Below are 72,089 nucleotides of genomic sequence, written 5' to 3'. Positions count from 1 at the left end.
TATAAATGCCAACATGTCCAAATCTCTATCACTGACATCACCTCATACCAAGAATTTTCACATTCACTCTCTTCTTGTAGACTGGGCAGAAAACTGGCAAATGAAGTTCAACATGGATAAATGGGAGGTAGTATATTTTAGTGAGAATAGGGAGGTCACTTAGTACTCGGAAGGTGTAGTTCTATGTAGGGTAGAGGAAAATAGGGATCTCGGAGTACAACTACATTAATCACTAAAAGTTGGCCTAGGCCAGAAAGCAAACCAGGGACTGGAAATAAAACATCACTGCTGCCTCACAACGCCAGGGGCCTGGATTCAATTCCCACCTTCGGTGACTGTCTGGGTGGAGTTTGCATGTTCTCCCCGTGTCTGTGTGGGTTTCCTCCGGGTGTTCTGGTTTCCTTCCACAGTCCAAAGATACGCAGGTTAGGAGCTAAATTGCCCCATAGTGTCCCTGTAGGGTCCATTCATTCATTCGAATAGACGGGGGAACAGCTCGTGGTGCGAGTTTTAAAATAGTTTTCTTTTATTGAACAAAACTTAAAAAACAATGAACATGACAGAAATGAAAAGAAAGCAAACTTCTCAGCCAGGCCCTGTACAAAAACATGTACTGAGATGAGCAAAATCTGAGAACTGAACTGAACTAAACATGTACTGAAATGAAAATTTCAATCCTTACCTTGTTATCGGAAGTGTTTTTCACATGCTGTCTCTGTCTGCAAATACAGTCCTTGCAGCTGCTATTATGAAAAGCTTGTTTTACCTACATTGTGTACCCTTTAGGAATGCAGTCAAATTCTAGCTAACCCAGCATGCCTTCTGAGTTTTAAAATGCAGTCAAGTTAGAAGTGTTAGTTAACCCCTACAGTCTAGCATTTAAATGCAATTGAATAGGCAGAAATATCTTAAAATTAAGTCTTTGCATAGACTGAAACAAACATGGCTAGCATTCATCTAATCTCTCAGTCCCAAAATGTGTAGATTGGAGGGGTTAGTGGGGTAAATATGTGGGGTTATGGGGATAGGGCCTGGTCAAGATACCCTGTCGGAGAGTCGGCGTAGACGCGATGGACCAAATGGCCTCCTTCTGCACTGTAGGGATTTTATGATGATTTTATGGATCTGACAACATGTGCTGTCACATGACAGGGGCTATAAAAATGCATTCAATAGTTTTCTAAAAACATCCAGGATATATACATTGCATCAGACACTGTTCATAGCTAACTTATTAGCAAAAGAGAAGTCTTAAGAAACCATGAGGGAAGAGGAGACTACGCCGTATCTAATTAGAATTCAAAGCAGTGAGAACTGTCTACTTCTGATTCATCAGTTCTTGACATTGAACCTGTTCGAGCGTGGGCCACATTTCCTGCAAGAAATGACAAGCAGAATTATATCCGGATTTCCTGTTCAACAAGCTGCGCGGGTAAACTGCCCACTTTTTCTCTTACTGAATAGCAGTCGATCCTGAAGAACTGGCAGGCCTGACATTGCCAAGAACACTGCTTACTAGTTGAATCCGATCAGTATGTGCTCCAAGTACTAACAGGTCTCCTTCCACAAACTGGATTTCACAGTTGCTGGAAAATCTGTCTTGTTTATGAATGCACGTGCAACAGATACACGTGCAGCAGCCAATATGCACACAGCTAATACACACAAACAGAAATGGGATCATGTCTGTATTTTGCAACGTTGATTGAGGGATAATTATTGGTCAGGACACCAAAATAGTGCCATGGGATCTTTTATATCCACCTGAGAGGGCTTTGGTTGAATGCCTCATCCGACAGCACTGGAACGTATAAAGGTTGGATAGGAATACGGGTAGGATTTGATTTATTAATGTCACATGTATTAGTATACAGTGAAAAATATTGCTTCTTGTGCACTATTCAGACAAAACATACCATTCATAGAGTGCATAGGGGAGAAGGAAAGGAGAGGGTGCAGAATATAGAGTCGCAGTCACAGATAGGGTGTAGAGAAAGATCAGCTTAATAGATGGTAGGTCCATTCAAAAGTCTGATGGCAGCAGGGAAGAAGCTGTTCTTGAGTCGGTTAGTACGTGACCTCAGACTTGTGTTTCTGTTTCCCAATGGAAGAAGGTGGAAGAGAGGATGTCCGGGGTGCGTGGGGTCCTTGGTTATGCTGGCTGCTTTGCGAGGCAGCGGGAAATGTAGACAGAGACAATGGAAGGGAGGCATGACTTTATAATGCGGGTTCCATTGCAGTTTTGTGCTGAGGCCTATTATCCGTCCAGCATTTAACCTCACCGCATCCGAAGACTACTCTTGGTTTTGACTTTTGGGGAGTCAGATAATCTCAACTTTGAGCAATACTGTAGCATTAATGATAGCAAATAGCTTTATACCTCTCCTGATTTTTATTTTGATCGAAGCCAATAAAAACAAAATGGAGACAGATGTAAAATGGGTTACTGATTCACAATCGCACACTTTACTCTGTTGAACAGATGATCCCATCCCACACCTCGTGTTCAGTGATGTTGACTAGTGCGTTGTACATTCTAATGTAAGAAGGGGGTGACTCTGTCCAAGGTAAATCTCATATTTTTTCCTTAAGAGAAACATGTCTCTGTCTTCATGATTAACCACTCGCTGTGAACTTGGGGTCACATATAGGCCAGTCAAGGTAAGGACAGCGGATTCCCTTGTCTAGATGGGTATTTTATGACCGGCCACATGATCACTGTTAATGATATTAGCTTTTTATTCTAGATTTATTGAATTAACTGAATTTAAATTCCCTGGCTGAAGTGGTGTGATTTGAACTCTCAAAATGGATAGGAATACGGATTTGATTTGATTTGATTTATTATTGTCACGTGTATTAGTGTACAATGAAAAGTATTGTTTTGCGCGCGCTATACAGACAAAACAGACCATTCATAGGGTGCAGGGGGGAGGAGGTAAGGAGAGGGTGCAGAATATAGGGTTACAGGACATTGGTATCCTGACTAATCATAAATCCGACCCTCTGGATTTCCAGTCCAGTTATATAATGAATATGTGCTGTACCCAGCACGATTAAAATCTGACTTCCTGAAAATGATTCCTTGCAAAAAGAGAAATACTTCTGTCAGCCATCACCTTGTAAAACTGAATAGCTTTTCACATGTTTTCGACGGGGCCTGGCTGTACTGATTATAACAACAAGGAGCTTTTAACTTGGGATAGCTGGAGTGTTGGGTATAAATACATCAGCGAGAAGATCGATGAGGTGTAGCAGTTTTCACCCTGCCCTCCTATAACAGGGAGGATTTAAGGTGATAAGAGACCAAACAGGAGATCTACAAATGTGCTGTTGCTAAGCTTTAAATATCATTCAAAGAAAATGCTCTTTAGAAGTTAACAATAATTGTTACAGTCAGTGAATAGGCTAAACATCGGTAAGTTAGTGATTAGGATTTTCAACTTCTATTTTGACTAATATTGAAATTTGAAGAGTACGTTCTATTTGTGTTCGCCTACCGTCTATCTGGCAATATTACAACTCAAACCAGACATGCAGACAAACCGTTGAGGCCCTGTAACCAATGAGTCCTCATAAAAGGAAACTCTAGCTATTGAAACTATGGAAGCAGTTAGAGAACTGACTACGTATGGCGCAAGGGAAACCTTTTGTTAACTAACAAGAAACATTATACTACACAGGAGGTTGGGAAAGCTCTTTCCTTTTTGAGAACAAATGGGTATTCACTGTACACAAACTTAGAAATGAAAGCTTTATATTGACATATTAGCATTGACCAAATATTATCTCCTCCAATTCCTGATACACACACACAGCACTTTGTAAGAATTGCCACACTGTTTTGTTGTAGTTTGAATATATTGGCCGGGATTCTCCAGCACAGCTTTCCGAGAGATGACAGCAGGGTGCCTTTCGGAACTGATTATCATATGGAAATTTGAATTTCCATTTGATTAGTGAGCCCGGGACGGTAGTCTCCGGGCCTGCTAGCATCGTCCCCCCTCCTGCTGGGAATGATTCCCACCAGTGGGGTTTACAACTGCTCGCCATTAATGGAGAACAGGCGTCCTCAGCCCGCTGGTCGGGACAGAGGCCATTGAGACTTCAGGGGTAAAGGGGGGTGCCCCTTAGGCAGTGTCAGCCAGTAGATGTCGAAGATGCTCATTGTGTTCTCTCCATGGTGAAAACCACATTGCAGCAGGTTTGTCCCTGACTCATGGGTCCCATAACACACTGAGATCCCAGTAAGGTCTGGAACTGCCAGCCACTCTGCACCATCAGCTGCAGTCAGAGACAGGGATGAAGGGAGAGAAGTGGAATGCTGCCAAGAGGGCACGGCTTGTAGAGGGCACCCAACTCATGACTCCATCCTTTTGGGTGAACGGTCATGGCTGACAAGAGCTCATGTGGGTAGTCTTTCTCTGCTGTCAAAGTAACGGCCTCTCTATAGAGCCTCGAGGGGTAGTAGAGACAAGTGGAACAATGTCAGAGGGAGGTGTCTTGCCCATGGCTCTTATCACTTTGGTCAAAGAGCAAAGTCTCAATGCACAATCATGCATGAACAGGAGGAACATCCACCTCCTGTCCTCCAGGATGAACTTCACCTGCAAGGAGTGGGGTGGGGATGTCACATCTAGATGGAGGCCAGACGAAGAATTTAGCACTGGCCTGCTGGCTTTAAGATGGAGGGAAACCTGTAAAGGACATGCTCATTGAATGTATCAGTTCAACTCATTCACACATCCACTGACTGATATATTGCTGATACAGACTGCAGTCAATACTGCCTTTGTAATGGCTCACATCCAGATGGTCCATCGCAAATTGGCACAGAGCCAAGAGGGACAATGAGAGGCAGCACAGCCTCAAGAAGGTAAAGAGGTGGTGAACAGGATCCACTGCAATGGCAAGCATTGGACTGATCATGGGCCTAATCAGAGGTGTATCACCAGTCTTCTTATCTGGAAATGAGTGAAAGGCAATGCTGGAAGCACCTTCCTTTGTCCCAGGATGTGGTCACTCACATCTGCTGGCTTCTCCAATCTGAGCTGCAGCCGCAAGGACTCTGGAGGAGTAATATAGAGCTTCTGGCCTGCATTGAGTGGATGGCTCTTAATGATCTTTAAATATGGCATCTGGACCTTCGACCCCATGAGTTACTAGCAAGGCAGTGACTTCCTGCCTGCCCACCACGAGATTTACCATGATCCTCACGGATGCATAATTAATGAGCTCAACAGCAGAAGTTGACACATGTTCAGCCCTCCCGGTACCCAGCGGGAATCACACCCACTTTTCCGCCTGCCAGTAGACACCAGAATGGAAGATTCCACCCAGGGTCAATTCTGCATTGTAGGGTTGTGTTACAGACCTTCTCGATTAGGATCGTACTGCCACAATAAATGTTGCGCTAACATTTACTCAGGGTGTATATTGCATCATTCCTCTGATAAGAATAACCTGCTTTGCTTTTGCAAACAAGCCCTTCCTGCAACATGTCGCAGTATTCAGTCACCTAACGCCCCGTGTCGGGAGGTGCTGGCAGCTCCTCAGAATTGAACCCAATTTCGAGGTAGCATTTTGACAAGAGAGCTGTGAATCAATACACAACACACTGATATCTGATAGCTTCTAGAACACACACACACACACTAACACACTCACATACACACTCACACACTACCACACACACACTCAGACACACTGACACACACAGACACATTGACACACACACACTCTCACACACACACACTCAGACACACTGACACATTGACACACACACTCAGACACACTGACACACACACTGACACACTCACGCGCACTCACGGACACACTCAACACTCACATACACACACTCGCACACACACTGACACACTCACACACACTCACAGACACACTGACACACACACATTTGCACAAACACACTCACAGACACACTCACACACTTGCACGCACATGCTCAGACACACTGACACACACACTGACACACACACTCACAGACACATGCACACGCACACACACTCTGACACACACACACACACTCACAGACACACAAACACACTCACACGCATGCACACATACACTCACATACTCACAGACACACGTACACACACATGCACAGACAAACACACACTGGCACATACACTGACACACACTCTGACACACTGACACATGTACACACTGACACACACACGCACACTGACACTCCCCCCCCCCCCCCCCCCGCCCCACCGCCCCCACCCGAGAATTCTCCAAAATGTACCAGTCGCCCCAGAGGGAAGCTGGTAGAACCTGCTGGGAAATAACATAAACCGCTGATTTCAGGTTGTGCCAGGAGATTGGCAGAATTCACATGGAATTTTAGAGCCAATGAAGGTTTTGCCTTTCAGAATTGTTTTCGCCAGCTCATGTGGTAAAAGGCAAACAACCCAGAGTAAAACAAGGGGAAGTTTCCCTTTAACTTTAACATCCTTAATTTTGCTTTCAGTTAAGTCATAACGCGATGATATGCTGGAAGCAATTTTCATTTGCCTTGACTTTCTAAGGGGGATTTGGGGTCATGGTGTCATACAGAAGTTTTGTCAGAAGCAGCTCTGCCCGCACACAGGAGGCAGTGCTCACCCCTGACATGGGGACCTATTTTTTTGCCAGTGCGTGTTATCTTGCTAACTCCCAGTCCACTCAGAGATTGGCCTTTTGCCGCTTTGCATGAAGACAGCATTTCCCTCCTGCTGTCTGTTACAAAAGCGCTCACATCGCACTCAAACAGGAAACTTACCCCCTGAACCGACAGTGCGGCCAACAAATAAACCCAGCTCTTAGACCACTGTCAAAGACTAGCAACTCACGGTCAGCTAATTGCCATCATTTTTATGATTTATGTGTAGCTGTTCCAAATGTCGAAAAACGACTTGTCCTTTTCCTCCTTTTTCGGGAGGACTCAATGAGGACTGGAATATTACAAATGTCAATAACTATGCAATAGATGGAATTTAGTAAAAATTACATTTAGTACTGCAGGGGAACTCTTTTTTTTTAAATCCTCATCTTAGTCTCATTAAATGTTTGATTCCTGTTGCATGCTTGACCTCATCCGTAATGCAAAGCTTAATAGACTAATCCTACGCTACTCTCAGTATGATACATATCTGGTGAAATTACTTACTGTATTAAAGGGTCAACATAATTGTAAACCCAGTTGGCCTCAACTTTAAATTCCGTTAGGAATTTTTAATTTGGGACTTGGAATCGATCAACCAAAATGGGAATTGTTTTTTTTCCCATTGGGCCGGTGGAGTCTGTGTTGGAGAACATTCCGTATCCTTTGCAGGCTGATTTTGCCGGTTTCTAGATTTCATTTTAAGTCTCCTGCAGGGACATTGCTTGCTGTTGATTTGGTTTTATCTTCAGCCTCCTTGTCCCGAGAGAATACTCTCACTGCCGAGAAAACGCAAAAACCCATCAGGCAGAAAGCAAGAATTTTCCATCCAACAGCAATGCTTCTCTGTGATTGACTGGTACCTCCTGGGTGTATAGTGGGGTGGGGGGGGGGGGCGTGGAGGTGGTAGAGAGATGACTACAAAGGGAGAACCAATAAACTAGTGACATATCAGGGCAGCACAGTGACACAGTGGTTAGCACTGCTGCCTCACAGCGCCAGGGAACCGGGTTCAATTCCCGGCTTGGATCACTGTCTGCGCATTCTCCCCGTGTCTGCGTGGGTTTCCTCCGGGTGCTCCGGTCTCCTCCCACAGTCCAGGGTTAGGTGGATTGGCAATGCTAAATTGACCCTTAGTGTCAAGGGAACTAACTAGGGTAAATACATGGGATTATGGGGATAGGGCCTGAGTGGGATTGTGTTCAGTGCAGACTCAATGGACCGAATGGCCTCCTTCTGCACAGTAGAATTCTATGGTTTTAATTGAGTATACTGCATTCGCTGCTCGTGATGTGGTCTCCTCTATAGTGGAGAGACCAAATTAGATTGGGCAATGGCTTTGTGGAGCACCGCACCTCAGTCCGCAAGATGGACTCTGAGCTTTCAATCGCTTGCCATTCGAATTCTTTGCTGCACTGTCCACCCTGACCTTTCTGTCCTTGACCTTTTATGTTGCTGTCATGAGGCTCAACGCGAGCTCAAAGATCAGCACCTCAACTTTCGATTCAGCATTTTACCATCCTCTGGACTCGTGCACTGTGCTCAATAATTTCCCATCATAACCACTGCATCCAATTTTTCAGACAGTATTTATTGATGATAATTCTGTTACTCCTGTTTACATCTCCTCTGGATACAACTTTTGTTTCTTCACTTGTCCCATTATTACCACCATCATTCTTTCGCCATATAATATCTCTTGTCTTCCATCCTGTTACAGAAATTCTCTTTTTTTTTTGCTTTCCTCACTGCCCCAACACCCCCTTTTCCATTTTGTTTTTGCTTAAACAATGCCAAATGTTTAAAATTAAAAGAGAAAATGCTGGAAAATCTCAGCCGCTCTGGCAGCATCTGTAAGGAGAGAAAAGAGCTGACGTTTCAAGTCCAGATGACCCTTTGTCAAAGCTACCCTTAATTTGCCAATTGGCCCAAATTGGAGTGAAGGTGGGCAGGCTGCACTAGGCCTCACCTGTCCACCAGCTAAAGTTTCTGACAGTTCCGGAGCTGAAAGGTAGGGTCACCCTGTGAATTTTATGGGCCTTTTGCGAGGGCCTGTAAAATTCTGACCCTCGAGTGGAACCTTAACCCACAAAGTTCAGGTTCAGAAGTGAGAGTGCTGACAACTGATGCGAATAAAATGCAATGAGACAGCAATGTAATAAATAACCAGTCCATGAGTTTTAAATGTTGGTCAAGGCACTGGGAGATCTCCTCTGTATTTCTTTAGGTCCACTTGAGAGGACGGAGTCTGCTTTATCATCTCAACCAGGAGGCATTGTCTATCTTTGGCAGTATAATTCTACCTCAGTAACGGACTGAAGTATCAGCCAAGATTGTGTGCTGGAGTCGCTGTAGTGAGGTTTGAATCTTTTGACTCAGAATTAGGTATGCTATAACAGAGCCAAGGCTGACACTTCCAGACTAATGATGGATGAGTCACGATTTCCTCTGACTTAACCTCCTGAAGGCTGAAGCTATCCTCTGTAGCCTCTGCCACTCTCTCTGCTTCCTTGCCGCTGTACCATTCGCCTCTCCTGCATGTAGAACTGGACGGTGTGAAATGTTGGTGTGATCACGACGTAACATCAGGAAAATGGTTCCGCGCACTGTTATGATCTGGAATGCATTGCTTGAAGGGGTGGGGGGGAGCAGATTTTATAGTAATTGCCCAGGGATTTTGATCTGATGCAAATGAGGGAGGAAGGACCAGAAGGACATGCAAATCGGGTGAGATAAAGCAAAGAGATGCCGAGGAGACTTGTGTGGAGCATAACCTCCACCATGGACTTGCTGAATCGAATGGTCTGGCTGTGCTGTGAATACTTTGTGCTGCAAATATTTTCTTTTTGGGTATTAGTTAAAGTTTCCAAGAGCTGAATTTCAATTCTATCCTTCACCAAAGTGACTTATTTCAATGTGCTCAGTGCTGCCCACCACTGATCCTACCTCAGCCTCTCTGCTACTTAAACCCTGATCCAAATTTTGGTTCAAATTTGCTTTTCTCTGGCCTCTCCCCCACAAATCCTGACTTTTCTGAACACGACCACCCATACCTTGTCCAATATCAATCTCATTTGTCCATCACCACTGTACTCGCTGACTGAACTGGCCTCATGTACTGAACATACTAGATTTAATTTTTTTGTCCTTGCCTTGAAATGTTTTCACGGCCTTGCCCCATCCTATCATTCCAACGTCCTCCAGCATTAGAATTTCATTCCATCATTTGGTCCTCTGATTTGATTCCAACCTTTTTTTATTCTATTCCCATCCCTCCTTCACCTTGCCTTAATGTCAAGGCCTTTACCTGGCTTGTCGCCACCTCCCGCAATTCCATCTTGAAACTCTACCGCCTGTCCCGTTCTTTGAACTCTGTCCTCAAAATACACCGGCTCCTGATTGCAGCATGGTTCAGCTGATAAACGAGAGGCTGTAAAGAAACAGCCTTGTGGTGATGATACATCCATCAATCTGGACACTACAAGTTGAAACTGTGGCTTATTACCCTGGCCCTTATCGTAGGTGAAGTTATCCTTTAACCTTGATTTCGGTAATCAATGAAACTTCTCCATTCTCTGTAATGGCTAACTATTCTGCTTAGGGGAAATCATTGCTGAAGAAGACATTAAAATTAGTTCATGGAACAACTAAAGTGTATGTTTGGTAAAGAGAGGAAACAACAGACATGGTGAGAATATAAATACTTCTGATGATCCAGCCTCCACCACCCTTTGGGGCAGGGAATTCCAACGATTCATCACCCTCTGTGAGAAGAAATTTCTACACATCTCAGTTTCAAATGACCAGCCCTTTATCTTGCAGCTATGTCCCTGTCAAGCCCCCTCAGGATCCCATATGTTTGAATAAGGTCACCCCTTACTTTTCTTAACTCCAAGAAATGCAAACCCGGACTATTTAGTCTCTCTTTATAGGATAACCTTCTCATCCCAGGGATTAGCCTGCTGAATCTCCTTTGGACTGCCTCCAATGTTGCTATATCCTTTTTAAGGTAAGGGGACCAAAACTGTACGCAGTGTATCCAGGTGAGGCCTCACCAACACCCTGTACAATTATAACAGAACCTCACTATTTTTAAACTTCAAACCCTTTGCAATAAAGGCCAAAATGCCTTCTTAACTACTTGTTGGACCTGCTTGCTAGCTTATTGTGATTCATGCACTAGAACACCTAGATCTACGCCAACCCATGTTTCCTCATGCCCACCACCCACCTCCCATGGATCCTCATACTCTACATGCCAACCTATGCCCCCACCCACTATCCATGGCCTGTTATAGCCCTGATTCCAACTTGGTGCCAACCCATGCCCCCAACCACCACCCTTTGTCCTTACACTTGTCACATGAGCTGACCCAGGACCTATGCTGAGATTAAGTAAAATAAAGTTCCAACTGTCTATTGCAGACTTTATTTAGTTAAATAGAATTCTGCTTTGTAAAAGCCCATTTACAAAGGGCGAGATTTTCTGGCCTCCTTTCAACACTTTTCTCAGCAGTGGAAGGCGGCACACCATTCACTGGCACAGCCTCTGATACTGCTGCTGTCAATGGGACCCAGAGAATCCCACCAGCATGAACAGCTGGAGAATACCAGCCGACATTTTTTTTTACCCATTCATGGGCCAGCATTTATTGCCCATCCCTAGTTGCCCTTGGACGGCAGTTGAGAGTCAACCACATCGCTGCGGCCCTGGAGTCAAATGTAGGCCAGACCAGGTAAGGACGGCATATTTCCTTCCTTAAAGGACATTAGTGAACCAGATGGGTTTTTCCGACAATCGGCAATGGTTTCATGGTCATCAGTAGATTCTTAATTCCAGGTATTTTTTATTGAATTTAAGTTCCACCATCTGCCGTGGCAGGATTTGAACCCGGGTCCTCAGAACAGTAGCTGAGTTTCTGGATTAATAGTCTAGTAATAATAGGACAAGGCCATTGCCTCCCCCTGAATTTATATTCCTACAACCACATTATCCCTTATAATAAGAGACATTTCATTTAGTTGTGTGACCAGCTTTCTATCCATTTCAAGACACTCTCCCCAATGCACTATGCTTTAATTTTACACGCTAATCTCTTATGTGGGACTTTGTCAAAAGCCTTCTGAAAGTCTAAATAAACCACATCCACTGGCTCCCCCGCATTAACTCTACTGGTTACATCCTCAAAGAGTTCCAGTAGATTTGTCGAGCATGATTTCCCTTTCATAAGTCCATGCTGACTCTGTCAGATTCTGCCACTGTTATCCAAGTGCTCTGCTATAAAATCTTTGATAATGGACTCTAGAATTTTCTCCACCTAGGCTGACTGGTCTATAATGCCCTGTTTTCTCTCTACCTCCCTTTTTAAATAGTGGGGTTACATTAGCTACCCTCCAATCTGTAGGAACTCCCCCTCCAGACACCCAGGATGGAATTTTGCCATCCCATCCTCCATGGAACGGTCCATTGACCTCGAGTGGGGTTTTCTGGTTTTGGGGTGAGCGCGGCCAGAAAATCCCACCCACAGAGTATGCTTCCGTCTTTTTAGCGTCTGTGTCAAATGCTTGAAGCATTGACATTGGCACAAGTGATCTGCAGTCTCCTTGGCCAGCAGAGCTATCCAAAGTCGAATGGTAGGCCTGGTGACGTTGTGCAGAAGGGGAGGAAAGGAGGAAGCGTGAGAGAAAAGAACCTCTGTCGGAAGAAAATAATGCAAGTGGGGACAGAGATGGTTATTCGATAATGTCAGCATAAACCTGTCCATGTGATTTTTGGTGAGCAAAATACTATGCTTCAGAAATGGAAATGTGATATTTATCCTCCACCTGGCTTCAACACAAATCAATTTTGATTCCCATTTAACCCGATTATTCAATGTTTCTTGTTCCTGCATAATATTAGTGATATATTGTATCGTATTTACAGGGAGGATAATGCATACCTGTAAGTCAATTAAAAATAAACCATATGATCTTGGGTTTGGATGACATAATAAACAATGATTGTAAAGGTTCAGCGCGCTAAATATCATTCAGTACAAAGTACTAGATTAGTTTTGAGCTCAATAGTTGGGTAGATGTGGTTAAAGACATTAGATACTGAGTCTCCCCTGGAGTTGATCAAGTCAATAGCTAAGAGATGCTTGGTTTGATCACATTGTGCATGATTAGTTGATCTCAGCTGTGGCAATAGTCAAGTTTGTATTGGCCTCAGAATCCCTGTGCTCCCAAAGATGAAGTAAACCAAGTGGTCCTTTTGAAGAATCAGTAGTTGGGCAGCACGGTGGCATAGTGGTTAGCACTGTTGCCTCACAGCCCCAGGGACCCAAGTTCGATTCCTGGCTTGGGTCACTATCTGTGCAGAGTCTGCACAATTTCCCCGTGTCTGCGTGGGTTTCCTCCGGTTTCCTCCCACAGTCTGAAAGACATGCTTGTTAGGTTCATTGACTGTGCTAAATTCTCTCTCAGTGTACCCGAACAGACACCGGAGTGTGGCGACTAGGGGATTTTCACAGTAACTTCATTGCAGTGTTAATGTAAGCCTACTTGTGACACTGATAAATAAATGTAAACTTAGTGGGAGCTCGAGGAAAAACATTTGGGTTTGGCTGTTACTCTGCATCAAATAAGCTACCAAAAATTGTCACTTAGGCAAGACATTGGAGGCTGCCAGGCAACCCCCTTCCCCTATATTTGTCTTTGTTTTACATGGCCTCTTCATTTAAATGCATGGTGCCTTTAAATTTATCTGTGTGGCCTTGATTTGATTTGATTTATTATTGTCATATATATTAGTATACAGTGAAAAGTATTGTTTCTTGCGCGCTATACAAACAAAGCATACCGTTCATAGAGAAGGAAAAGAGAGAGTGCAGAATGCAGTGTTACAGTCATAGCTGGGGAGTAGAGAAAGATCAACTTAATGCAAGGTAAGTCCATTCAAAAGTCTGACAGCAGCAGGGAAGAAGCTGTTCTTGAGTCGGTTGGTACGTGGTCTCAGACTTTTGTATCATTTTCCCAACGGAAGAAGGTGGAAGAGAGAATGTCCGGGGTGCGTGGGGCCTTTAATTATGCTGGCTGCTTTGCCGAGGCAGCGGGAAGTGTAGACAGAGTCAATGGATGGGAGGCTGGTTTGTGTGATGGATTGGGTTACATTCACAACCTTTTGTAGTTTCTTGAGGTCTTGGGCAGAGCAGGAGCCATACCAAGCTGTGATACAACCAGAAAGAATGCTTTCTATGGTGCATCTATAAAAGTTGGTGAGAGTTGTAGCCGACATGCCAAAATACCTTAGTCTTCTGAGAAAGTAGAGGCGTTGGTGGCCTTTCTTAACCATGCTATGACCATACACATGCGCTGGAAACCTCCGACCTCATTCGCAACAGGGATTCTCCAGTCACGCTGCATTGAATGGAGTTTTGGCTGAGCGCCAAATTCTCCATTCTTGCTGGCAGTGGGGCGGGAATGAACGGGATCACTGAATCCTGCCCTTGATGTCTTCAGGGATCAATTTGTCAGTGGAACGTTTTGAGTTGCTAAGCAACTGCACACCATGTAGTTTAGAGGGAGCATTGATGATCAGTGCCGGTGGAATCCCAACAAGGTGTAAAAATCTTCAGGAAAGGACAAGGGAGCAGAAAATTATTCCCAGAAAAAAGGACAAACATACGTGTCCCATGCAATTACGTTGCACATCATTCAATCAAGTGAGTAGGATTCACAAAATGCGATTATCCTTGTTTGTGACTTTGTTACTACACTATCCACAAAAAATAATTTACATCTGATCATACAGCACATTCATCTTCTTGGGAGGGTAAGGTTGTATTTAAAAGCAAAGATAAAGAAATCTGAATCACTAGATAATTTAGGATTGGACATATGCTTGCTACTAGGCTGCTGGTGTACATGGACATATAACTATGAGAGTACATGTTCGCAATAATCAACACAGCAATAATCTATCCGTGCTATGAGGCCTTTAGACCATATATATCAATAATATCTGGATAAACAATTACTACTCATATTCACGGTGTTATGATTCCCCCAGAGATTGAGAACTTTTTAAAAAGAAATTTGAACTGCCAGTTAAAAGCTGAACAGATGGCACAGCAAGATTTAATCTTTCAATACTTTTACTGTAACAAAAGATTAATAACACTAAAGCCTAACACTACTTTTTTAAAACATATTTTACTTTACGGAACCGAACATTCCCTTCTTACTTTTAGCATGGCCGAAGAAACCATTTTACAGGTAAATGCTACACTGTCCTTTCAGTAAATATGCAATTCTCCCGGAACCAATCCAAAGTGATTCTTTTCTCCCAAGTGTTAACTCAGCTATTCTCTTCTCTCAACCTGGCAACTTTTAACCCCAGAACAATCAATCACGGTGAGAGTTTTCCTGGAGATCTTCCCTTTTGCACAAGCTGGGCAAATCTTCCAGCCTCTTTCTGACATTTCACAAGCTTGGTCTTTCCAATCCAAGTATGAGCTCCCTCCCACGTTCCTGCACAGAGACTTTCAGTCTTTACTTGTATTCTCTTTCTCCCAGATCTTGGCAGACTGCCTGTGTTTCTGAGTTGCAGGCATTGCTTAGAAACCGTTTCCATCTCAAAGCCCATCTCCATGGCGATCTGAATCACATGGACCTTGTATCCAGATTAAAATGATGATTAGTCATTCTTTAGACCCCAATTCTACTCCACCTTAGAGACAAATGGACAGCTAATATTAGAACTGATTATGAATTGATTCCCAGCTTCCCATTGACCTAAAGTTTATTTACCAGTGTCACAAGTAGGCTTGCATTAACACTGCAATGAAGTTACTGTGAAACTCCTCTAGCCGCCACACTCCGGCGCCTGCTCAGGTACACTGAGGGAGAATTTAGCATGGCCAATGTACCTAACCAGCACGTCTTTAGGACTGTGGGAGGAAACTGGAGCACCCGGAGGAAATCCATGCAGACACGGGGAGAACATGCAGACTCCGACACACGACAGTGCAGAGTCGCTGAGCAGAGACTGATAGCTAAGTTCTGCACACATGAGGACGGCCTCAACCAGGATCTTGGGTTCATGTCACACTATCTGTAACCCCCACGACTTGCCTGGGCTTGCAAAATCTCACTAACTGTCCTGTCTGGAGACAATACACATCTCTTTAACCTGTGCTTAACGCTCTCTCCACTCACATTGTCTGTACCTTTAAGACTTGATTACCTGTAAAGACTCGCATTCCAATCATTATTTTGTAAATTGAGTTTGTGTCTTTATATGCCCTGTTTGTGAACAGAACTCCCACTTATCTGATGAAGGGGCAGCGCTCTGAAAGCTAGTGGCTTTTGCTACCAAATAAACCTGTTGGACTTTAACCTGCTGTTGTGAGACTTCTTACTGTGTTTGCCCTAGTCCAACGCCGGCACCTCCACATTATTCCTGCAGTTGCCAGCTCACAGAACATTACGGTTACTAAGTGGTTGCCCAATGATCTGGGGTGTCTGAGATGCAGCATACTGCTCCATAATGTGGAAACAGGTGGACATGTGTCACCTATTCCCCGCAGACAATTCTGATCACTTCCCAGACAGAAGTAGCAAACAGTCACGCTGAGCTCCCTCATTGGGAGAGGAGAGTAAGATGAATCATTCCAGGGATCCTACATAGCCATCTGTTAGATAGTTACAGAACCACAGGCCTTGAAACAAAATCAGCTGTTCATCTTCTTGGCTCAGAAATTCAGATAGCAAGAGTAGATTTGGGGAAGTTATTTTAGGCAGACAGAATGCTGTACAGTGAACACTGCACAGTGACACTCCCTAACAGCACTGTGGAGATACCTACACCACAGCAATCGCCATGCTTCAAGGTGCTGGCTCGCTCCCACCTTCTGAAGGGCAAATGGGGATGGGCAATGCTGGCCATGTCAGCGATGCCCCCTACTCTGTGAGCAAGTATATAGAAAGCATTGTTTCTGGTTGTATCACAGCTTGGTATGGCTCCTGCTCTGTCCAAGACCGCAAGGGACGACAAAAGGTCGTGAATGTAGCCCAATCCATCACGCAAACCAGTCTCTCATCCATTGACTCTGTCTACACTTCCCGCTACCTCGGCAATGCAGCCAGCATAATTAAGGACCCCATGCACCCCGGACATTCTCTCTTCCACCTTCTTCCGTTGGGAAAGAGATACAAAAGTCTAAGGTTACATCCCAACCGACTAAAGAACAACTTCTTCCCTGCTGTCAGACGTTTGAATGGACCTACCTTGCATTAAGTTGATCTTTCTCCACACCCTAGCTATGACTGTAACACCACATTCTGCACTCTCTTGGTTCCTTCTCTATGAAGGGTATGCTTTGACTGTATAGCACGCAAGAAACAATACTTTTCACTGTATGTTAATACATGTGACAATAATAAATCAAATCAAATCAAAAGTTTTTCTTTTAAAAATCAAAATGTGTAATTTTGCAACTGATATTTCATCATCAGCTTTTCCGATCCTTCACCAATCTGGCACTCAGGGACGGTAAGAAGTCTCACAACACCAGGTTAAAGTCCAACAGGTTTATTTGGTAGCAAATACCATAAGCTTTCGGAGCACTGCTCCTTCGTCAGATGGAGTGGAAAAGGAGCAGTACTCCGAAAGCTTATGGTATTTGCTACCAAATAAACCTGTTGGACTTTAACCTGGTGTTGTGAGACTTCTTACTGTGTTCACCCCAGTCCAACGCCGGCATCTCTATTAGGGGGTAGGGCCTGGGTGGGATTGTGGCCGGTGCAGACTCGATGGGCCAAATGGCCTCTTTCTGCACTGTAGGGTTCCTATGATCCTATGATCCTATGATCTCCACATCATGACTCAGGGACGGTAACCAGAGGAACTGACTAACATGAGGACTGAGCACCACACTGCAAACACATTTTGAGTGGCAGAATTTACTGAACATTTCGAGCCAGGCGAGATGAACTCTGATGAATGCATTTAGAGAGGAGGGGTATATTTTCAGATGTTCTGAGATTTCAATCCACATCACCCCCACCGGCACCCGCCACCCTGCTCACAAACTCCCCAATTAATTGCCCCCTTCCTTGGCTGAACGCCCTACAAAATGAACGACTTCAATCTCCTCTCTGAAGATGCCCTTTCCTGGAGCTGCAGTTTCACCCATTGACAGAAGATGGCAGCGTCAGATACGGATTGAGCATCAACAGAAATCCACAAAAGGGGATTTTATTTTTCTGACCAGCCATTTGCTTCTACGAGATGATGGCTGCACTTTCACAATTCCACACTTCTCCCAGCCGAACTGAATAAAGTTAAACTTTTGTGTCCTGAAACAAAGCACTTTCTAAAGTCAACAAACCCATGGGTTTTGAGTTCAAGTCCTGGGGACTGGCTGTCACACGAAGAGTCCCCCCACCACCCCCCGCCAACTGGGGTCACTAGTTTCACCCTTCGAGTTCTCAGGATTCGCACAACCTTTACTTTAAGGAGGGGAGGGGGGAGGGAGAGACAAAAAACTGACACCGCACGACCCCCAGCTGGGGTACCAAGCGCGCCTTCTCCCAGCGAAAACACACTGAGAAACAACTCTCAAAGCCCAATGCCAGTCCTGTTAAATTCACAACTAACTTTGCCAAGAAGTGTTGGGTCCGAGTCAGGAATTGCGCGCTTGGATCAAGTTTTCTAACAACTGCAGGGGGAGGGGGGGGGGAATAGTTGGCATTTTTTTTACCACCACCACTGCCACTGCGGTCCATTTAATCATTCATTCTGCGATTCAACCCTGCAGAGGAAACAGCGGACTGCACTGAATAAAGCCCCCTGTTTTATAGCAAAATAATTACATTTCCAAAATGTATCTTTTTTTTCAGAGCAATTTGGATTTAGGCTTCAGCAGCTGGATTCAGATGCTGAGCTTTTTTTTAAAAATTGATCATTGACTTATTTGAATCAACAGGTATTCAATTCTTATGTTAGGATGAAGGATTCTGTGAATAAATGGGATTTGATCTGCCCCTTTATGATTCCCTTCACTTAAGTACATAATTTATCAGAAAACCATCGTGGTGAAAGCTTTGTTCTTTTTTAACGTTTTGCTTTCTTTCCTGTTTTCCTTTTCTGGTCATGAAGATGGAGTATGTTTGACGGCAGCACGGTGGCACAGTGGTTAGCGCTGCTGCCTCACACCTGGGTTTGATTCCCGGCTTGGGCCATTGCCTGTGAGGAGTTTGCACATTCTCCCCGTATCTGAGTGGGTTTCCTTTGGTTTGCTCCCACAGTCTGAAAGGCGTGCTGGCTAGGTGCATTGGCCATGCTAAATTCTCCCTCAGTGTACCCGAACAAACACCAGAGTGTGGCGACTAGGGGATTTTCACAGTAACTTCATTGCAGTGTTAATATGAGCCTACTTGTGACACGAATAAATAAACCTTTCCATTATGTTAGTTATCCTGCCATAGCTCATCCAAGTGGCCATTGTGAACCTTGGCATTGAATTTTTGGCGGCTTATTTGAACATGAAGAAAGAAATGATGTGGCTTCTGCATGCACTCATGCAATGTTCATAAGAGTGCACTTTCCAGTAGGGGTCACTGGATAACAATCCAGAGTCAGAATAATTTTTCTGTTCAAACTGTCCCACCCAACACGGAACAGACCAAAGACAAACCTGGGGCCAAATTGTCTTATGTGGTCGAAAGAGGGAACTTTCATTTACATAGCTCCTTTCAGGATCTCATAGAATCCCTACAATACAGAAGATGGCCATTCAGCCCATCGAGTCTGCACCGACTCTCCGACAGAGTACCTTACCCTGCTAATCCCCCTAAACTACACTGAGAGGCAATTTAGCATGGCCAATACACCTAACCTGCACCTCTTTGGACTATGGGAGGGAACCGGAGCACCCAAAGTAAACCCACACAGACCCGAGGAGAACATGCAAACTCCACACAGACAGTCACCGAAGGTCAGAATCGAACCCGGGTCCCTGGCACTCTGAGGCAGCAGTGCTAACCACTGCGCCACCGTGCTGTGATCTCAGGACATCCCAAAATGGCTCACAAACAATGAAATCCAGTTGAAGTGCGGTTACTGTTGTAATGGAGGGAAATCAAACGGCCAATTTGGATAATACATACTTCTAACAAAGAATCTTTCTCCGAAAACCTCTGACCTCACCCGCGGCTGGGGCTCCCCGATGTTGCTGCAGTGAATGGAGTTTTGGCTGAGCGCCAAATTCTCGCTGCCAGCGGGGCGGCAACGTATGAGATTGGAGAATCTCGCCCAAAAACTTAAAAGTCGCCGGGACCGGATGGGATGTACCCCATGTTACTGTGGGAGGCGAGGGAGGAGATTGCGGAGCCTTTGGCGATGATCTTTGCATCGTCGATGGAGACGGGAGAGGTTCCGGAGGATTGGAGGATTGCAGATGTGGTCCCTATATTCAAGAAAGGGAACAGGGACAGCCCGGGAAATTACCGACCGGTGAGTCTAACCTCAGTGGTTGGTAAGTTGATGGAGAGGATCCTGAGAGACAGGATTTATGATCATCTAGAGAAGTTTAGTATGATCAAAAGTAGTCAGCACGGCTTTGTCAAGGGCAGGTCGTGCCTTACGAGCCTGGTTGAGTTCTTTGAAAATGTGACCAAACACATTGACGAAGGAAGAGCGGTGGATGTGGTCTATATGGACTTCAGCAAGGCGTTCGATAAGGTCCCCCATGCAAGACTTCTTGAGAAAGTGAGAGGGCATGGGATCCAAGGGGCTGTTGCCTTGTGGATCCAGAACTGGCTTGCCTGCAGAAGGCAGAGAGTGGCTGTGGAGGGGTCTTTCTCTGCATGGAGGTCAGTGACCAGTGGAGTGCCCCAGGGATCTGTTCTGGGACCCTTGCTGTTTGTCATTTTCATAAATGACCTGGATGAGGAAGTGGAGGGATGGGTTGGTAAGTTTGCTGACGACACCAAGGTAGGTGGTGTTGTGGATAGTTTGGAGGGATGTCAGAAGTTGCAGCGAGACATAGATAGAATGCAAGACTGGGCGGAGAAGTGGCAGATGGACTTCAACCCGGATAAGTGTGTGGTGATCCATTTTGGCAGATCCAATGGGATGAAGCAGCAGTATAATATGAAGGGTACCATTCTTAGCAGTGTAGAGGATCAGAAGGACCTTGGGGTCCGGGTCCATAGGACTCTTAAATCGGCCTCGCAGGTGGAGGATGCGGTCAAGAAGGCGTACGGCGTACTGGCCTTCATTAATCGAGGGATTGAGTTTAGGAGACGGGAGATAATGCTGCAGCTTTATAGGACCCTGGTTAGACCCCACTTGGAGTACTGCGCGCAGTTCTGGTCACCTCATTACAGGAAAGATGTTGAAGCCATTGAAAGGGTGCAGAGGAGATTTACAAGGATGTTGCCTGGATTGGGGGGCATGCCTTATGAGGATAGGTTGAGGGAGCTTGGTCTCTTCTCCCTGGAGAGACGAAGGATGAGAGGTGACCTGATAGAGGTTTACAAGATGTTGAGAGGTCTGGATAGGGTAGACTCTCAGAGGCTATTTCCAAGGGCTGAAATGGTTGCTACGAGAGGACACAGGCTTAAGGTGCTGGGGGGTAGGTACAGAGGAGATGTCAGGGGTAAGTTTTTCACTCAGAGGGTGGTGGGTGAGTGGAATCGGCTGACGTCGGTGGTGGTGGAGGCAAACTCGTTGGGGTCTTTTAAGAGACTTCTAGATGAGTACATGGGATTTAATGGGATTGAGGGCTATAGATAGGCCTAGAGGTGGGGATGTGATCGGCGCAACTTGTGGGCCGAAGGGCCTGTTTGTGCTGTGGCTTTCTATGTTCTATGTTCTTTTCACATGATGTAGTGTAATATGTAAATACTTCCTGCATTGTCCACTGTGATACGACTTACGGCAGCCATTTTTTGAATAAGGTTTGCATCTCTTTCCTTTAAGTATGTAAAGTGACTAGAAGAGTAATTTATTTTAAACATCTGGAGGACATCTCATTCTTTTAAGTTTCAAAACTAATTTCTGGAAGCAATCAATTCACCGTATTGCATTTGTTGGTGTCTCCTGCAAACTCAAACAGCAAATTTTGATTATTTCTAAACTCAGTGTATCCTAATGGGTCTCTCTCTCCCCCCCTCAAAAATAAGGGTCTATGATAAGAGTTAAAAATCCAAATGGCAGTGAAAATAATTCCTGCTCTAAAAATGGCCGATGGCTTATGTTACAGACACTAGGAAGTCACACACTGGCCTGTTTGTTCTTTGACACTCATCCTATCAACAAGGCCAGAGCAGCTGTGTCGAGTCGTGAGTGATGCCAGCCAAATGCCAATAGGTGTAAACGTGGTGCTGAGGTGTGGTGCCAAGGCAGTTCAACTTTTGCTGTGCTCCTTCTCCTTCTGTGAAAAGCTTTCCCCCCCCCCCTTTGACAGTTCACTTCAAAGTGATTCTCAGGGTGTTTAGCAGCTCAGCAGTTGTGCCAAATGAACCCTCTCATTAACCCGCTCTTTGCCAAGTCCCTCAGGATTTTTGATAGCGCTCATTAAGCTTTATGTCCTCCTTGTTTGTCAAGAGCTGTTTGTTAAGATGGCCATTTGTAGTGCTTTATAGACCGTAGTATAGTAACTATCCGTCTGGGTCTAGGTCGGCTCCCAATCGCGTGTTGCAGTGAAGTGTTTGAAGTGAATATTATTTTACATTTTAACTTATGAAGCAAATCTTGATTTCATTTCTAAAAATGCATGTCGCTGACAAACATCTCAGTTCCTAGTTCGAAGGAATGGCAATACTTCATTGTCTACAGTCAGATCTGCGTGAATACCTGTATCAGGGCACCCATATCACATTGTAGGCAGATATATCATCGGAGCATGTTTCAAGCAGCTGATAGAAGATCTCATATGTCTTGTGGATTGATGCAGTTTTCATTCAGTGGGTGGGAATTCTGTCACACACTGCAGTGAGTCACAGAATCAAAAGCAAACTTCCAGTACACAATATTTTGTAAGTGTAGTTCACTTAAACATGTTAGTTCAATTGGTAAATCATAAAACTGGCAGACATTCTTTTCCTAATTGCTGTCCATTGAACGAGCTTTGGAAAGCACAGGTAGAATCATAGAATCCCTACAGTACAGAAGGAGACCACTCGGCCCATCAAGTCTGTACTGACCACAGTCCCATCCATGCCCTATTCCTGTAACCCCACACATTTACCCTGCTAATCCCCCCTGACACCGAGGGTCAATTTAGCGGGGCCAATCAACCTAACCCGCACATCTTTGGACTGTGGGAGGAAACTGAAGCACCCGGAGGAAACCCATACAGACGTGGAGAGAGTGTGCAAACTCCACACAGACAGTGACCTGAGGCTGGTATCGAATCCAGGTCCCTGGCGCTGTGAGGCAGCAGTGCTAACTATTGTGCCACCGTTCCATCCACGCGCATGTGTGTCAGGTGGAAACTTTACCAGGTTTTTGTGATGTATCCCCCACTAATCCGCCCCCCCCTCCCCCCCACCACCCCCTCCTGCCCACAACAGTACTATAGTCGACTGGCACTCATTATTAATGCTCACACATGAAGAATGATCTCTTGGGCAATTGGAAGGTTTCCAATTGAACTTTCAACCCAGTACCGTTCAGCATTATGAGTGTCCCCTCCAATTCTCCCTCTAATGTGCTGACTGCAGATTGTTTACAATGTGTTGTCTTCACAATGAGGTGTAGCTTTCTACTTCCATGTATCCTGTGGAAACAATTGCCACTCAATTATTTCAATGACATTACCAAAGCAGTGGAGAAAACCTAACTCCAACTTGAGAAAATGCAAAAGCTCTTGCGTTTCTTGTCTGACTGGTTCTAATCTAAGCCAATGGATGTCTCGTGCGAAGTTTGGAAGAAACAGTAAAATTCTGTTTCCGGACTGTCTTTCCGAAGTAATGGGGACATGTTTTAAATAATTATGATGTGATTTGTGTAATGTGATGATGGCACAGTGGTTAGCACTGCTGTCTCACAACGCCAAGGACTTGGGTTCAATTCTGGCCTTGGGTGATTGTGTGGAGTTTGCGCATTCTCTCTGTGTCTGTGTGTTTTGCCCCGGTTTCCTCCCACAGTACAAAGATGTGCGGGTTAGATGGATTGGCCATGCTAAATTGCCCTTTAGTGTCCCAAGATGTGTAGGTTAGTGGGGTAAATATGTGGGATGATATGGATAGGGCCTGGATATAATACTCGGTGCAGCATGATGGGCCAAATGGCCTTCTCTGCACTGTTGGGATTCTATGATTATGCAAATATTAATCATATTTATTTGACAGACTCTCATTTTGACTTATCTATTTCAGAATGGCAGTGAGACATCTAAACGTTATTTGAAAAATAGACAACAGATTACTGTATATATTCATTGGAAAACAGCCACTTTTCTTTTCCCCTGACTGTCCACTGTCACTAATAAGTTTGGGGGTTTCATTATATGGGAACTGAGGAGCCTCCAGTACTCACCAAATGGTGAACATACTAATTCACTAGTGGGAACCACTGGAGACCAAGCAGAAGTAAGAACCTGGGCACATTGTACTTTTTTTCCATTTTTAGCCAAGGGGTACTATGGTCATTTGTAGTATTCATGCTATCGACTGAGATCAGCTAACGCGGTGCAATAAACCAGGGAGGGACGCTGCAACAATGCTGCTCTGTAGATACAGTAACAACAACACAGAGCCTTCAACTTGGGCAAACCTCCCAAAATGTTCCATTCGGCATGGAAATTGATGCTGAGCCAGTGAGGTATTCGGAGTAAACTTGATCAAAGAGCTGAGGCTTATGAAGGATCTGAAAGAAGGAGGGGCATTTGGAGAAGCCGAGGGCTTAGGGAGATAAATTTATTCATGGATGATGGGATCATAGAATCCCTACTATGCAGAAGGAGACCATTCGGCCCATCAAGTCTGCACCGACCATAATCCCACCCAGTGGGATATATGTAACCCCACATATTTACCCTGCTAATCCCCCTGACACTGGGGTCAATTTAACATGGAACAATAGATCACTTTTTAAAAATTTGTTCTGTGGATGTGGGCATCAGTGGCTTTGCCAGCATTTAGTGGCCATCCCTAATTGCCCTTGAGAAGGTGATGGCGGGCTGCCTTCTTGGGACACACTGTGAGACCTTGAACCATTAAACTAAGGAGGGAGCTATCTGTAATTGTTTTAAGTTTTAGGTCGACTTAAGTCCCCCAGAAATAAATAGTAATTGCCTGGCCGGCCAAAAGAACATTGTATACCAAATTATTGCCTGTGTAATTGTAATCAATAAGAGTTCATGAGTTCAAATCCTACCTTGGCTGTTTGAGAATTTGAATTCATATTTAAGACTCTGGAAATGAAAATGCTGCCACAGTGAAGCTGTTAGGAACCAACTGGTTCACTAACGTCCTTTAGGGGAACAAGAGCATCCTTGGTTAGTGTGGCTTAAATCTAACTCCAGATCCAGACCACCATGGTTGTGCCCTCTGAAGCAATGCCACTAACTACTCAGTTGCCTCAAACCACTCATGGTCTGGGGCAACTAGCAATAGACATTAAATGCCAGTCCCCTTGTTCACAATGACCACATTCTGAAAAAGGAAAATTAAAACCATCCATTAGGAGTGCTGATGCTCACCACATTTATCCAGTGATTAGCCAAGCCATACAAGATGTCACTTTTGACCCCGGGTCTGAACTGAATTAGCTGATCGTAGTCAGGCTGTGTGCACTTGCATTAGAGGTAGGGAGGGTTGGGGGAGAATCAATCAAAGTTCTTAGTTGCCACTCAGTGACACCCTATTTGAATGTTGAATGGTATTATGTATTAATGACGAGGCTTGGGAGCACAATTTCAAATTTTGTGGATGGCAGCATTGTGAGCAATCAGGAGGATAGCGATAAACTTCAAGAGGGCATGGTTGGTGTGATGGGTGGCAAATGCATGGCAGATGAAACCTAATATAGAGAGTTAAGAAGTGATACATTTTGGTAGGAAGAATAAGGAGAGGCAACATAAAGTAAAGATTACAATTCTAAAGGAGGAACAGAAACAGAGAGATCTGGGGGCAAAAACAAAATATTCAGAAGCTGGAATCTAAAACAAAGCAAAAACTGCTGGAAAATTTCATCAGATCGGAGAGTTTCTGTGAAAAGAGAATAGAGCCAATGTTTCGATGACCCAAGGGTCATCCAGACTTGAAAGACTGGCTTGAGGCCTGGGGGTATACATACACAAGTCATGGAAAGTGGCAGGGTAGGTTGAGAAATTAGTTGAAAATATTGGCAGGATCCTGGGCTTTATAAATAGAGGCATAGAGTACAAAATCATGGAAGTTATGATGAATCTTTATAAAACACTGATTGGACCTCAACTGGAGTATCATCTCCAATTCTGGGCACTGCACTTTAGGAAGTATGTGCTTGCTTTAGAGAGGCTGCAGAAGAGATTGGTTCCAGGAATTTCAGTTATCTGGATGGATTGGAGAAGCTGGGTCTGTTCTCCTTCAGGAAGAGAAGGTTGAGAGGAAATTTGATAGAGGTGTCCAAAATTATGAGGGGTATCAACATCCTGGTGGTTACCATTGACTAGAAACTGAATTGGACTAGCCATATAAATACTGTGGCTACCAGGCAGGTCAAAGGCTAGGAATATTGTGGCAGGCCACTCACCTTCTGACTCCCCAAAGCTTGTCCACCATCTACAAGGCACAAATCAGGAGTGTTATGGAATTACCTCTCCTTGCCTGGATGGGTGCAACTCCAACAACACTCAAGAAGCTTGGTACCATTCAGAACAGCCCGCTTGATTGGCACCCCATCCACAAACATTCAATCCCTCCACTAATGATGAACAGTGGCAGCCGTGTGTACCATCTACAAGATGCCCAGCAAGAACTTACATTTGGCAGCAACTTCCAAACCCACGATCACTACTATCTAGAAAGACAAGGGCAGCAAATACATGGGCACATCATCAGGTGGAAGTTCCACTCCAAGCTACTCACCATCCTGACTTGGAAATATGTTGTCGCTGGGTCAAAATCCTTGAACTTTTTTCCCTAACAGCACTGTGGATGGTCCTGCACCACAGCCTGCAGCAGTCAAGAAGGCAGATCGCCACCTATTGAAGGGCAACTAAGAATGGGCAATAAATGCTGGCCTAGCCATCGGCACCTACATTCCGTAAATGAATACAAAAACGGGTAGATTGAAAGAAACTGTTCCCATTAGTGGAATAATCAAGAACCAGCTAGAGGACACCGAGTTATGGTGATTGACAAAAAAATAAATGCTGCAGCGAGTGGTTAGGATCTGGAAGGTACTGCCCAGGAGTGTGGTGTAGATAGATTCCAACATAGCATTCAAAAGGGAATTCGATTTGCTCCTGAAGAGAAAACAAATTGCAAGGCTGTGGGGAAGGGGTGAGGCAGACTGGCTTGTAGAGAGCCAGTACAGACACAACAGGCCAAATGGCCTCCTTCTGTGTTTTGGCCATGATTCTATGACGGTAGAATTGGGCAAAGTTGCATGTTTAAAAAATCGGCCAACATTTACCACCTGGACCATTTGGACAAGGTGAGCCTGCAACTCATGATTATGCCCAAGAATGGATTAGCACCTCCAGAAAGATGTGAAAGGATAGAGTGGGCGTGGAGAGGATGTTTCCACTAGTAGGAAAAGCTAGAACCAGAGGGCACAACCTCAGGCTAAAGAGATGAGGAGGAATTTCTTCAGCCAGAGAGTGGTGAATCTGTGGAATTCTTTGCCGCAGAAGACTGTGGAGAGGCCAGGTCTTTAAGGCAGAGATAGCTGGGTTCTTGATTAATAAGGGGATCAGGGGTTATGGGGAAAAGGCAGGAGAATGGGGATGAGAAAAATATTAACCATGACTGAATGGCGAAGCAGACTCGATGGGCCGAGTGGCCTAATTCTACTCCTATGTCTTATGGTTTTATGGTCTAAAGGAAGGGAAAACTGGGTTTCTATTGCATTGTAGGGAAGTTACAAATCAACTTTGTCTCCCGATAGATGCTGACAGATATGCTGAGTTTTTGCAGTGTCCTCTGTTCTTGAATTAAATACAGGCATGGTTTATAAATGCTGCTTTGTGTATTACCATTTTAAATTGCCAGGCACCCCTTTTGTACCATTTGCCTATTTCAATCTGGGAAAACAGTTTGCAAAGCAGACTCTTTCATTTTGATAATCAGTGATAGTGAGTTGCATAGAATGGACTTGAGGCCAACGGAGTGCGTTTCTTTCCCTCCTGTCCAGAAAATGCTGATTCTCGGTGGGATACAGATCCTACAGAGCTGCTCCATTACATCCCCTCACTCTCCATATGAAGGCGATTATGGTGACTCTTAGTAATATATTCCCTGTTGTGGACGGATTCATTCACATCCCGTCTCCAAATTATATCAGCGCTTGTTCCCTTTTCCTGAAGTATCACTTTGTGGTGAACATAAATAGGATCCTTTAGCTGCTTTTCATTCCCTCCGGTGAGGTATTGGAGTAATTGTGATACTTGTGGAACCTATCACAGCAAGAAACAACGCCTTTGGGGGAAAGAGGGTAAAAGTAGTTGGAGGTGAACAACAAACAGATTTAAGGAAATGAACCCAGCAAACTTAAAACTCTAAATCCACTGCACTGGCTAGAAGCGTCTTGGGCAAGGGGGGAGGTGCAGATAATCTATCTTTAGTCCACAGTCATGTGCTTAAGTAGAACTAAATTTTACTCACTCATCCAACAGTCTGAAACTTCAACAAAGTTAACTTTAACCAGTATTAGCCCTGCTCAAGGGGGATTTTCATAAGTCTATAAAATTGTTCCATCAGCGTTAATCATTGACTAAAATGCTTTGCCCGACATTTCTAACACAATGGAAGTGTGCCAAGTGAAAAATATTCCCAGAGTCGAACTGCATTTTCTGCTGTGATTAATTTGCTTTATTAAAAATGTTCGATGGAACCTGATTTGGTCCAAAATTGCTCAGTCGCAAGAAGTGGGAAGCTAAAAATCAACTGAGGATTTTTTTTTTTTAAATCGACATTTTACCCTGATTAAACAGAACACAGCTAACCTTGTGTACGGAGCTCTCCCTTAGAGTGAGATCATTCTGGAATATGTATCCTGCCAGTTTTTTTTTTGAAAAGGTATATAGACGGTTCCTTTAACGCTAGATTGTCACAGAAGTTTTATTAGATCTGTAAAATATCACCTCTTTCCTTCCGGCCTATAAAAGGACCTTCAGTTAATAAGTCAACTATTCCTAGTCAGTAGCCAACTGGAATCAGTGCTGGAGAATGAACGAGGTGGGGTTGCGGGGGGGGCGTGGGGGGAAACTCGCTGCACTCTGCATGCAGGTTCATTTTTTTTCCTGTCATATTGATTTTGTAGTGGTTAATCAGTCTCGCCCGTCAAATAAAGTAAACACGCTGCAGATAGACAGCTTCCTAAGTGCAGCACTGTGCCAAATTCACAGCTTAAATCTGTGTGCTTTCTGTTGGCTGACCCCAAGCAGCCAAGAGTTGCCTCACGTACAAAGCATACATCATGAAGGACACACTAAAGTTCATCCAGCCGCAAGTCCATTGCAAATCAGCTTCAGCGCTTTATGGTTTAATTAAATGCAATATTGTCAAATCAGCGAGTATGGTTGGGTGAAAGGGACTTTGCCACAGGAAAAAAAAGACGCTTTAAAGCAGCGCTATACCTAGGGAAATATTGCAGGCTAATTTGATCTGTTGAATGAACTGATCTGTTTTAATTGCCGATGTATGTGTACGGCCACGCCCTTAGAAAAATTGTTCTTCAGGCATGCACAGTGTCCAGTGAAACTGTGTGAAAGACAGCTTCTCCAATCAACAGGAAAGAAGAAGAAGTGAAATCAGCCCAGGGTTCAGCTCCCACAGTCCCATTCAGTGAACTTCCTTCTGGAGAGTCCCAGTTCACAAATGGTGGATGACAGCAGAATCATGGCATACTACTGCACGGAAGGAGACCATTCGGGTCATCGTGCTTGTGCCTGTGCCTGCTCTTTGATAGAGCTATCCAATTTATCCCATTTCCCTTGGCCTTCCCCCGTAGCCCTGTAAATCTTCCCTCTTCATGTATCTATCCAATTAACTTTACAAAGTTATTACTGAATTGGTTCCCATCATCCTTTCAGCCAGTGCATTCCAGATCGTTACAACTCGCTGCTGAAACTGAAAAAACCTCTCATCTCACCTTTGGTTCTTAATTGCCAAATACCTGAAGAAATGAGTTATACGGGCGGGAGTTTCCATGCAAACTGCCACGTGTTTCTCATAGCGGATGTGGCCCGCCATTGGTTGGTGGCAGGATCTTCAAGCCCCCCTGTTGTGAATGGGGTTTCCCACTGAATGCATCCCTTGCCACCAGAAAACCCACAGTGGGGATGCACTGTTGGCGGCGGGACTGGAAGATCCCACCGGCATGAACAGCCGGAAAACTCTTGCCGTTAACTATTTCTACATTGCCAGCTTGGTTTGCACAATAATAAAATTCCAGGAACGATTGCTGCTACATGCAGCGTTACAGACGAGACTTTTAGGTTTCATTTCTTTGACTCCCCGTTTTTTAATTGCCTCTGCCCCCCATTCACCTCACCCCCCCCCCCCCCCCGCCCCCCCACACCCCCACCCTTCCTCCAGCCCCCCTCACCTGAAAATACTGTTTCACTCTGACTTAAGGTTTTGTAAGTACTGGAAGCTTTCTGCTCTTTACCCAATTCAACACACATTAACCTAAATGGTGAGTTTCAGCTGGCAATTTGGCCACAGGGACAATAGCATGGTGAACAGCATCAATATATTTGCACCATCTATCCAACTGAGTGGCAATCCAGGATTGGCAGATGTTTTCTTCTTTACTGCAGGGGTATGTCACCATCACTGAAGCCAAATTAAAGTTTATTTTCGGTTTATTTGTTAGTGTCACGTGTAGGCTTACATTAACACTGCAATGAAGTTACTGCGAAAAACTCCTCGTCGCCACAATCCGGCGCCTGTTCACCTCAACCTTCTCTTCTCTGAGAACAGCTCCAGCTTCTCCAATCTGTCCATGGAACCAAAGTCCCACATCTCTGGAACTGTTCTAGTAAATGTTTTCTGCACTATTTCTGAAGCCTTCATATCCTTCCTAAAGTGTGGGGCCCAGAGTTGAACAGAATACTCCATTAGTGACCGAAACATACTTTTTAAAATTAAGATCCATCATCACTTCCTTGCCCTGGTGCTCTGTGCTCTATTTATAAAGCCCAAAATCTGAGAAGCTTTTACATAGAAACCCTACAGTACAGAAGGGGGCCATTCGGCTCATCAAGTCTGCACCGACTCTCTGACAGAGAGTGGGATTTTCCTGCCGTGCTCGCTCCAAAACTGGAAAATCCCACCTGAGGTCACCAGACCTTTGCATGGTCCTCCTTCCCCCCACCCCCATCCCCCCCGCCCCGCCCCGCATCCCCCCTGCCCCCCCCCCCCCCACCCCAACCCCACCACACACACACACTACAATTCCTGTGGTGGGGGGGATGGGAAAATTCCATCCAGAGTATCTTACCCAGGCCCTTTAAACCATCCTATCCCTGTAACCCCATACATTTACCATGGCTAATCCATCTAACCTACAAATCTTTGGACACTAAGGTGCAATTTTTATCATGACCAATCCACCAAACTTGCACATCTTTGGAGGCTGTGGGAGGGAACTGGAGCACCCAGAGGAAACCCACGCAGACACAGGGAGGATGTGCAAACTCCACACAGGCAGTCACCCTAACCACTGTGCCACTGTGCCACCCTTTCTCAACCAGTCCTGCCATTTTCAACAATTTGCACCCATAAACCCTCCAGGTCTCTATTTTCCTGCATCCCTTTAGAACTGAACCTTTAGCTTGTACTGTCTCACTCCTTTCTCCCTACCAAGATGAATCACTTTGTATGTTTCTGCATTCAGTTTGATCTGCCGCTTGTCCACCCATTCCATTAGTCTTCTATGTCCTCCTGAACTCCATCCCTGTCCTCCTCACTGTTCACCATGCTTCAAAGTTTTGTGTCATCTGCAAATTTTGAAATTGTGTTTTGTACACCCAAGTCCAAATCGTACATGTATTTCAAGAAAAGCAGTGGTCTTAGTGCCAAGTAGCGCTCCCTGGATCACACCTCTGTACACCTTCCTCCAACCTGAAAAATAAATGCTCATCATTACTCTCTGTTTCCTGTCCTTTAATTCATTTTGTATTCTCTCTGCCACTCTCCCTTTAATTCCACAGACTTCAACTTTACTCTCAAATCTATGCGGCACTTTATCAAACACCTTTATAACTGCATTGCCCTCATGAACGCACTCTTCAAAAAAATGTAGATAGGTTCGTTAAACACAATTTGCCTGTAACAAATCCATGCTGTCTTTCTTTTGTTAATCCTCACTTGTCTAAGTGACTGTTAATTTTGTCCCAGCTTATTGTTTTTATATGCTCCCCCACCATCAGTGTATCATTTGCTATTGTCCTGTCCGGAACTGGGGCTCATAGCTTGAGGATAAGGGGTAAACCTTTTAGAACTGGGGTGAGGAGAAGTTTCTTCACCCAGAGGGTGGGGAATGTGTGGAATTCACTACCACAGAATGTAGTTGAGGTCAAAACATTGTGATTTCAAGAATAAATTAGATATAACTCTTGGTGCTAAAGAGATCAAGGGATATGGGGGGAAGTGGAGTCAGGATATTGAATTTGATGATCAGCCATGATCAAAATGAATGGTGAAGCAGGTTCGAAGGGCCGAATGGCCCCCTGCTTCTATTTTCTATGTTTCTAGTCCTCTGGCACAATTCCCGTATTGATGGAGGATTGGGGTATTATGGCCAGAACCCCTGCAATTTTCACCCTTATACCACCACACAGTAGCAGATTCATTGAGCCATTGCATCTTTCTGCCACCTCCCTCTAAGTTCTGCCATGGGACCTTTGTGCTTCATCAAATCTGACCTCTTATGTATTGATGTGGTTCCAACTGCCTAAAGCTTTGGCTCTGGAATACCCTCCTTCCCATCGTAAAACATTTCTCCCTCTCTCTCTCCTTTAAAATGTTCCTTAAAACCTACCTCATTTTGCCCTAATATCTCCTTATGTGGTTTGGTGTCAGGAATTGTTTAAAAATACTCCTGTAAAGCACCTTATGGCCATTTACCACAAGGTACTATAAATGGCAAGTTGTTATAAAAACAGGAAATGTGGAAATACTTAGCAGGTCAGACAGTATCTGAGTAGAGAGAAACAGAGTAAAGTTTCAAGAGTAAAGTGTGTAATCTAACAACCTTTTATCGTTAGATTACACACTTTGTGCAGTAGATCCAGGGGTTGGAAAACAGAACAATAGTTTATAAAGTTTATTTATCTATTAATCATAAGTAGTCTTGCATTAACACTGCAATGAAGTTACTGTGAAAATCCCCTAATCGCCACATTCCAGTGCCTTTGCGGGTACACTGAGGAAGAATTTAGCATGGCCAATTCACATAACCAACACGTCTTTCGGACTGTGGGAGGAAACCAGAGCACCTGGAGGAAACCCACGCAGACACAGGGAGAACCTGCAGACTCCGCGCAGACAGTGACCCAAGCCGGGAATCAAACCCAGGTCCCTGGCACTGTGAGGCAGCAGTGCTAACCACTGTGCCACCATGCCGCTCCAAGCTCTACCATATGCATTGCTATGCTGGAAGAAACAAGTTAGCACCAGTGATTCCATTTGATCCTCGCAGCTTCTGTGTATATGCAGAGGAAGCTTTCGCACAGAGTGTTGACACTGTGGAACACACTACTGGAGTTAGTGACTGAAACACAGACCATACCAAGATTTCGATATTAGAAAGGGCCTCCCACACTCCAAAGGTGTGCAAGTTAGGTCGATTGTCCATGCTAAATTGCCGCTTAATGTCAGGGGGATTAGTGGGTAAAATACCTGGGGCTACGGGGACAGGGCCTGGGTGGGATTGTTATTGGTGCAGGCTCGATGGGCCGAATGGCCACCTCCTGCACTGTAGGGATTCTATGATTCTGTGAACGAATGGATTGGGAAACAGGATGGGATATTTTGGAGATCAACGTTTCGTGTTTTAATTCATTCTTGCCATTACACTAACTTTGCTGCATGTGTTTGTGTACAGTTAAAATTATTCACCTTGCCATTGGCACAGCAACTTGGTGCCCCTTTAAAATAATGTTGTGTGGTATGTAGAATGATGGAAATACATCACAAAGCACAAAGGGTTCAGATAACTCCCCTGATTATGGAGTGAATCACTGAATCAAGATTGTCGTGCTTTTGATCGCTGTCAGAATGAATAATCTGATCCTAACCTGCACAGTGTTTGGGTTTCTACAATTTCCCTTAGCATCTCTCAGGTTGGGTCCAAGATAGGTAAAGATTCGTGTTTCTGATCAGCAGACACTGATCTCTGCTTCAAGTACCTAAAGAGAATGGGGACTGACGGTAAAGCCATCACATTTAGAGTTTGGCAATAAATGTTGGCCCAGCCAACGACGCCCACATCCTGTAAATGAATAATTTAAAAAATTCCCCCTCTCTTTAACTCTAAAGTAGAGTCGTATGGACTCTAAACATTAACCCTGTTTCTCTCTCTTCACAGATGCTGCCAGACCTGCTGAGTTTCTCTATTTTCAGATTGAATAAGAACTGGATTAGGGTGTGATCTCTTGCTTGGCTGAATCGATGGCCACAACTCAGTGTCAAGCCTCTTAAAGAACATTGCCATCCATTGTCAAAGCACTGGAGTGTAACCAAAGTTCGCAGAACTATACCATTAGGAGTGAGGGAGTGACAGGGAAAACAGTCGTAGTAAAAGTAATTTAGTTGATGCTAGGCACAACAAAGAGAAGAGCTTGAGCATTTCATCAAAGCTTTTTAATCCCAAGATATATCACCGACTTTAAACATTGTTCTACAGATTCTTTAAAATACAATGAAAACTATATTTGTGAAGCACAAAATCTATTTAGGATAACCTTACTTCTCAATAGTGCTTCCCAAATCTCTCTATTCACTGTTGGTATGAGAACAAAAGGAATTCACACTTCTTTTCAAACTGTATAGTGCTGGAGAACAGTGACTCAGAAGCACTTAAAGGAGTAGGTTGCAGTGGGGAAACCCACTCCTCTTTGTTTAAGGATATTCGCTCACCTTGCTGCAAAACTTTGGTGACATGTCAAAGGGGACAGTTCCCATGTAGCGCAGAGATGTTCCATTCACTTGTGTATAATTTATTGCTTCAAGGACATAACAAAAAAATCCTCTGCTTGGTGAAAGGAGTGCCAACTGGACAGTCTGTATCTGAGTTTCAGATCTCTCTTCTGCGATCCTCCTTGTCCTGGTATTACTGGGTGACGAGAAGGCAACTGTATTCACACATTGGACAGTGACACAGTCGCCACGGGCGAGGAACCAGAGGATTGGAGAGTAGCTAACATTGTTCCTCTGTTTAAGAAGGGAAGAAGAGACAATCTTGGAAATTACAGGCCTGTGAGCCTTACATCAGTGGTGGGGAAATTATTGGAGAAGATTCTTAGGGACAGGATATACTCACATCTGGAAGAGAATACACTTATTAGCGATAGGCAGCATGGTTTTGTGAAGGAGAGATCGTGTCTCACAAACTTGATTGAGTTCTTTGACAAAGTGACAAGAAAAATTGACCAGGACAGGGCAGTGGATGTTGTATACATGGACTTTAGTAAAGCCTTCGATAAGGTTCCTAATAGCAGGCTGATACAGAAGGTGAAGTCATATGGGATCCGAGGTGAGCTGGTAAGATGGATACAAAACTGGCTTGGGCATAGAAAGCAGAGAGTAGTAGTGGAAGGGTACTTCTCTAACTGGAGGTCTGACAAACGATGTTCCACAAGGATCAGTGCTGATGCCTCTGTTGTTTGTAATATATATAAATGATTGGGAGGAAAATGTAGGTGGTCTGATTAGTAAACTTGCAGATGATACAAAAATTGAGGGCGAGGAGGATTGTCAGAGCAGGATATTAAATGGCTGGAGTATGTAGAACATGCCGAACATTTGCATGTAGAACATACAGCAGGATATTAAACAGCTGGAGACCTGGGCCGAAAGATGGAATTTAACATGGACAAATATGAGATGATGCGATTTGGAAGATCTACTGCAGAAGGAATGCATACAGTAAATGGTAGAGCCCTCAGAAATATTAGCATACAGAGGGATCTAGATCCACAGTTCCCTGAAAGTGGCAACTCGGGTGGACAAGGTGGTCATGAGAGGGTGGTGAATGCCTAAAATGCGCTGCCGGAGGAGGTGGTGGAAGCAGATTCAATAACAACGTTCAAGAGGTATCTGGATAGATACATGAATAGACAGGGAATAGAGGTATATGGACCATGTAGAGGCAAGAAAATATTAGATTAGAGAAGCATCTGTATCAGCACAGACGTGGTGAGCTGAAGGGCCTGTTCATGTGCTGCACTGCTTGTTTTTTGTTCTTTGGTTAGCACTGCTGCCTCACAGCATCCCGGGTTCAATTCTGGCCTTGGGTGACTGTATGGAGTTTGCATTCTCCCTGTGTCTGCGCAAGTTTCCTCCGGGTGCTCCGGTTTCCTCCCACAATCCAAAGATGTGCAGGTCAGGTTGATTGGCCGCTCTAAATTGCCCCTCAGTATCAGGGAGATTAGCACAGTAAATACGTGGGGTTACAGGATAGGGTCTGGGTGGGATTGTTGTCGGTGCAGGCTCAATAGGCTGAATGGCCTCTTTCTGCACTGTTGGGATTCTATGATTCAATGACTTTCTTTTCAACATTTTCAATTGCAGTTAAAAATATCATGGAATAGATTTTTAACGTGCCTCCAACATACTGAAAGTTAAACTGTAAAAAAGTAGCTTCTCTTCAATGCCAGCTTTACATCTGGGCAGCAAGGTAAAATCTATATATTGCATGTTCTCCCTGTGCCTGCATGGGTTTCCTCTAGGTGCTCCGGTTTCCTCCCACAATACAAAGATGTACAGGTCAGGTTGATTGGCCATGTTAAATTGCCCCTCAGTGTCAGGGAGATTAGCACGGTAAATACAATTATTTGGGAGCACGGTGACACCATGGTTAGCACTGCTGCCTTACAGCGCCAGGGACCCAGGTTCAATTCTGTCTGTGGGGAGTTTGTGTGTTCTCCCATGTCTGCGTGAGTTTCCTCTGGGTGCTCCAGTTTCCTCCCACACTCCAAAGATGTGCAGGTTAGGTTGATTAGCTATGCTTAATTGACCCGAGTGACAGAGGGTTAGTAGAGTATATAGGTAGGGTTACGGGGATAGCGCGTGGGTGGGATTGCAGACTCAATGGGCTGAATGGCCTTCTTCTGCACTGTAGGGTTTCTTTGATCCTAAGTAAGTGGGGTTACGGAATAGAGCCTCAATATATAGAATTATTGATGGCAAGGGTGGGTAATTACAGCCAAATCAGGGGGTATTAAGGAGTGACTGCAGTTAATTTTCACTTTGCACATGAGTAGAACACTGGTCGTTGGCCAATACGCAGTGCCAAATTTCTCTTTCCATTGGCTTTGCTGTTATTTTGTTCTGATTGTGGATGAATTTGACCAGTAAGTGTGACACAGCAACACAGCATTCACATGGACAACTTCTATCAGGGTCATCAAACCTGGCTGGACATGCATCTTCTGAGAGGGTCTGGACATATCCACGATCCTCCGCATCCAACATCAAACACCCAGTCAAGGACCTTTATTCCTCCATCTCTCAACATTTTGATAATGAAGCAACCAAAGCCTTCAAAGGAAATGAATTTAAAAAACAATTTATTTTAACAACCCTGATAGTCTCCTCCCAAGATGTTCGCAGCAGTGTCCATGAAATTAATCTTCAGTTCCTGGAGATGCCAGGAGAATCCTGGAGAGTTGGCCAAGTTTATATGGATCGCTCTCTGACAAACGGAAAGTTCTGTAGCCAGAAACTTATAGATTAAATTGGAATATCTGTGACTGCACAGATCGGGCACCCAGTTGAGTCAATGTTGCTCCCAATCCATAACATTGAATCATATGGTGGTGGGAGCCTGGAATGCACTGCCAAGTGAGGCAGTTACATTAGCCACATTTAAGACTTATCTCAATAGACATATGAATAAACGGGGAATAGAGGGATAGAAGCGGTTGGTCTAGATAGGGACACGTGAATGGGGCAGGCTTGGAGGGCCGGAGGGCCTGTTCCTGTGCTGTACTGTTCTTTGTTCTTGTTCATAGAATCCCTATAGTGCAGAAAGAGGCCATTTGGGCCATCAAGCCTGCACTGACAACAATCCCACCCAGGCCCTATCCCCGTAACCCCACGTATTTACCCTGCTAATTCTCCTGACGCTAAGGGGCAATTTAGCATGGCCAATCAACCTAACCCGCACATCCAATGGCACAGTTCAATAGATTAGCACTGCTGCCTCATAGTGCCAGGGTCCCAGGTTCAATTCGGCTCACTGTCTGTGTGGAGTCTGTATGTCCTCCCTGTGGCTGTGTGGGTTTCCTCTAGGTGCTCTGGTTTCCTCCCACAGTCCAAAGATGTGCAGGTTAAGTTGCTAAATTGACCCTAGTGTCAGTGGATTAGCAGGGTAAATACATGGGGTGCAGGAATAGGGCCTGGGTGGGATTGTGGTCGCTGCAGACTCGATGGGCCGAATGGCTTCCTTCTGCACTGTAGGGATTCTGTGATTCCATCTTTGGAGTGTGAGATGAACCCGGAGCATCCAGAGGAAACCCACGCAGACACGGGGAGAATGTGCAAACTCCACACAGACAGTGACCTGTGGCCAGAATCGAACCCGGGTCCCTGGCGCTGTGAGGCAGCAGTGCCAAGCACCGTGCCACCGTGCCACCATAATAAGTAAACTCAGAGCGCCAGCAGACTTGCTGTATTATAGAAGGTGCTGGGAAAAACTCAGCTGGTCTGGCAGCAGGAAGGAGAAACAGTGAACGTTTCAAGTCCAATATAACTTGCCTTCTGAAGAAACTCTGTTTGTTCCTCCACAAGTTTTGCCAGACCAAGAGTCACATTGGACATGAAACGCTAACCGTTTTTCACTCTCTTCAGAAACTGCTAGTTTTTCCAGCATTTTCTGTTTTTATTTCCAATCTCCAGCATCCGCAGTATTTTGCATTCACTCTCTTGTAGAATTACTCCCATTCGGAGCAATTCTGCAACATCAACATGCTTTCGGATAGAGTGACTGAGCAAACTGAGTTACCCAGTTCCACGCTATAGCTTTTAACGGTTAAGAGTGGCTTAACAAGCAAATGCCCTGTGATGTTTAACAGAAAATAAAACTGGTTGCACTCAGGCTGTTAATAGTGTCGAGTTCAGAAAAGCTAATCTGGCCTTCTTTGCATTTGGGCAGCCTGTTTTCCTGGTAAACAAGCTGTCACGGGAAGCCCCAAGGACAGATGATGTATTGTCATAAGAAAACAGCTTTGACACACTAAGCCTGGTTGCTCTCTCAGGGGCAATGCTTAATAGCTTTCAGCCTGTTGTTTCAAGGTACAATGAATGGACTCGTAAGGTGTGCTTTTCCTCAACTCCCTGTTGTGTTGCTGACCTTTGCCTCTTCTTAGATTCTAAATCATGTGGTGGGAGGGGGGAGAGAATTGTTAGAGCATGTTGACCTGGAAAATCGGGGGGGGGAGGAATGGGGTGGGGGGTGGAGGGGGTAGGGGGGGGGAGGGTGCGGCGCAGCGGGTTGTTCGGCATACTCTAATTGGTTACAACAAAGATATATAATCGATTCTAAAGGAATCGTTACCCGGTATCTGTGTAAACGCATTATTAAGAGTCATTTAAATTTAGTAGGGAGGGGTAACACACTCGCTGTTAAATCTTCCCCCGTATCCATTCTCCAAACATGAGGTGTTGAAATTCCTCTGACAGATCTCCTCCGTGTTGAATTGGAGTCAAGAGTTTTGCTCTTTTATATCGCTCTTTTGGAAGAAAGTGACTTGGCTACATTAAAAGTAAAACTCAACTTAAATGACCAGTCGGTGAGCCCCTATGCAAAACAATACTGGTTAAGCTAAACAGACACTTCATATGAATAGCAGCACTCTGTTACTGGGCAAGCTATCTGTTAACTATGCTATTCTGGGGGGAAATGGAGAGGGTAGGCCAAACAGGGCTTCGCAGAGGAAGATCCACAGGCTATGTTTCACAAAGTAAAAACCGGGAATGTGGAAGAGGATTAGGCCATTCAGCCTCGGCGAAACGGTTCCATTATTCAAGGAGATCATGGCAGGTTTAATGACAATGTTATGGTGAAATAACTGAAGACTGCAAGTTCAGAGGGAGGAAGGTTCGAGTGAATGAGGGAAGTGGAGAATTGAGGCTCTTGATGCCACATGAGCAGTAATTCCCAATGAAATGATCTTAATTATATCCATTGGTGAGGCAATTGCAGTCAATTTGAGTCAACCACATCAGAATCATTTAGCACTTTTGGAAGAAAGGATAATTATTTGTATTTCATTGTGAAACATAGAATCATAGAATCCCTACAGTGCAGAAGGAGGCCATTCGGTCTATCGAGCCTGCACTGACAACAATCCCACCAAGGCCCTATCCCCATTACTCCACATATTTACCCCGCTAATCCCTCTAAACTATGTATCCCGGGACATTAAGGGGCAATTTAGCATGTCTAATGCACCTAAAGTCCAAAGATGTGTGGGTTAGGTTGATTGGCCATGCTAAAAATTGCCCCTTAGTGTCCTAGATTAGAGGGATTAGCGGGTAAAATATGTAGGGATATGGGGGTAGGGCCGGGGTGGGATTGTGGTCGGTGCAGACTCGATGGGCCAAATGGCCTCTTTCTGTACTGTAGGGTTTCTATGATTTCTATCATAGAAACCCTATGATACATCTTTTGGACTGTGGGAGGAAACCGGAGCACCCGGAGGAAACCCACGCAGACACGGAGAGAACATGCAAACTCCACACAGACAGGGACCCAAGCCGGGAATCAAATCCAGGCCCCTGGCACTGTGAGGCAGCAGTGCTAACCACTGTGCCACCGTGCTGCCCCCATATGTGGAAGATATGTGGATCTTCCTCTGTAAAGTCATGCTTTAGGCTGTTAATGCATGAGTTTGAGCTTTGGGCTGAAATTGGCAGTCTCCAACACACACAAAATAGCACTATTTTTGAAATCTTTTCCCCATGAGTTCCTGCTGTAATTCATTTTAATATCTGGTTGCATTCTAAAACGGATGTTTTTATAAAACATTTTTTGTTTTTAAGAATGGTGACTTTGTGCAGTGTGATTAATACAATCGGAACTGGGTTTATCATTAAAAATAAATATTTTAAATCCCAGTGTCAATGAGTCATCAGAATTTAAATGACTGGAAATAAGCTATAAAATTTAACAAAACAATTTTCTATTTGGATTGGGGTACAGTTGTGAGTTCCTGAATAAATTTAAAGATATAATCCAAGGGGTGGGGGTGATTCTCCCAGCTCTAGCGGTGCAGCGGGCTGGGAGACGTAGGCAGAGGCCGTTTACCGGGCTTTCCCCTGGGTACCACGGCCCTTGCGCGTCTCTGGGCCCTGGATTTCTAGCGGCGTCAGCTCCGCGTGGGAAATCGGCGGGGAGCTGATTAAAATATTTAAATTTTCAGTTAATAGTTACTCGCGGGTCCAAGACTGAAGTCTCCCAGGCAGTATCCTGGTGAAACTCCTCTGCACTCCCTCCAGTGTAATTACATCCTTCCTATAATGTGGCGACCAGAACTGCACACAGTACTCTAGCTGTGGCCTCACCAAGGTTCTGTACAACTCCAGCATCACTTCCCCGCTTTTATAATCGATTGATAAAGGCAAGTGTTCCATATGCCTTTTTTACCACCCTACTAACATGCCCTTCCACCTTCAAAGACCTGAGGACAAAGACACCAAGGTCCCTTTGCTCGACAGAACTTCCTAGTGTCATGCAATTCAGTGAATACTTCCTTGTCATGTTACCCCTTCCAAAGTGTATCGCCTCATACTTTTCAGGATTAAATTTCATCTGCCACTTATCTACTCATTTGACCATCCCGTCTATATTTTCCTGTAGCCCTAGACACTCAACCTCACTGTTAACCACACGGCTGATCTTTGTGTCATCTACAAACATACTGATCCTACCCCCCACATAGTCATCTGTGTCGTTTACATAATTGCCGAATAATAGGGGACCCAGAACAGATACCTGTTGGACACCACTGGATACTGGCTGCAGTCACTAAAGCAGCCTTCTGTCATCAACCTCTGTCTCCTACAACTAAGCCAACTTTGAATCCACTTTATCAAATTACCCTTTGTCCCCTGTGCATTTGCCTTCTTTATAAGTCTTCCATGTGGGACCTTGTCAAAGGGTTTGCAGAAATCCATATAAACTACATCAACTGCACTGCCCTCATCTACACACCTGGTCACCTCCTCAAAAAATTCAATCAAATTTGTTAGGTATGACCTCCCTCTAACAAAGCCACGCTGATTATCCCTGATCAAGCTTTGCCTCTCCAAGTGGAGATAGATGCTCTCTTTCAGAATTTTCTCCAATAGTTTTCCAACCACTGACATGAGACTCACTGGTCTGTAGTTGCCTGGCATATTTCTACAACTCTTCTTAAACAGCAGAACCACATTAGCTGTTCTCCAGTCTGCTGTCACCTCCCCCATGGCCAGAGAGGAATTAAAAATTTGGGTCAGAGCCCCTGGAATCTCCTCCCTTGCCTCCCACAGGAGCCTTGGCACAATTCATCCAGACTTGGTGATTGTCCACTTTTAAGGCTGCCAACTTCTCCAATACTTTGCCCTTCCCTATGCCAGTTTGCTCAAGAAACTTCCAGTCTCTTTCCCTGAGTTCCATACCTTCATCCTCATTCTCTTGGGTGAAGAGGAATGTGAAGCATTCATTCAACACTCTACCAATGTAGCTCTGGCTCCACCCACAGATTGCCTCCTTGGTCTTAATGGGCCCTACTCTTTGCCTGGTTATCCTCCTCCCACTGATATACCATACCTTCCCACCAGTGGGATCCTCCAGCCCTGCCGGAGCAGGATCCCTGGCAGCAGGACGGGTGAGCCATGCATACACCACAGACATCGGTGAGACTGGAAGATGCCGCTGGCAACTGATGATGAGCTGCCTCTGCTGCTGGAAAACATGCTGCGGGGGGGGGGGGGGGTCCAGAAAATCCCTCCCATGATCATTTGGCCCAATTATCCTGTTTTGGAGACACTGTGGCAAAAAGGCAATGCAATCGAGCAAGAACTCAAAAGTTTTTATCAGTTCATTTATTAATGTCACAAGTAGACTTATATTAACACAGCAATGAAGTTACTGTGAAAATCCCCTAGTCACCACACTCCAGCACCTCTTCAGGTACACTGAGGGAGAATTTAGCATGGCTAATGCACCTAACCAGCACGTCTTTCGGAATGTGGGAGGAAACCCACCAGACACGGGGGGAAGGTGCAAACTCATCACAGACAGTGATCCAAGCCGAGAATTGAACCCAGGTCCTTGGCGCAGTGAAGCAGCGCTGCTAACCACTATGCCACCATGCCGTTGCATCCTATAACACATATATAACACAAAAACTACTTTCTATTGATTCATAGGTATCATCAAATATAAATTGGTTTGTTGGTTCATCGGATTGCTATGTAATCCATCTTCCACGAATACAGGAGAAAGCAAGATCATAATTTGCACTGCACACAACGTATGAACAACTTTTAGAGTCCCAAAATCATCCTATCATTGGATAACAAAGATATTTCAGTTAATTCATTCATGGGACATGGGCATCGCTGGCTGGCCAGCATTTATTGTCCATCCTTAGCTTCCCAAGGACACTTGAGAGTCAACCACATTGCTGTGGTGCTGGAGTCACATGTCGACCAGACCAGGTAAGGACGGCAGATTTCCTTCCCTAAAGGACATTAGTGAACCAGATGAGCTTTTCCAACAATGGTTTCATGGTCATCAGTAGATTTTTAATTCCAGATAAATTTTATTGAATTCAAATTCCACTATCTGCCGTGGCAGGATTCGAACGCAGGTCTCCAGAACATTAGCTAAGTTTCTGGATTCATAGTCTAGTGATAATACCACTAGACCATTGCCTCCCACATGCTTCTAATTGTAGGGGGATGTGAGGTTCAGTGAAGGCAAACATCAGATTTTATCTTGGACACATCTGTGAATTTACAGCCACCCACTGTAAGAGGGGAAGAACGAAAGGGGGCTGAATATGTAATATTAACCAAAAATTGGCTAATAATGCAGTATTCAAGTACTGGGAAAGAAACATATCTACAATTTGTTTTAAAAGAGATAAATAAATACCCCGCCATACTTGTAAGCGTGTCATTGCTTTTGTTTTGTCTTTGTTGGAATGTACCCAACCCTCATTGTAAATCCATATTGAGACTGTATCCTTTACCATCTCCTGGAAAGGTTTAATCACTGCCAAGAATGTCATTCTGCAATCATGCCTGCCCATTTAGGGCAGCACGGTGGCACAGTGGTTAGCACTGCTGCTTCACAGTGCCAGAGACCTGGGTTCGCTTCCCGGCTTGGATCACTGTGCGGAGTCTGCACATTCTCCCCGTATCTGCGTGGGTTTCCTCCAGGTGCTCTGGTTTCCTCCCACAGTCCGAAAGACGTGCTGGTTAGATACATTGACTATGCACCTTTCCTTCTCTATGTATGGTATGCTTTGTCTATATAACGCACAAGAAGCAATGCTTTTCACTGTACATGTGATAATAATAGATCAAATCAAAGCTAAATCCTTCCCCAGTGTACCCGAACAGATGCCGGAGTGTGGCGACTGGGGGATTTTCACAGTAACTTCATTGTAGTATTAATGTAAGCCTACTTGTGACACTAATAAATAAACATTATCTTCGTGCAATGCTTTGCTAAAATGAGCATCTTAAACTTGTTTTCTGTGAGCATATTGGCAGAAAAGAGCAAAATAACCACCAGACAGCTGTAAGAAACCTTTTTTAATTCATTCATGGGATGTTGGCATCCTTGAACTGTGGGCACATAGAGGCCAGACCAGGTAAGGATGGCAGAATTTCTTACCTAAAGGACATTAGTGAACCAGATGGATTTTTACGACAAATGGTTTCATGGTTATCATTAGACTTTTAATTCCAGGTTTTTATTGAGTTCAAATTTCATCATTTGCCATTGTGGGATTTGAACCTAGGTCCCCAGAACATTACCCTGGGTCTCTGGATTACTAGGCGAGCGACAATTCCACAATACCACCCTGGCACAATAGATTTGACTGGACATGAGAAACTGAAAAGCCTCGTGGGGGTAAGTTCAAATCAAAATTCACAGGGAAAGCCACTTCTCAGACAAAGCTTTTTCATGGGGGAATGCTTGGGTTGCCTTTCATGTTTGCAGCCCTCTCTCTGGAACATTGAGGCCGGAATTCTCTGACTGTTCGTCAGTGGTGGATTCTCTGGTCCCTCCGGCAGTGCACCCCTGCCGTGGGTTTTCCGGTGGTGTAGGGTGACTACAATGGGAAGTCCTATTGACAGCAGCGGGACCCCACCGCTAACGAAGGACATGCGACTGAGAAACCCACTGATGGAAAGCCGGAGAATTCTGGCCTGAGCCTCAAGCTCCAATGGCCCCCTGGACCATCACAAAGATGGTAACCTCCCCTTGCGGTCGGTGATGTCCCTGTCACCGGCAAAATGTCAGTGACCCCATAAAATAGCCCTGAATGAAGCCATTGGTTATGCAAACGCTGCTCACTTCTACTACATAACCCACCATTGGGAAACTTGGGTCTGCATCAGGAAGCAGCAAATTTTACCAGCCCCTGTTCTCAGTACTCAAAGGCTGGTAACATTTCTGCATAATTTTAACAAATGCAGTTCAAAGTGGATACAATCTGAATGGTACACAGCTACAAACTGTGCCTACAGGATTGTATGAAAAGAATAGAGGAAGAATTTGGGGCAGTTCTAAAAGCCTCTGCACGTGCGCTGATTACTCAGAAAATCAAATCCAAACTGAAAGGCTAGAAGGATCGGATGCATGCCCACGTTTCATAGAAAAACTACAGCACAAAACAGGCCCTTCGGCCCCACAAGTTGTGCCGAACATATCCCTACCTTTTAGGCCTACCTATAACCCTCCATCCTATTAAGTCCCATGTACTCATCCAGGAGTCTCTTAAAAGACCCTATTGAGTTTGCCTCCACCACCACTGACGGCAGCCGATTCCACTCGCCCACCACCCTCTGTGTGAAAAACTTCCCCCGAACATTTCCCCTGTACCTACCCCCCCAGCACCTTATACCTGTGTCCTCTCGTAGCAGCCATTTCCACCCTGGGAAAAAGCCTCTGAGAGTCCACCCGATCTATGCCTCTCAACATCTTATACACCCCTATTAGGTCTCCTCTCATTCCACGTCTCTCCAAGGAGAAAAGACCGAGCTCCCTCAGCCTATCCTCATAAGGCATGCCACTCAATCCAGGCCACATCCTTGTAAATCTCCTCTGCACCCTTTCAATCTTTTCCACATCCTTCCTGTAATGAGGCGACCAGAACTGAGCACAGTACTCCAAGTGGGGTCTGACGAGGGTCATATATAGCTGCATGGTGAATGAATTCTGTATAATCCTCAATAGTTGCGAGGCCGCACTTTCTCACAGAGCCAAGGGCTTGGGTTCAATTCCAGCCTTGTTCTCAATGTGTGTGAGTGGGTTTCCTCCGGGTGCTCCGGTCTGCTCCCACAGTCCAAAGATGAGCAGGTTACATTGATTGGCCATGCTACATTGCCCCTTCACGTCAGGGGGATTGGTGGCAGGGTAAATTCATGGGGTTCTGGGGATAGGGTGGGATTGTTGTCGGTGCAGGCTCAACGGGCTGAATGGCCTCCTTTCGCACTGTAGTGATTCTACGGACATTAACAACCGTGTCAGTGCAAAAACTAAGACACTTTGGAAGAGGTAGTAAGCTGAGCTCACCTGAGTGCAGGGGAGCTGACGTGTCGATGATCTCGCTGAGAAAGGAACCTGTGAAACACACTGCTGAGCATCACCCACAACCGGCCCATGTCCCCGTAAAACATTTGAGTCTTAAAAAAAGCTGACAAAGAAATTTAAGGTAAGACTGTCATTTTCTACTATGAAAGGAGAGGGAAAGCTTCACAGCATCTACCCTCCCCAGTTCTTTTCCTTTCCCTTTAAGCCCATGCGGGAGTGACCCTGGAAAACTGTTAGGAATAAATGAGGGCCAGAATTCTCCAGTCTCGCTGCCCCGTCACTGCCGGCGGGAATGGAAAATTTGACTCTTAGACAAATCTCAGCATGCAGACAGTGACCCAAGCCGGGAATTGAATGCTGGTCCCTGGCAGTATGAGGCAGCAGTGCTAACCACTGTGTCACCGTGCTGCTATGATAACCACTGTGTCACCGTGCCGCCCTTTTAGCTACAATCAGAGGTCATTTCCCAGCATTGCACTGTCTGTGGGAGATTACTACATTGACTTCTAAAGCCACATTTATGGGTATCTGGATGCAAAGGCTTCAGAGCAATAGCAGTGCACTTCTGTTGGCTATTGTAGAGGAATATGCACAGGACCACTCCTGACAGGGCTGGATGGCGTGACACTGAGCCAGAAATCTTGTCCTGAAACCTGTTGCCATAAATCAGTAAGAAGTTTAACAACACCAGGTTAAAGTCCAACAGGTTTATTTGGTAGCAAAAGCCACACAAGCTTTCGAGGCTCTGAGCCCCTTCTTCAGGTGAAGACTCACCTGAAGAAGGGGCTCAGAGCCTCGAAAGCTTGTGTGGCTTTTGCTACCAAATAAACCTGTTGGACTTTAACCTGGTGTTGTTAAACTTCTTACTGTGTTTACCCCAGTCCAACGCCGGCATCTCCACGCCATAAATCAGTCAGGCCAATGGCCCATCTGCCAGAAGCAGTGACCAAAAATAAGAAGGTACTGAACTTCAAAGCTGAACCCGGGGGGAGATCAAATCTCAGATAGCTGCACAGATCAAAATCATGGGGGTGGGTGGGAGAGGGAGGAGGGGAAAACCACTTCAGCTACTCACTAAAACATCTGTAGGTTGGCTTTTATATCATATCAGTCACTTGACGGGCAGCTCCAGACAAGCACATACCTGCTTCAAACAAAATCCTTTCAGAACCTAGCCTAGAATTTCAATGTCCCAAGTTATTTAATCTCCAATTCGACTGCAGAGAATTCCTGATCCGCATATAGTGCTTAAATACATAATCATCACTCAGGCATATTTCCCCCAATTATTGATGTTTTTAGTGCCAAGGACAATGAATCCATTCAAACCCTTGCCTCTCACACTCAAAACAGCAGCAAACTTGATCTTTTGAAAACTGGCACCTGTTTACATTTCTGTAGTTTGAGAGCACCGTAATGTTTAATATCTGCAACTTCGATTCAGTTACAAAATAAATGACGCAGTGGGCTGAATCAGAGGCAGGGATATTTAGAGAGAAATGGAGATGTCAGATAAAAGTAAAGACAAAGACTTAAGGGGTGAATTTATGCATGGGTTCTCCCATTTGTCTGCTGTAACACCTTTTATGGCGTTTAATCCTTGAGTTTCCACAGCCTTGCTGCCAAATTCATGGCGTACGAGGAAGAAAATCTTTGTGGAAATTCACCCGCCAAGTTGAATTTACAAATAATTTATTGGCTTCTTTATCCACCTCCTCCCTTGGAAGGATTAACCTTGGCCTGGACATGCATGTGTTTGAATCAATCTGCATGAGGATCGATTGAAAATTGCTCCCGATATCCTTAACAAAGGCCCCCACAAGTTTAGCGGTAGGCCTAGCACCTGCACAGATTGGGCATAGGCCAGTTTTGTGCCAGAAAATGTGCGCAACCCACACTAATTTCTACCCTGTTATCATGGGTTGCAGTATTCATAGAATTATAGAATCCCTGTAGTGCAGAAAGAGGCCATTCGGCCTGTTGAGCCTGCACTGACAACAATCCCACCCTATGGCTAATCTCCCTGATACTAAGGGGCAATTTAGCATGGCCATTCAACCTAACCCACCAATCTTTGGACTGTGGGAGGAAACCGGAGCACCCGGAGGAAACCCACACAAACATGGGGCAGAATGTGCAAACTCCACACAGGCAGTCACTCAAGGCCGGAATTGAACCCGGGTCCCTGGAGCTGTGAGGCAGCAGTGCGACCCACTGTGCCACCCTTTCTCAACCAGTCATAGAGTCATTGACGTTTACAGCATGGAGACTGGACCCTTTGGCCCAACTTGTCCATGCCACCCCCTTTTTTTAACCACTAAGCTAGTCCCAATTACCTGCGTTTGGACCATATCCTTCTGTACCCACTTTCAACAATTTGCACCCATAAATGCCCCAGGTCTCTATTTTCCTGCATCCCTTTAGAATTGCACCCTTTAGTTTATACTGCCTCACCTCTTTCCCCCCACCAAGGTGAATCACTTTGCATGTCTCTGCATTCAATTCCGTCTGCCACTTGTCCACCCATTCCACCAGTCTTTTATGTCCTCCTGAACTCTATCCCTGTCCTCCTCACTGTTATCTTGCAAGCAGATCCTTTGTATACGGAGGGCTTGTCCATAGGGGATGGCTTCTTTAACATGTTTAGGGTGGACGCTGGAGAAGTGGAGCATCGTGAGGTTATCCGTGGGCTTGCGGTACAATGTTCACTGTTCACCATGCTTCAAAGTTTTGTGTCAAATTTTGAAATTGTGTTCTGTACACCCAAGTCTGAATCGTAAATATATCTCAAGAAAAGCAGTGGTCTTAGTACCAGGTAGCAGTCCCTGGATCACACCTCTGTACACCTTCCTCAAACCTGAAAAACAAATGCTCATCATTACTCTCTGTTTCCTGTCCTTTAATTCATTTTGTATTCTCTCTGCCACTTTAATTCCTTTAATTCCACAGGCTTCAATTCCACTCCCTTTAAATCCACAGGCTTCAACTTTGCTCTCAAATCTATGTGGCAAATCTGTTAAACACCTTTATAACTTCATTGTCTTCTCATCAACCCACTTTTTTAAAAAACTCAAATAAGTTAGTTAAACGCAGTTTACCTTTAACAAATCCATGCTTAGTCCAAGTGACTGTTAATTTTGTCCCAGATTATTGTTTTTAGAAGCTTCCCCAACACTGTGAGGTAGCAGTGCTAACCACTGTGCCACCGTGCCACCCACATTGACTCATAGGTGTGACATTTCTTCGTGTACCTCACCCAGGTGGCCATCCTTCATGTCTGAAGCTTGGCAATGAGTGCCAGCAGGCCAACTGACTGTGGAAAGGGACACGGCCAAACTCAATCCCTCCCCTAAACGGTTCACAATTTGTACTTTCCGCAATCGGGATTTAAAACTCCTTTCTCCTTCCCAGCCTAGGATCCTGGAAGAGAGAAATTAAACCCAAAGTAGCTCTCTCAGATATGCCAGAGGAGCGAAATGAGGTGCCAAATGGGCATCCCCCTGGGGAAAACGGTTAAACTGGGGGGAAGGGCAGAATAAGATCAGTGACATATTTAAAGGGCCCATCACTTGAGTCAGGTGACAATTTTAGCACCCAGGTTTGATTTTCCGGAAATACCCATTTGAGGTCAACAGACCCTTTGTTTGTTCGCCAAATTATCCATCCTGCCCGCGACGATTCCTCCCGGCGGGCGGGACCGAAAGATTTAGGCACCAGGTGACAGGCTTCTTTATGGGTAAGAAGCAAGTGGTGAATTTTTGCCCTGACATTTCCCACCACTAGCCCACCAATTGCGGCATGGTGGCACAGTGGTTAGCACTTCTGCCTCACAACATCAGGGATCCGGGTTCAATTCCAGCCTCGGGTCATTGCTTGTGCGGAGTTTGCATGTTGTCCCTGTGGCTGTATGGGTTTCCCCTGGGTGCTCCGGTTTCCTCCCACAGTCCAAAGATCATAGAATCATGGAATCCCTACAGTACAGGAGGCCCTTCAGCCCATAAAGTCTGCACTGACTACAATTCTACCCGCGCCTTATCCCCGTAACCCTACACATTTACCCTGCTATCCCCCTGACACTAGGGTCAATTTAGCACAGCCAATCAACCTAACCCGCACATCATTGGATGTGCAAGTTAGGTTAATTGGCCGTGCTAAATTGCCCCTTAGTGTCAGGGGGACTCTCAGGACGAATATGTAGTGCTATGGGGTTAGGGTCTGGGTGGGATTGTGGTCAGTGTAGGCTCGATGGGCCAGATGGCCTCCTTCTGCACTGTAGGGATTCTATGAATACTGTCCAGGGGAGCACAGATTCAGGGCAGCAGTGAAGGGAAAATGCGATCAAGTATTTGCACAAAGTGTGATCAACAGAGCTGGGTTATGAGGATGGGATCTGATGACAAGTCATTTGATGTACATAAAAACTGGCTAGCTGCTGAAACAAAGACTGTAATGTTGGCATCCTGGACGGATAATTTTCAAAAGACTGAAGGACCTTGTCCATCCAGACCTATCTCATGATCTAGTGATATTAAGCCAATCTTCTGGTGCCTGTTTAGGCTGGATTGTGAGACATCAGAGTCAGTGAGCTGAGAACTGGGCCTGTGATTCTGCCCCTGTGATAAGGCAGCTAGGTTGACTGCTGCAAATGTCTGCTGCTCGCTCACACAGGCTAGCCGATCCTGCAATTCGTACAAAGCAACACTCAGTGTAAAAGTGGCTTTCAACAGCTGCCCTGTTCAGGAATACAGACTTTTTAAAAAGGTTTACCTGAGAATGGATTTTATTTATGGACTTGTAGATCACACATTTACTGAAGATAAAGGCTGAGTAATTTAACTGTCCTCTGTCCACTTGTCATGAAGCCATTTTAGTTAAACAACCATTCGTAACTGTGCTGTTTGATTTCAGAAAGTATTTATGGATTATGTGTCAACACACTTCCTTCAGCAGCACACGTGGGCTGTGCTCATTAGACATATTCACATTTAGCATTTCTGTCCTTTGGATCGTGTGACTGTGCATCTCCTACTCGGACAATCATCCCACGTTTCCTTGGGTGTCCTTTCGATTAGCAGGGTCAAGGGGAACCAAATTTAGTAAACAGAGCAACTTCATGGACAAAGCTGAGGCAGAATCTGAATTTCAATACTATAAAAGCGAAATACTGTTGGTGCTGGAGATCTCCAAAGATGTGCGGGTTAGGTTGATTGGCCATGCTAAGTTGGCCCTTAGTGTTAGGGGATTGGTTAGGGTAAATAAGTAGGGTTATAGGGATAGGGCCTGGGTGGGATTGTGGTTGGTGCAGACTCGATGGGCCGAATGGGCACCTTCTGCACTGGAGGGATTCAATGATCCTATGATCTGGGTGGGAATTCCTCCAAGCCCCTGTTGGCGGGTTCGATGGCGGGCAGGGGGCAGAATATGGCAAGAGGCCCAGGAATTGGTGTCACGCCGCTGTGAGTTTGCAGCGAGATCTTCTGCTAGAGCCCACCATGCCATTTTTCGGAAAACCCGCCAGAGGCCGGAGTGAGCATCATATGCATCCCCTAAATGAATGCAGTTGAAGGCCCGACCCCCTCCCCGCTCCCCACGCCAGATTCTCCGCGATGCCAGCGGGAAAACACGCCAACGTGAAACATGTTGTGAACAGCTTGGCATGCGGGTGTCAGGACACATTCAAACAATGCCTGTGGCTGCCTCCGGAGTTCAGGATGAAGGCTGGTGGCAAACCTGCATCCCAGAACACCAAGAGTAGGTGGGGGAAGCATCTGCAGGTGGCTCTTCCAGCTTCGGTGCCCTGGAGGGGGTCCATCTTCCAGCCTCACCATGTTCATGGAAAACAATCTTTTTCAGGAGCAAAAACAGAAAATGCTGGAAAATCTCAGCCGGTCTGTCAGCATCTATGGAGAGAGAATCGAGCCAACATTTCGAGACTGGATGACCCGCCAGTTCTGATGAAGGGCCATCCACACTCAAAGCATTGGCTCGATTCTCTCTCCACAGATGCTGTCAGATCTATTGAGATTTTCCAGCATTTCGTGATCAAATTATTTTTCTATCTTATTCTTTTCATTGCTCTGAGCTCTGACGAAGGGTCATTCAGACTCAAAACATTGGCTCTATTCTCTCTCCACAGATGCTTCTCAGACCTGCTACGATTTTCCACTATTTTCTGTTTCTGTTTCAGATTCTGGCATCCACAGTATTTTGCTTTTATTCGTTCTCAGAAGGTTCATCTTCCAGTCATAGAATAGAACCATAGGATCTCTACAGTGCGGAAGGAGGCTATTTGGCCCATCGAGTCTGCACCGAATACAATCCCACCCAAGCTCTATCTCGCTAATCACATGCATTTACCCGAGCTCGTGCCCCTGACACTGAAGGGAAATTTAGCATGGCCAATCCACCTAGCCCGCACATCTTTGGAGTGTGTGGCAGGAAACCGGAGCAGACCCGGGGAGAAGATGCAGACACCCCACAGACAGTGATCCAAGCCAGGAATCGAACCCAGATCCCTGGCGCTGTGAGGCAGCAGTGCTAACCACTGGGCCACCCCAGCCTTAGGATGCTCCTGGAGATCAATCTTCATTTTCAGGCAGTCCACCTCTTTTCTTCAATGGGGGGTCAGTGATGTTGGACGCTTTTTCAATGTGGCGCCCAGATAGGACAGCGAGCAACACGTCATCCAGACCTGCCCTGTCATACAGTGATAGCATTTCTGTCCTTTGGATCGTGTGAGTGTGAGGTCTGTGCATCTCCTACTCGGACAATCATCCCACGTTTCCTTGGGTGTCCTTTTGATTATCAGGGTCAAGGGGAACCAAATTTAGTAAACAGAGCAACTTCACGAATACAGTGAAAAACTCCGAGTGCATAATTAATGACACCGGGCCTGGAAGATTTGTCGTGTTTGCCATCAGACTCCGCAGCGGGAAACACTCCACATTCTCGTGCCGTGACGGCATTTAGTCTCAAAACGGGAAAATTGCACCTCTGAGATAAAAACACGTGAAGTGCTGGAAAAACTCAACAGGTCTGGCAGCATCTGTGGAGAGGGAAACGGAGCTAATGTTCGAGTCCAATATGACTCTTCTTTGGAACTGGAGAGAGATAATCTGATTTACAAAAGCAGTAAGCATGAAAGCACATGTACAAATATGTGTTGTTTCTGTAACCTTGAGGGACTGCCTGCAGCCATATTCTTCTGTCATCAATGGCACTCCCACGCACAAAGCAGTCTCCAGAGCTCTGACGGCATTGCTAACTCAGGTTCCCATGGGTTTAGCGTGATCCTTGCTTTCCTCCAGATGTTCTTCATGTGGGCGCATAGAACCAGCCCATTCTGCATCTCCCGTCCCCTCCCGAAATGTTCCAACGCCTTAATTTCAGATGTGATGCTCAAGCTGCATGGGCAATACGGGGGCGGCGGGGGTGGGGGGTGGGGGAACATGTTTTTTTAAACAGCAGAAAGGAATTAAGTGGCTAAATCGCAATTTAAATAATCACAGAGACCATTCTCTCCTGAATTCTGATTAGAGATACAAATGTGACTTTAATGCATACCATACGCGATTATGTAGGATGAGTCAGTTCCTGTGGTTTGTATGCTGGGTGGATCCAGCAACAACTTGTCATGTGCAGAGGCCGCTGTGCACATGCAGTTTCCCAGTGGTCACAGACTGAACCCTCACAGGCCCAATGAGTCCTGATGAAAGGTCACCGCCCTAAAATATTAAGTCCATTTTTCTCTTCACCGAGATTGCCAGATCTGTTGAGTCTTTCCAGCTTTTTCTGTGTTTGTTATTTTACATTCCTTGTGTTGCTATGACATGGTTAGAGTTCTGACTTCATCTTAGCACAAAGCAAGGGACAATGCTGGGACCTCCTTGATTCGTGAAGTTCACTTCCACTGAGGGCAGCGTACTTATCAACTGAGCCAATAGGGGCATTCACAATTTACCATGCAAATAGGTTGCACAGCCTTTTCCTAAATGCTTATTTAAGTTACCCCCCCCCCCCCCCCCACATAATACCATGGATCTCTTTGCTCTTAATTTAGTTTAGTTTTAGTTTATTTATTATTGTCACAAGTAGGCTTACATTAACACTGCAATGAAGTTACTGTGAAAAGCCCCTAGTCACCACACTCCGGCACCTGTTCGGGTACACTGAGGGAGAATTTAGCCAATGCACCTAATCAGAACTTCTTTCAGACTGTGGGAGGAAACCAGAGCACCCGGAGGAAACCTACACAGACACGGGGAAAACATGCAGACTTCGCACAGTGACCCAGGCCGAGAATCAAACCAGGGTCCCTGGAACTGCGAGGCAGCAGTGCTCACCACTGTACCACTGTGTCGCCCCTCTACCACCTCGTTGCCCCTGTACCACTGTGTCGCCTCTTGATGCCTCATAAGTGTGACCTCTTGCAGTGTTGACCTATGGCGGCACGGTGGCACAGTGGTTAGCACAGCTGCCTCACAGCGCTAGGGCCTCGGGTTCAATTCCAACCTCGGGTGATTGTCTGTGTACAGTTTTCACATTCTCCCTCATTTGTGTGGCTTTCCTCCGGGTGCTCCTGTTTCCTTCTGCAGTCCAAAGATGTGCGGGTTCGGTGGGGTTGGTCACGTTAAGTTGTCCCTTAGCATCTGGGGGATTAGTGGAGTAAAAATGTGCGGTTACGGGGATAGGGCCTGGGTGGGATTGTTGTCAGTGCAGGTGCAATGGGCCAAATGGCCTCCTTCTGTACTGTAGGGATTCTATTCGATTCTATTCAAGGGACAGAATATCACCGCATTTCAAAAATCTGTTGACACAAGTGTACGCCGTACTTTATGAAGCAATTATCCCTCAGCAGTCAGACGTGAGAAGCTGGCACAGTCTAGCTGAGCTGCTCTTCTGGTGAGGGCTCATGCATGTACTAACACATCCAACTGTATTGATATTATATCAAAATCCATCTGGCTCAACTCATCTCTGCTCATTGTGAGAGACTTACTGGCATCGGGGCGTCCGATTGACTGCCGCACTCCCGATTGGGTCTCGAAATGCCAGGACCCAGGGGGGTGGCTAAAGATAACAGGAACAGGGAGTTGTCTGCACAATTCCCCTCTGGTAATATATTTTCCTGGATGGTCTGACTTCCATTATGTGTCCCACCAAAGGCTCTTATTAGCCTAACAGACTTGAAATGCGTTTATTTTCACAAGCCAAGTGACATATCACAGGCTTCAATTCCAGGCTGTATTTGGCCCTGTGGGCTCAATCATAAAGCTCCTGCAGACTTTAACACAACCGAGGGGTATTAGAATCGAGCATAAACAAGCTATCCAAATTTACAAGGCAGCCTATAAAAAAAAGGCATCCTAAGAAATAAATAAACTCTTTCAGACTCAGTGCTAAAGCCACTCGATGCTCACAGACTTGATGCAAAATGAAGTCTTTTTTTGCCAATTTTCTATTTCCACGCAACCAACTATCTCCTGAAGGTGCCAATTTCTTGTTCAGTTCATCCCCGCCCGAGTCGCATGTGGCAATGAGACAGATCCCGGCGGCGAATGGATACAGATCATTATTCCGCAGCAGCCCAGGTACTGTTGAATCACCATCGCAAACCAAAGGGTGGCTACTGGGCAACAAAGGCTACCCATTGGCCACATTGCTGATGACTCCATTCACAACACACGAACACGTACAGACACACGGACACACACATACACACACACATGGACACACAAACACACACACACGGACACACAGACACACACACACATGGACACACAGACACACACACACACACAGACACACACACACATGGACACACAGACACACAAACACACACACACATGGACACACAGACACACACACAAACACACACACACACATGGATACACAGACACACACACATGGACACACAGACAAACACACACACACGCACAGACGAATAGACACACATACACACACACACACGGACACACAGACAAACACACACATGGACACACAGACACACACATATGGACACAGACACACACACACACACATATGGACACATACACACACATGGACACACAGACAAACACACACACACATGGACACACAAACACACATACACACACACATGGATACACAAACACACACACACACACATGGATACACAGACACACACACATGGACACAGACACACACACACACATATGGACACATACACACACATGGACACACAGACAAACACACACACACACATGGACACACAAACACACATACACACACAAACACACACACACACACATGGATACACAGACACACACACATGGACACACAGACAAACACACACACACACATGGACACACAAACACACACACACACATGGACACACAGACACACATACACACACACATGGATACACAAACACACACACACACACATGGACACACAGACACACACACATGGATACACAGACACACACACATGGACACACAGACAAACACACACACACACATGGACACACAAACACACACACAGACACACACACACATGGACATACAGACACACAAGCACACGCACACACACACATGGACACACAGACAAACACACGGGCAAATAGACACACATACACACACACACACGGACACACAGGCAAACACACACGTGGACACACAGACACACACATACATATGGACACACAGACACACATACCCACACATGGACACACACACACACATGGACACACAAACACACACACACACAAACGGACACACAGACAAACACACACACATGGATACACAGACAAACACACACACGGACACATATGGACACAGCGACAAACACACACACGCACATATGGACACATAGACAAACACACACACAGACCAACACACACACATGGATACACAGACAATCACACACACGGACACACAGACAAACATACACACAGAGACAAGTACACACAATCACAGACACACAGACATGCACATACACACACACATATACACACGGACACACATAAGGACACACAAACAAGCACACACAAACACATACATGGACACGCACACACATACAGCCAACATGCATACCGTGAAACAAATACTGTCACAAAATATGATTGAGAAAACCAGTTGTGGGGGTGAGTTGATCTGCTCCTACTGCCTGGACTGCTCTGGAGGAGCTCTGCTGTACTCGGCACAGTGAGCATCAAGATCCCTGGCGGTCTTCTGCGTACCGCACCATCCCAGCATCATTTGGCAACCACCCTCAGCATCAGGTATTGAGCCAGCAGCGAAGGGGATTGAGGAGGAGTGGGAGACGGAAGAAGAGGGGGGGAGGCAATTAGGCAACCCCATTCTTCTCAAGATGTCCACGAAGAACCCATCTGAGCACAACACCTGCAACAACACCCCAATTCTCCTTCATTCACCAACAGTCCCACACCTTAACCTCTCTCTGTCACTCACTGTCACAGCACCGCCTGCCCACAATGTAAAAATAAAAGTCACCGCAAAATAAATATTCAAAACTAAATTTATAGATGAACTTAAGTCGTTACATGCAAAATATCAACTCATCACCTTTGCTCACTCCCTTGTCTTCCATGGACTGTTGCCTGCCTACTGCTCCGACCAGAGTTAACCCCAGTGGGTGTAGTATGGCTGGTGTGAGGCTGCTGACCTTCAGTGGAAGATTCTGCAGATCTTGGAGGATGACATTGAACAACCCTTAGACTAGAAGACCAGGCTGTGGACTATGGAATTTGGCAAGGGAGGAAGTATTCTGGCCTACATGGCTAACAGCATCAGCAAGGGCACTAGAGCTGGAGAGACATGTGTCTATCTGAGAGTGGACAACAAGGGTCATGATCCATGAGCCCATTCAGTCTGATTGGGATCTCAGCAATCCTGTTGCTCAGTTTGAGATGATGTGGAGATGCAGGCTGCTCCTTCATCAGGTGACTCACCTGATGAAGGAGCAGCTCTTTGAAAGCTAGTGGCTGTTGCTACCAAATAAACCTGTTGGACTTTAACCTGGTGTTGTGACACTTCATACTGTGCTCAGTTTGAGGACAGTGAGCTGAATGATTCTAAGACTGCGCAAGACCCTTGCCTGTTGTCTTTCACAGCTATGAAAGCAGCATGACGGCAGTGTGAGCTTTCACTGCAACACTCAGGCTTTGGGTGGATGCAGCTTGTATTGCACTGGAAGCTTTGTCAATGGCCATCAAACACTGCATCAAAAATGGATCCCTAAGTTTCCAGTCAGAGCTGACAATCATCTCCATATTGATAAAAATGGGCTTCAATTCTGCACAAAGCCCTGTTTGGAGTTGGTGCTGAATCCTCCGTTCTCACTGACGTTGACCAGATGCTTTCTGGCTCGGTTTCCCGACATACCAAGCATTTCAATGCACTTACCCATCGGTCTTCTCCTGTAGACAGCCTCAACCAGGTGTTTATCTGAGCCCTGTGCAGCAATGTCCACGTACAATCTCTCCCTCTGGTGAATTGACATCTGTGCTACCCTTACCACATGCCTGGCTGTCCACTGTCTTGCTGTGTAGATGTCATTTCCACATGATGTAGTGTTAGTGTCTGACTGTGAAATCAAGTGACGGTTCTGTGTCTTTGTCATCACTCCCCTCTTGGTACCCCTTCACTGCCTGGCCAGGTGGCATTTCTTAGATATCTGAAAGGAAGAGGGCACAATGAGGTTGTGTGGAGATCAGGGACAGAAGGTGGAGGTGCATGCTTCTGCCCTCAGTAACTGTAAGTCAGAAGGTATAGTGGAAGGAAGGTGAAGTGTGATGTGAGAAGGAGGATTAGGTAAGAGAAGACTATTATTTTCAATTGATTCAGTCCTGCTGCTGGCCAAGTTCTCAGCAATGACCCTTCCGAAAGGGCCAGCACCACCTCCTCCCTGGGAGTTAGAACATGCAGACTCACCTCTCCCCCCTCCTGTTAGATCCATTTGCCTCCAGCTGTTTAGCATCTCCGCCTGTAAGAGAGAGGGGAATGTGTCGGTGAGTGTGATACAATATGCTTAGATGATTCGGCTGCCACGGTTGAATAGCTGGCCGTGTGCAAATTGTGAGATGTGGGTGTGAAAGTTGAGGCTGTGCGTGAGGATGACATGAGGTGAATGAGGCCTGATTGTTAAAGGTTGTGGCAGGTGAGTGATGTCAGTATAGAGATTTGAGCAATGGCTGAGGCTAACAGTGCAGTTCGTCGGAATTGGCATTTGAAGACGCATTCTCTAAGTGTCACCAGTCTGGGAGGTCATTGAACAGGTTCTTGGGACTTGACATGTCATTGACCTTCATGGCTATCTGTTCCCCCTGCCTTTTGAGCAACTACTGGAGAGCCTTCTGACCGCCCTACAGATAAAGGGCATCCGTCCTTTTCAACTCTTCCACAAGGCTTCCAGTGACTGGGAAATCCTTGGATATGCTCCCTCAGATGTTGCCCTATTCTTCAGTGTTTCCTCAATCAGATTCACAATTTGTATGACAACCCCGATGCACCTTCCCTTTTCAGAGGTGCAGCTCACTTGAAGGAGGAGTTAAGATTTTGGATCCCTGCTGATAGGTTGACATGTGTAGCCAATCAACAGTGCAGTTAACATGGGCTGTGCATGGAAATCAAGTGTGGTTGCAGCATGAAGTTGGCTTGCTTCCAACATTGCAATGGAGAGGCACGAGTTACTTAAATCCCAAATGCCATTTTCATTTTTGGGGATTTAACAGTTGAACCCTTAGTGTTTACAGTAAAACAAAATTCTAAGTGGTAAATCATTTTGGTATTTCGCAACAGGGAAGACTTGCTGGAGAAGCTTCTGGTTGATAAACGCCCTTTCTCTGCACATCACCAGTGTCCCTGGATCAAAAGCCAGCATGTGGAGATGCCGGCGTTGGACTGGGGTAAACACAGTAAGAATTACATGTTAAACTTCTTACTGTGTCAAAAACCAGCCACAGTTTATGGAGCTATTTACATTTCTGGATGTCATCACCAGTGACAGCACACAGTTATTCACCAGACCACTGTAGTAAAGGGTGACCCGAGTCCTCTCACAACTGGTTCTGTATTCATAGACTTTAGAAGATACCTTAAGGCCACTGATTTTCTTTTCTTGTTAAACAAATGTAGACATATTACTCAATACCATAAATCACAAGAAAACAGTTCAAGTGCTCATCGTAATTCAGAAGGTCATTTTACAATTTTCTCCTAACCCCCACATCCCAAATTAAAACAATTAAATATAATTTGAAGAGATTAGTGCATGAGGGGAAAGGAATGTCTGCTCCCCCTCTCTGCTAGTCCCACTAAGTTTCTGATCTCTCACATGAAACCACTCATCTTGGACCAACTCACCAATGAGTCCAATAGGGCAGTGAGACTATCTTCTGGCCACTAATTGGCCAATTCAAGGAAAATCATAGTCGGGTGACTATTTCCACCAGAGTGTGGGTTCTGATCTCCAATCGATGATGATGCATGGATCATAGAATACCTAGAGTGCAGAAGGAGGTCATTTGGCCCATTGAGTCTGCACTGACTTTCTGACAGAGTATCTGCCCAGGCTCCCTCTCCCTGTCCTATCCCTGTAACCCCATGCATTTACCATGGCCAATCCATCTAACCTACACATCTTGGGACACTAATGGGCAATTTAGCCTGGCCAATCCACCCAGCCTGGATCCTGCAACTCAGTGAGAAAATGCTGCCCACAGCTTAGACTCAAAAAGTGACATCTTGGGAAAGTTATGGGAAGGCTACTTTCACTCCACTAAATATAAGTTAGATGCTCCAGGAGAGGGGAGGAGAGTGTTGGAATGTGAAAGGAACTAAAGTATGTAAGTTGGTTTCCCAAAATGAAGTCCTATTAATGGTTGATTTTGTACTCATTCATAATTCCCCCATCTTGTTGGCTGAAGACAAAGAATGATATCTGCAGAGTATTTCATATTATTGTCGATCTTTCATTTATTTATCCTTTCTTTAAGTTTCCTCTTGATTGGTTACCTAATGTTAGTGTGAGGTGGTAAAGTAAAATGAAAGGGGATGAGTGATTTTCTTGGCTTTGGTTGGATTCAGTTCCAGTCGAGGAATGAAGTGCTGGAGCCAACATTTAGAGCCAGCTTGTAAATGTCACAAATGGAAGTCTCATTCTACTGCCAGTGGACATCAAGCCACATCCCATAGTGCAACATTGGAATTCAGCAGTTTGACTTTCACCCTCTAATAACTTCGAACTGACAGGGATTGAAATCTCTGTAAAGACAAAAGGCAGTTTTTTTCTTAAATCAGCAAACTGGAATGCCCTTCTCATTCGTGTAAAACATGTAATGGCACGGTGGCACAGTGGTTAACACTGCTGCCTCACAGCACCAGGGAACTGGGTTCAATTCCAGCCTCGGGTGACAGTCTGTGTGGAGTTTGCACCTTCTCCTGCGTGGGTTTTCTCTGGGTGCTCTGGTTTCCTCCCACAGTCCGAAAACGTGCGGGTTAGGTGGATTGGCCATGCTAAATTACTCCAAAATATGTAGGTTAGGAGGATTAGCAGGGTAAATGTGTGCGGTTCGAGGATATGGTGTGTGTGTGGGCAGGGATAAGACTTAGTTGATGCAGATCTGATTGGCCAAATGGCCTCCTTCTACACTGTAAGAATTCTAAGATGTAACCACCAAATCTAAACAGTTACAATTAACTGAGTGTTATTGGGAGGAGAGAACGGGAAAGTGTGGTTAACTATTTGAAACACAGTTTAGCACCTAGAACTAAAAGAGGCAACCGGGGAAGCATGAAGTTGACAAACCAGTGTTCCGTTCCTTAAGCAGTCTTCTCACACTATCATTCACTTGCGTTATACTTATTAATATTAGATTGTCAACCCCTCTCCTGGAATGGTCTACAGAAGTGCCTGCAAAGATTTGGAAGGTCGGTGCCTTCTGTTGGGCTCAGAATTGGGTAAATGTTGGCTTGGAGAAAGCCTGACCATATCACTCGTCAGAAAAGTCAGCAGAGGGGCGGGCCCGGGTGGGATGCTCTTTCAGAGAGTCAGTGCAGACTCAATGGACCAGATGGCCCCTTTCTGCATTGTCGGGATTCTGCGGTTGTATGGTTGAAGGGGTTATCCGTTACAGATATAGGGATTGGGAATAGCCACCGAAGAATTCTAAGCAGAAGGATGGGACTTTTAAATTTGAAGCATTAGGGACTTGGAGAATTGATGGGTGAGTGAGACTTGGTGTGGGATAAGAATTTTGAAACAAAATTTTGAACAAAATTTTGAAAGAACTGGTAGTAGAATGGCCAGAAGATCAGCAGAGTAATCAAGTTTGGGGAAGACCAAGCTCTGGATGACAATTTCAGCAATGGAAAGAGAGAGAGAGATAGAGAAAGAGATGGGTAAAGTTAGAGAGGACAAGATAACCTGCTTTCATTTCGAGATATTCACTGGAATTTTCCTGTCCTATCCACCATGGGAATCGTAGGGGGCAGGGGGGTGAACCATGCAAAGGTCTGTTGACCTCAGGCGGGACTTGGGGCGAGCGCAGCCGGAAAATCCCACCTACTGTTTGAGGAACAAATATTAAACAGGGTACTACTATGGAGGAAATACGAGTTTTGGAAGCTTGATTTGTGTTTGAGTAGGATGCTAAGGTTGTAAACAGTCTTATTCAACCTGAGGGAGAGTTCATGAACTAGGACAGAGTTAATTGTGCGAGTGCACGTTATGGTAGGAGTTGTTCATAACTGTTTTGATCAAGTGGTGAAATGTTGTGAATACCTGGAGCTTAGGTTTGTAATAAGCACAAGCTCCACCACACTTCTGGTTTCAAGACATCACAAGCCGATATTCAGTGTAACCTTCGGTCATTAATTTTTATGAAGCTGTTGATACTGTTTTACATTGAGCTGGAGTAAGGGGTGTGGGTGGATTGGGGGTTATGTGGTACAAGAAATGAACTCACTGGTTCAGCATATCACTGCTCTTTCGCAAAGGTTGTTGTGTCTTCTCACACCTAATGGTGCACAAGGCAGATTTTCATCTGTTCCCACAGCGAGTCACTAGCCTCACACCAGAGGCTTATAGCTTGAGGGGCGGCCACTCCACATCAAACATGTTCGACTAAGAACCTCTCCTGTTCTTACTGCCTTGCCATTAGATTTTGCAGATTGATACTCAACTTGTTTGGTCATGTTATGAATACACCTTCTTTGGCCGTCAAGTCCTAGCCACTGGCTCAGAGGCAGGAATGCTCCCCACTGTGCCACAATGCCTTTTTATCCAAAATAATCTACTGAAAGCTCTAAGTTAGGAGGTCACTTAGTAATGTGGAACTAATATTTAAACTTTTTTAAGCATTTGTGACTAAAAACATGAAGGTTCAAATCAGCTAAACAAGTGGAAGAGTATCAAATATTATCAATTTGTTAATCTGATTTCTTGACAGACAGAGGAATGTAAGTTTTTGCATGGAATCCAAATAGCTTCTATTTACCAGTAACTTTTCTATTTACATTTAACTGCAATTTGCATGAAGGAAGAATAAGAGTTTGCATTTAGATTGCACCTTTTACAGTCTCCTGGCTCACTTTCAACTTCAGCTGAAGCTACTTCAACACTACTTGTGATTCTTGTATGTCCCCTATTTCTTCCTACTTACATACAGTTGTCATAGTCGGTTGTCCCGCGATTCGAGAATGACCTTTACTCAGGGTCACAAGTCTCTGCCATGGGCCACCATGTGACTGAACAGGCCAACTCTTGACCCACTGACCTTTGGGCACTTGGGGCAGGATTTCCCGTGAGATTGTGGGATCTGGAGTGCAGGATTTGCTTTCTTGAATTTCCTTCTCTGCCACTGTGTCTCAACATTAAGACGTTGTGACTCAAAGTGTGATGCAACTTGATGGATAGGTTGCCGCCATTCTGAACAATTGGTATGCCAACCCACCCCTGGTCAGCCAAATATTCCACCTCCCATATATGTGGAAGGAGCAATTCTGAAATATGTTGTGCACTTCCCTTACCTTGACAGCCACCTCTCTCAAAATACCGCCATTACCGAGATCCATCACTGGAAAGCTGAATGGCTTACTTCTGCTCTTGCATCTTATGATTTTATAGTCTTATGTTCTGATAGATCAGCTGCTCCTGTTCAGCCTTCCACAAACTACGGCAGCCAGCGTTTGACGACAAAAACCTCCACAAATCAATGAAAGCTCTCAGCCGAAATCTTACCAGCGTTCACGCCGGCGGGATTTTCCCAACCCGCCGCAGTGAACAGTGATTTGGCTGGCCCCCAAATTCTCCGACCTCGCTACAGTGGGAGCGTGGCGCGAACGGCCAGAACGATCGCGCCCCATGTGTACAGAGAGCAGTTATCATCACCACACTCCTGTAGTGCAATGGGACCTGGAACGTGGATCAACAATTATACGCAACACATTACACTTGACAGCATTATGTGTTATCCGCCATTGCTTAGCTCACGCATATTTCTGTTCAACTCCTCTGGGAGTCTCTTCAAGGTGGGAAGGAGAGGGATAAAAATCAGTTGAGAAAATTAGTTGAAAAATCTTGTTTGTGACTTTCTGTTTTGCGACTGTGATTTTCTCCAGTCTAACAACGAGATTGCCACACTCCTTCAATAGGAAAGCAGCATTGCTCTTTTTATTTACAATTACCGTTAATGTTTATGCAGCTGCTTATATTTGTGCCCTCGATGGTTTAGGAACAAAGGACTCGTTGAAATTTGGTGCCACCTCAGGCAATGGTAACACCTCATTTACATTGTAGCACTCCAATGTCAATGAAATGTTGGAAACGTTTCAAGCTGTGTACTTTTCAGTTTAATTCAAATCCAATTTTTGCAAGTCTGAACCAAAGGAAACTTTCCATTTAAGCCTTGAGCTCTGTTCCATTTCATCATAGATACATAACCTTAAGTCTCCAGGTGCAACTCTTTTGGAATGTTGCAATGCACGCTTGTACCCAAGTAGTGGACGGTTGCTGCCTCACAGCGTCAGCGACCCAGGTTCGATTCCCGGCTTGATTCAGTGTCTGTGTGGAGTCTGCACGTTCTCCCTGTGGGTTTCCTCCAGGTGCTCCAGTTTCTTCCCGCAGTCCAAAAGATGTGCTGGTTAGGTGCATTGGCCTTGCTAAATTCTCCCTCAGTGTACCCGAATGGGCGCCAGAGTGTGGCAACATGGGGATTTTCAGAGTAACTTCATTGCAGTGTTAATGTAAGCCCATTTGTGACACTGATAAATAAATTCATTGCATGTGAGCATGGAGACCTGATGGCAATGATTATCTTCAGACCATTAGTATCCCAACTTTTCCAGATTATTGATATCAAAAATATTCCCTAGGCAATCTAATGTGTTTTCTTTCACTGATGTTTCCTGCCATACAAGCCTGAACTCGTATATTTTTCTACTTTTTATCTCATCTCCCCCATACACTTTCCCGGCTTATCTTGTCCATGAAACCCGCTCTATTCTCTCAAACATATTCCCACTAAACTGCTGACCACCCAACTTCCCCTCCTGGTCCCCATGTTAACTGATATTGCAAAAGGTTCTCTCTCCTCTAATGTTGTCCCACTCTCCTTTCCCCTCTCCTCAAAAGGCCAACCTTCGAATTTCCCATCCCCACAAGCTACTGCCTCATCTCCAACCTCCCGTACCTCTCCAAAATACTTGAAAGCTCCATCAGCTTCCAAACCTGTTCCATCTTTCCCAGAACTCCATGTTTGAGTCCATCCAATCAAGTTTCCCCCCCCATGCCATGATACCAAAATGGCTCCTGTCAAAGTGAAAACTGATATCCAATGTGACTGTGGTAAATGTAAATTATCCCTCCTCGTCCTGCTTGAACTGTCTGCAGTCTATTAGATAGGTGACCGCAGCAGCTTTCTCCAATGCCTTTCCACTGTCATCCAGCTGGTTGGGACTGCTCTCACCTGGTTGCATTTTCAAAGCCAGAATCACTTGCAATGCCTCCTCTTCCTGCTCCTGCAAGTTAACCCTGGCATTCCCAAGTATCTAGGTTTGACTCTCTCCTATTTCCCATCTACATGCTATCCGTGGGTGACATTGGGTGGGATTTTCAGGTCTTCCCACAGTGTGTCTCCTGGCGGCAGAGGTGACTTGCCGTTGTTTGCCGGCAGGATCTTCCAGTCACGCCGATGGCGCTGGTGTTTTGTTTGGCTCACCCATCCCTGGGTGACCAGAAATTTCCCTCAACCAAATGCTGGGAAGATGAAGCCATTGTTTCTCGTCCTCAATCCAAACTGTTCCCTCGCCGCCGCCTCCATCGCTGGCTATAATCTGAGACTAAATCAGGTCAGTTCACAATCCTGGTGCCATGCTTGACCCAAGATGAGCTTCTGGCCATATTTGCATGCCATCACTCAGGCCACCTAATTCCAGAATAAAGGCAAAATATTGTGGATGCTGGGATCTGAAAAAAAAACAGAAAATGTTGGAAAATCTCAGCAGGTCTGACAGCATCTGTGGAGAGAGAATAGAGCCAATGTTTCAAGTCTGGGTGACCCTTTGTCAAAGCTGAAAGCAAAGAAAATTCGGCAAGATTTATCGTATGAGGGTGGGGATGGGGGGGGGGGGAGATTGTGGGGGGGGGCGGGGCGTGGAGGGGTGTCTGCAATTGGACCAAGGAAATGTAAATGGTGATGATAAAGGCTGAGAGAGGTCTTAAGAGCAGTAATCGGAATGTGTGAATGGCAGAACAGAGTTACAGTTCTGGTCACCCTATTATAGAAAGAATATTATTAAACTAGAAAGAGTGCAGAAACGATTTAATAGGATGCTACCGGGACTCGATGGATTGAGTTATAAGGAGAGGCTGGATAGATTGGGACTTTTTTCTCTGGAGCGTAGAAGGCTGAGGGGTGATCCAATAGAGTCTATAAAATAATGAGGGGGCACAGATCAGCTAGATAGTCAATATCTTTTCCCAAAGGTAGGGGAGCCTAAAACTAGAGGGCATAGGTTTAAGGTGAGAGGGGAGAGATACAAAGTGTCCAGAGGGGCAATTTTTTCACACAGAGGGTGGTGAGTGTCTGAAACGAGCTACCAGCGGTAGTAGTAGAGGCAGGTACAATTTTATCTTTTAGAAAGCATTTAGACAGTTACATGGGTAAGATGGGTATAGAGGGATATGGGCCAAATGCGAGCAATTGGGACTAGCTTCGGGGTTTAAGAAAAAAGGGCGGCATGGACAAGTTGGGCCGAAGGGCCTGTTTCCATGCTGTAAACCTCTATGACTCTATGGCTTAGATTCCTGCAATTAGCAGAGAAACAGTGCATTGCATTTCACACAGTGGAAATCTGCTGTGGACTGTATCTGCTCACTCTCCTTCTCACAATATAAATCCTTATAAAACCCTGGGGCTGGAAGCTGGAGCCGGAGAGCAAGGGATCAGCTGACAACTCTTTGACAATAGGCCCATTGAAGATCGACCACAGATATAATTACACCTCTCCTTAAGGAGGAATTTATTTTCCGCTAATCCGAGGCCAACTAAATCACTCCATCAATCCATGTTCGCCATATTACTCTCTGGGCATCTTTCATTCATAATTCCCTTCCTCTTCTCTGCCAGAACTGTGACCATGGGAAAGGAGAAAGATAAATGTCCATTATCCATAACTGAAGCAGGCATTAGGTCCTTTGTCGATGCAAATTAAGGACCTGCTTGAGCCTTCCCCTCCCTGAGATAGCCAAGCCATCACTGGTTTGAATTATAGGGAAGCCAGGAACAGGGCTTGCCTTTCGACCAAGAAGATATGTAACTTATGTGGAGCCAGAAACACCCAGAGACCTCCCAACTTCACATAAAAGGAACTGATTAACACCATTCTCTCTTCCCCATCTCACATTCCTGACCGAACCCTGACCCCTCAACTTCCAGCTCCCAGCCCAACTCTCAATCATTTCCCCAAATTTCCATTCCTTACATCCTACCCCCTGACTCTAGCCTCTTCTACCAACCCTTGATCACCCTTGACAACCCTTGGCTCCCACAATTCCTGAACCCCTAGTTGTCCGATAATGGAACTTAGTCACAATTCTGGCTTGATCCCTGCACCCAACTACCTGAGGGTCACTGCGAGACTAGCAGAAATCATACATTGCCCAAATTTTTGCCAGGAGCCCTCTTGCCAGAATGGCATTATTATAATTCGACGTTGGTGAACTGCCTTCATTGGTAGCAAGCTCAAACAGCATGCAGTTATGTCTACTTTGGTCACTTTTACAATGGGATACATAAGAAACTTTCCAAGCACGAGTAAATGTCCTCCTCAGCCTACCACTGAGACCATACGCTGAGAGACACAGGAGCTTGACATTCCATCTGACATTAGGGTAGATGTGGGGAAAGCAGTAGCTGGTATCTGTGACCTCCCCACTGGAGTTATTCATTGCTGTGGAGATGCCGGCGTTGGACTGGGGTAAACACAGTAAGAGTTTTAACAACACCAGGTTAAAGTCCAACAGGTTTATTTGGTAGCAAATGCCATTAGCTTTTGGAGCGCTGCTCCTTCGTCAGATGGAGTGGAAATCGAGCAGATTTACTCATCTTCTGACAATGCTACAATGCCCCTATGTTTGAAGGAATTTGAGGGCTTGCGTGCTTACCAGTACCACACAAAGCAACTTTTGTCGAAAGGTGATGTTTGCACATGGTGCAAATTTCCTCTAAGTATCAGGTTATTTCTCGTAAAAACAAAAGCATTTATTATCCTCGGGTCACCAGTATTGTTTGCTGCTAACTTAACAGAGGAACAGGAAAACAACTTGGAAGGTAAATATTTCAAAAACTGTGCTCACGGCATAAAGGTGTGAGCCGGAATTTTACCGGCCCGCCAGCCATGGGAATCGGAGCGGGCGAGGGGCAGAGCATGGGAAGGTCCATCGGCCTCGGGCGGGGTTTTACGGTTTCGGGACGACCGAGGCTGTAAAGTCCCGCCCGTGGTGTTCGAGAGGACCTGACTATTTTTGGAAATGGGAATAGTCCCATTCGCTTTACTGTCTGTTGCGGAGTTTGCTCATTGTAACATTCTGAAAACAAGTCAAACGTATCCACAACACCAGCCTGACACAGCACTTTGACTAAAAATGGTAAAACAAACTTGCACCAAACACGCCTAGCATCTGTTACAAATTATTAAAATGGAACAAAATGAATTTCAGAGTATAATCTAATCTCAGTATCAAAATGATGCGTATGAATGATTCATGTCAGTTTAACTCTTAGACCAGCGCACTTCCTGCTATCCACTCATGTTTCTCACTTAAATCATGAATAAATCAACTTTATCTTTTAATTAAATGCCATCTATCCCAGCTTAATGGACCCCACAACATGACAGGTCAGTGTGTTATCTGTACCTTCCCCGTTATCCTGGGAGGATTTCTGAAGCATGGGTGGGTGGACAGTGCAATGAATGGCCATCGACGGAGATATGAGCAAAGTACAAGTTAGGAAGAGAATGGTTGGTCCCATTTGTTCTAAAACACCAAGAAGGAGAGGCAGAGATGCAGACTGAGGTTTTCTATCCATCGTGGGGCGGCATGGTGGCACAGCGGTTAGCACTGCTACCTCATAGCGCCAGGGATTTGGGTTCGATTCCCGGCTTGGGTCACTGTCCGGGTGGAGTTTGCACATTCTCCCCGTGTCTGCGTGGGTTTCCTCCGGGTGTTCTGGTTTCCTCCCACATTCTGAAAGACATGCTGATTAGGTGCATTGACCTGAACAGATGCCAGAGTGTGGCGACTAGGGGAATTTCATAGTAACTTGATTGCAGTGTAAGCCTTACTTGTGACTAATAAATAAACTTTAACTTTATCTCTTGCAGGCAGGTTTTCTCTGTTTCAATGGCTTTGGAATATAGCAGCTACAATAGGCAGAACTTTCCAGCCCCCCCCCCCCCCACCCCCCCACCCCCACAGCAGGGTGCATGGGGGAGCGGGGGGGAAGTGAGGGGGTGGGGAGAAACAATGTGGCAGGAGTCAAAAAGTCTGTTTCCTGCTGGCTTAAATTGGCGGTGGGAATATGTACTCCCACCTGTCATGGTGGATGGCCAAATCCCACCCAAGGCCAACGTGAAACCATTTTGCATCCCGTTAATGGGATGGAGATGAAGGCCCGAGTAGTATTTCCTCCCCTTGCCCACTAACCCTGAACATGTTTGAATACAGCCTGGTGTGGGCTGCGGAGATCGGATTAGAGGCCTCAACTGACCGTGGACCCTGGAGCACTGCCTGTAGCAGTGGGTTCAGCATCAACTTTGTGGATCCTCTCGCTGCTGGGGCTTCCGCGGGATGGATCTTCCAGCTGAAGATGGAGGGCTGCAGGAGGTACTGTTGAACAGTGATGGTCTGTAGAAGAGATGGGGCGATTGAGATGTGGGGGTGGCTGTGGAGGCCTAGAGGTGGGCGGAGGAGGTTGGGAGTTTTAGGAGAAAGAGACAGGTGCAGTGGGGGTCGTGGAATGGTTGCGGTGGTTTGTGGAGCTGGAGGGTGTGAAAGACCACGATGGAGTGTGGGCAGGATGCGGTTGTACAAATGTGAATGGGCATGAGTAGGGCAGGGTAAGAGCAGAAAGGCGTTCCAAGGGAAAGGTGTCAGAATGCCGTCACTGGTTTTCAGAAGAGCAGAGGAGTTCTCCACTACTTGCATCTACTCCTCAGCCAAGATTGCTAAAACAAATGATCTGGTCATTGTCACATTACTGTTGGCAGGTCTTGTTTTATGGGCTTAAGTTAGTCGCTGTGTTTCTTGCATTGCAACAGTGACTATACTTCAGTATTTCATTGGCTGTAAAGTGCTTTGGGATGTCTCGAAGGTCAGTGGTCAGAAAGTCCAAACTGCTTGTTAATTGATCCCAAATATAGAACAAAAATTGAGATGCGAGCTTTATGCAAAAGGCTGATGTTAATGTGCTATGTTCACATTTGTGGGAGTTATAATGGTGTTCACCATGCTACTGAGTTTCCCATCTGAGTGTGTTACTGTGAAAAGGTAAATGAGCAGAGTCGAGCTGCTTACCCACAGGAACAGTAAGAAGTCTCACAACACCAGGTTAAAGCCCAACAGGTTTATTTGGAATCACGAGTTTTTGGAGCGGTGGCACGGTAGCGTGGTGGTCAGCACTGCTGCTTCACAGCTCTAGGGTCCCGGGTTCGATTCCTGGCTTGGGTCACTGTCTGT

Source organism: Mustelus asterias, chromosome 15, assembly GCF_964213995.1.
Source record: "Mustelus asterias chromosome 15, sMusAst1.hap1.1, whole genome shotgun sequence".
In the NCBI taxonomy this organism is placed as follows: Eukaryota; Metazoa; Chordata; class Chondrichthyes; order Carcharhiniformes; family Triakidae; genus Mustelus; species Mustelus asterias.
This window is presented reverse-complemented; position numbering follows the sequence as displayed.